Consider the following 72,089-nt stretch of genomic DNA (forward strand, 5'->3'; position numbering starts at 1 on the left):
TCACCCATGTTAAGAATATAAAAGGTTTGAATTTTCGGACAGTCGAAGAGATTTTTGAGGATGATTAACTTAGAGCTATGCTGTGCTGTGATTACCAACCTCTGTCATCCAAAAGGATTGGGGTAGGGGTTCTGGCACTAATGTCCAATGAAAAGGGCTTCAGTGGGACCAGCCATTTAGATAGCTTTATGTGATTGAAGGGCATAGTGGATTTATTTTAATTAATTAATTGATTGATTAATGTTTATTGAGATTTATATACAGTTACTATTCACCTCTTTTTAGGTGAACAGTCCTATGAGCTTTGACAAACGTATACAGTCATGTTAATAACACCACATCATTATCCCCCAAACTTCCCTGGTGCTGCTTTGTAGTCAGTTCTCTCCCCTTACTCATAGCCACTAACACACACTAATTTGATTTGTATCCCTATAGTTTTGTCTTTTACAGAATGTCCTATAAATAGAATCATATAGTATGTAGCTTTTCTCATCTTCCTTCTTTCAATTAACATATTACTTTTGAGATTCATTCATGTTGTTTCATACATGAATTTGTTCTATTCCCCAGTTGATAAATTTGGGGGTTGCTCCCAGGTTTTGGCAATTATGAATAAAGCTGTTTTAAGCATTTGCTTATAGATCTCTTTTGTAAACATGCCCTCATTTCTCTTGAGCTAGGAGTGGGGTTTCTGGGACAATATGTTAAGTGTATGTTTAACTTTATTGGATGGCTGTTTGACTCTACTTGGGAAATCTGCAAGATGGGTTGATCAACAACTTTAGCAGCAGAATGAAGGAAAGCTGTCTGTTCTCTCAGAGTATGCTGGGGTAAGGAATACATGTGTGCTTACTGTAAACCGGATAGCCTTTGTATCAGTTATATAGTACTGCTAAAAAAGAATAAGTAAATAAAACATACCCCAAAATATAGAAGCTTGAAATAAAAACAATAATTTATTTGCTTACAATTGTGTGATGTGGGCAGGGCTCAGGGCTGGCTTGTCTGTGTTGTGTTGGCTGGGCTGCCTCTGCTCTGTGTTGCTGAAAGATTTAAATTGTCATTACTCCCATACCTGGTACTTCATCTGGCATGGCTGGAACACCTGGGGTCTGGCTAAACCTCTCTCTCCAGCTGAAAAATTGAACTATTTTACATGATGACAGACTCCAAAAGGGTAAAAACAAAAACAAAAACGAACAAAAAATAAAACCCAGAAGCTGCAACATCTCTTAAAGTCTAGGCCTGGAAGTCACATAGCATCACTTTTGCCACATCTTATTGGGACCATCCTATTTTCAAAAGGAAGGAAAACAGACTCCAGTTCTTCATGGGAGGAGTGTAAAACTCTCATTGCAGGGCTTCCCTGGTGGCGCAGTGGTTGAGAGTCCGCCTGCCGATGCAGGGGACGCGGGTTCGTGCCCTGGTCCGGGAGGATCCCACGTGCCGCTAGGCCTGTGGGCCATGGCCGCTGGGCCTGCGCGTCCGGAGCCTGTGCTCCGCAGCAGGAGAGGCCACAACAGTGAGAGGCCCGTGTACCGCAAACAAAACAAAACAAAACAAAAAACTCTCATTGCAAAAATGAAATGGGATGAAGGGCAAATATTATAACTAGCTTTAAAGGCAATCTGCCTCAGCCAGCATTAACATTCAAACTAGATTCTGTTCAATAGTGTTACTTGGAGGGGTGATGAGGGACGGAAGTAAAAGTGTGCTGCAGGATTCTAGGAGCTACAAGAGAGTAACTAACTGCCAGAATAACATCCATCCATGTGGATCAGGGGAACTGAAGTTGAGAGGCACTTAACGGGGTTGGAGATTTCCAAAGAGCCAATAAATATATCCCATGGGAAGAAAAGTCAAAGTTACATATCTTCCAGTCCCAGAGAACACAAAGCCACCTTACAATAATAGTAGCCATATAAGAAATTTCTCATTTCTTTTATATCTTCTTCTGTCCCCATCCCAACTTCAACTGGTGGAAACAGAAAAATCAGAAACCATAGTTAATAAACTAGGGGAAGAGGACCAAGGAAAGCAAGGACTGTACTCACTCCCAACTTGCATGTGTCCAGCCTGCAGCAGGCGCTTGTTGGGAGAGGCAGGAAGTTTCCAATGTTAAAACAATCTTGGCATTTTGATTATTGTCTGTTATTGGACATTTATAATAACTGTACTCAGACTTTGTGATTATAGGACTTTACCTAAGGGTGGCCAGAAAAAATATGGGGCCTGCCTGAGTTTTAACCCAAGGATAGGAGAAAGAACTCACATTGAAAAGCTTAAAAAGTGATAAGCACAAATAAATTGTTTTAAATACCAGAAATATAGGTAAGTCTATGATATGTGAGTTTTCATGACAGAAAGTCATTTAAAGAGGGAAAAATCATGTGTAACCAGATATTGGGTACTATTCAATACTTGACATATATTAGAATGTTCCATCACTTACCAGCTGTGTGATCTTAGGCAAGTCACTTAATCACTCTATGCCTCAAATTTTTCATGTGTACATGAGATAAATATTATATGCCTTATTGGGTAGTAAGAATTAGATAAAATATAAGTGCTTATTAGCACAGTGTCTGACAAATAGTAGCTATTCAGCAAATGATAGTTACCATTATCTGCCTTAAATTATTTTGCTGAATTAAAATTTTTTGCAAGTCTATTTTTTATTTCCCTTTTTTTAGTAGATACTCATCTGTGGGCTTTAAGGAGTAATAATATTTTTTTAAATTAATTAATTTGTTTATTTTTGGCTGCATTGGGTCTTCGTTGCTTTGCGAGGGCTTTCTCTAGTTGCGGCGAGCGGGGGCTACTCTTCGTTGCGGTGCACGGGCTTCTTATTGCAGTGGCTTCTGTTGTGGAGCATGGGCTCTAGGCACGCAGGCTTCAGTAGTTGTGGCATGTGGGCTCAGTAGTTGTGGTGCATGGACTTTAGAGCACAGGCTCAGTAGTTGTGGCGCGTGGGCTTAGTTAGTCAGTGGCATGTGGGATCTTCCCAGACCAGGGCTTGAACCCATGTCCCCTGCATTGGCAGGCAGATTCTTAACCATTGTGCCACCAGGGAAGTCCAAGAAGTAATAATATTTTATAATGCAATAATATCCTTACAAATGCTTAACATAATGACTGGACATAGTAAGTATTCAATAAATGGTAGTTGTTATTATAGTCACTTGAATGCAAGCCCTTTCACCTCTCTCTCTTCCCACCATGTATTGACTAACTATATACCATTGCTGGTATTCCATTTAATCTCTTTGAATCCTTTGAATCTCAGTTTCTTCATGTGTAAAATTGAAATTTTACACATTTTACCTACCTCACAAGGTTGTTATGAGGAATAAGATCATTATTGTTGAAGCACTTGTAAAATACTATACAAATATGAGTTAGCATTATTATTTATTGTGCAGGTTACTTTTTTATGTTATTTATAATTCTCTCTCAAGTTATTTAGAATAACACTCCATGTTTTTCTGCCAGAAAACAGGGCTGAAACCTCCACTCACATATAAACAACTTTTTAGAAGTAGATGTATATTTTCTAGACCTTATACATAGATGCTGTGATTGCAGATAATGTTGTAAGGTTCCACTAGCCCACTGATCTTTCTTCTCCTTGGTGCTGAGCTGCTTTCCTTCTTTAGCTGAAATTTCTCAATTAGTGTTTCTAGTAGGATAGACAAGAAGGGTCTAACTTCCAATAACACGTTCATATTTTACCTGGAAAGCTAAGGCTAACTTAGGGGTTAAAAGAGGAGACTATCTTTTGAACTTCGGTTAGCACAAATCAATTGATTACATTAACCCAGAATTAGCTAAAAATATCCATTCTAAAAGTGAGATAGTAAGATGGGCACATTTCAGTGGAGGAGCAACACATGATTACAACTATCTAAGAATAAATAGCTCAACAAGTTTCATTCTATTTATGCCCAACAGAAGGTAGCTGCTTCCCTAAGATGCCTCCCACCAGATGGTGACTTCTCAGTTCATTTTTAACTACCTGCAAAATCATGACACATGGCTCTGACCTTTCATTTTAGAGTTCACCTTTTGTCTCAGCACTAGATTACTATAGCTTCCGGTTTCCATCTGGGCAAAAAAGTTCCTTAAAAGGCAGACGGTCAAAGTCACAGGCAAACACATGTGCACACAAATATATTTAGTTTTATAAATAGCTTAATCTTCATTCTTCATCTGTAATTATGCACAACTGATTTTTTGTTTCAGACCAGGTTTTCTTCTCTACCTACATAATAGTTACCTCTATTGACTCAAGAAATGAAAGCTGATTTTAAATTATTTTAAAGAAAACGTAATTACGAAGGCGTATTGAAAGTTCTCTGTATATAGTGCATTCTAAACTCAATATAAAATTCCTTGAATTATCTGTATCAATCCTCATTCCCCACGTCTCCCTTTGTTAGTATTCGTGATTGAGAATTGACAGCCATTATCATAAGCCTCTAGGATAATCAGGGTAAGGCTTTTCAGTAATGAGTCACTAGGAGCTTAGCCACCACTCTAATCAATTGCTTTGTTTTCCCTGAATTTATGACCACGTATTGCTCCCTTAAAATTAGCCGAGGGCAGGGCTTCCCTGGTGGCGCAGTGGTTGAGAGTCCACCTGCTGATGCAGGGGACACGGGTTCGTGCTCCGGTCCGGGAAGATCCCACATGCCGCGGAGCGGCTGGGCCCATGAGCCATGGCTGCTGAGCCCGCGTTTCTGGAGCCTGTGCTCCTCAACGGGAGAGGCCACAGCACTGAGAGGCCCGCGTACTGAAAAAAAAAAAAAAAAAAAAAATTAGCCGAGGGCAGACAAGTAGGTGCTGCTGGTAGAAAGAGGTATGGAGCCAGTAGAAGGATCAGGATCTCCACATCATCACTAGTGGGAAAGTAACTCACAGTAACCCAAGAGTGAGCTTTTTATCATTTTCTTGGATGCAGTTTAGCAAATGTTGTTTTGGAGAAATGAAATGATGTCCTGCTCTGCCATCAAGTATAAATTCATCTCAACTGTTTTGATCTTTATTTCCCTGGGTGAGCCGATTATTGTACTGAGTACAGTAAATACGTACTGGGGAAAATCATGATATGTATGTATGAAAAGTAATTAGTTTAAAAGACATAATGAAAATATTTATGATAATCACTAAATAAAGAATGATAATAATCACTCATAACATCATATGGAGAATTTCTGTTGCTGCATACTTTTTAAAAATTCAGATTTTATAGCATAGGACATTATAGCTATTACCCAAAAAAATGTGAAGTTGGAAAGAACATTTGAGAATGTTTAGTCCAGCATCCCAATTTTGCATATAAGAAAACTAAAGCCCATATAGATTAGGTGACCTTCCCAAGGACAGAGATCTGGTTCATGGCAGAAGATCATACCGGACATGATCCCACATCTTCTGACTTTAAGTTTTGTATTCTTCTCTCTCCCGTGCACACAGATATTTACTGCTATATTAAAACTTAAATTTATGCATATAGTTAAAAATAAAATTATACTAAACAAGTGGTCCCTCATTTTAGACTCATTAAAATCACCTGGATTGCTGTTTGAACTACCAACACCAGACTACATCCCAGATCAATTATATTACAGCATCTGGGGATGGGACCCAGCATCACTAGTTTTCAAAGCTCCCCAAGTGATTCCAATGAGCAGCCAAGTTTGAGAATCACTGTACTAAAATAATTATAATGAAAAACAGGTGTCCTTTGCCTTCCTTTCTAACTCCTTAGTTCTACTTCCTGTAGCAGTTGTTCTCAAAGTTTGGACCTAGGGTAAACAGCATTGGCATCACCAGTGAGGGAAGGAGGTCCAAGAGGGAGGGGATATAGGTATACATATAGCTGATTCACCTCATTGTAGAGCGGAAACTAACACAACATTGTAAAGCAATTTTACTCCAATAAAATTTTTAAAAAATATATTCATGGGGTCCACCCCAACCTGTTGAATCAGAGTATCTGAGGATGGGGCCCAGGAAACTGTGATTCTTACTCATGTTAAAAGTAAGGATTTGAGAATCCTTACTGTATAGGCTACCATTTTCGATTATTTTTAGTAATTTCCTCTCTGTTTGCCTCCATGCCTGATTAATGTGTTGATAATCCTGTTTCTTGATCTGACAATTTTCTACTTCATCTGTTGACTAGCTGTTATGGTAAATAAGGATGTATTTAGTTCTTTGTACCTTTTCTCCTGCCGTCATCCTTCCAGTAGAGTTATATCTCAGTTTTTTTCTAAATCAAGCAGTCTGTGTTAACATTATTAATACCATAAAAATATTGTTTCCTGCAAAGCTAAGTTTATACTTACTGGTATTTTTTTTTATCAGTAATTGCCTGGTTTGTTTATTGGTTTGCTTTCGATGTATCTATTCTTAATTTTTTACACACTCCACTATATCTGTTACATACCTACTAATATAATTTTCAAATACAGAACTCTGAGATATTCCAAATGTTCAACCCATTTGGAAACCGATGCCCTTCACATCTCCATCCTCCTGCTGTGATCTGGGCTGGTTATTCTCTGACGTCTGCTATACAGCTGATATTCTAGAACACGGCATCATCCTTGACTACTTTCTTTCACACTACAACCAGTCCGCAGACAAATCTACTGCCTCTACCTTCAAAATGTATCCAGAATCTGATCCCCTCTCAACCTCCTCTGCTACCATCCTGCCCAAGCTACCATCAGCTCTCACCCAAACGACTGAAAGTATATCCTTAATCCTTCCACCCAACGCCCTCCCGCACACACACACTTTGGCCTGCACTCCACACTGTAGCCTTTAACAGCATAGCTCAGATCATGTCTCATGTATTTATAGTGAAGTGTAAATAAAGAAAGGAGCTATGTGCTGTTTGGAAAATGTTTGGTTTTTTCTCTCTGTGTGTGGGTGGGTGGGATGTGTGGGGTGGGCAATTATGGGTGTGAAAATTTCATATATCTCCTCACTGATTGCTTTGTAGTAGATCAAGTTATGGGAAATAAACAAAATAAACATTTGTACAGTGAATACTTACTATGTGCTGTGAGGATATAGAAGTAGAATATGTGATTCTATCCTATGAAAATTTACAAATTCCTATAGGAGGTAAAACATGTACATATATTACACTGAAAGGAAAAAACAAAGTTTGATTATATGTAGAAACTATTATTTTAAGCACCTTAGAAATTCAGAGAAAGAGAGAAAATGCACCATTCTCTAATCAGAAACACTCTATAGAGAAGTCAGGATTTCAGTTAGGATTTATTATAGAATATGGATAGTATTTTCTCCTGCAAAGACTGGATGGAGAATTTTTAGACTGAGGTAACAGTGACAGCAGAGTATGAAGCAAAGAAGTATAAAGCCAATTTAAAGAGAATATGAACTAGGACAATTTGATATATCAAAATTGTGTCAGGGAGTATCAGAAAATAAGATGAAAGGGTAGATAGATATTAATTGATGTTGCACATCTAGTGGATTGGTTGCCTTTTTCTTATTGATTTAATTAACTCTTTGTATACTATGAGCAATAATAATAGCTCTCAGCTATCCCAAGAAAGTAGATTTTATCATTATCTCCATTTTATAAATGAATAAATTTCAGGCCCAAAGGGTATTAAATAACTTGCCCAAGGTCAAAAGACTAGAATGTTGTAGCTAGTATTTGAACCTATGGCAATCTCATTCCTGAGCCTGTGCTCTTAAACACCACCTGTGCTGGCTTTGTCTATTTTATGTGTTGCAAATATTTTCTCCATTTTTCATTTTCATTTCATTTCACCATTTGTGTATGGTGTCCTTCAATGTATAGACATTTAAATTTTTACATAGTGAAATTTTTAGTATTTAAAAAAATTTTGCTCTGTTTTGTTTCATACTAAGGAAGGCTTAATATGAAGAATAATAAAAAATTTATTTTATTCTGAATTTTTATGATTTTTATTTTTAACTTTATGATAATTAATCTTGAATCTTTTATTGTATGAGGTAGGGATCTAATTTCACTTTTCCCCCAAATGGCTAGCCAGTTGTCTCCAAAATATCTTTTCCGTAATGAGTTGACATCCCATCTTGATATAGTAGATGTTCCGAAATTTGCTAAATTACTAGACAGTCTACCAAGTAGTGTTTCATTCTGGTTAAAAAGAATTCTTTTAAAAATGCAGCCCTGGAAGGGTTACCAATTAGAAATACTGTAGTGTAAGTTAGTTAGATAATATTGGATTCTTAATACACAGCTGAGATAAATGTAGCCAAGAACAGTAATTTTTGCTCTGGATGTCAAATCTTCACGAGGGAGAAAGAAAAAAAGTTAATTTTTAATTTAGGGTATGGTGGGAGAAACTATTGCCTTCTTCAACCGCATAGCACAGGAAGATCAGCTCAGTGCTTTGTGTCCACCTAGAGGGGTGGGATAGGGAGGGTGGGAGGGAGATGCAAGAGGGAGGGGATATGGGGATATATGTATACGTACAGCTGACTCACTTTGTTATACAGGAGAAACTAACACACCATTGTAAAGCAATTATACTCCTATAAAAATGTTTAAAAAAATCAGTTCCATGACTTTATAAACATACATATTTATAATAAAAACAACACAAAACAAAAACTATTGCCTTCTTCACAATTTTGCCTTTCACAGGGAAAATTCTCACATTTTTTGATGACAGTAATTTAAGGACATCTGGCAACAATTGAAGTAATGAGGACTTAGCCTGACTTCTTTTAGTGAGCAAATATCTCCAAAATTCTCTAATATCTCCCTGCTTTGGGCCAATGGAAAAGCCATCAAACAAAATAACCATAAGGATAAATAATCTAGTGAAGACCCTTTCTCTGGAAATGTAAAACTAAGCTGGGCTTTGAGGGGAAATGCCCAAATTTTCATTTCTTTCAGGAAAACATCATGCATGTGTATTAGTGATCCTTCTCTATAGAGTATCAGGAAATTCACATGCAATATATTGAATAATTTCCCCCCATTTCACTATGTGCATGCTCTGAACAATTAATGTCCTTACTTGCCTTCACAATGGTTCAGTGTGATCTAACACAGATTCAACCATCTGTCTGTGTTTTCTTCCATTTGCAACATTTGTTCTTCCTGCTGATCTGACTGCTGCTTTTCTCTGCTTCATGATTCATATGGAGCAAGCTGTACCTGGAATGTTTTTGTTAGCCAAAAGCAAGTCCCTTGGACTACAGAAATATAAAATTCACCCCACCTAGTAATGTTCAAGAAAACCATTGAGTTTTTTTTTTTTTTTTTACGTATAATGCCTGGAAAACATTCAAGGTCTTAATGACAGAAGCTTTTGAACCTGTTGGCAAAGTCAAATATAAGTAAATCTAAAACCATGTTTGGAAGAAATAAACAGAGTTTTCCTTAGACATGGCTCTGAGGATCACTAGTGTCCTGTTTAAGTAGTTTCAACTTTTCCTTCTTGAGAAATGCATGTCAGGACATCCTACTGGAATCACTCACCTTCTTGAAGTACATTCTTGAGTTGTTCCCTCAATGAGAATCTTTTAGTGGTAAATCCTCTGTTTGTTTTTTGTGTTTTTTTTTTTTGATAGTATGTTTCATTTTCATTTTCAGAAGATCACTCCAATTATATATTATTTCACTATCTTCTGGCTCCCATTATTATTATTAAGAAATTAGCTACCAGTTTAACTGTCTCCGTTGTGGGTAATCTATCTTTTCTTTCTAGTTGCATTTAAGATCTTCTTCCTGTCTTTGTTATTCTGCAGCTTTATTCTGTGTGTAGGTACGGATTTCTTTTTATTTATACTGTTTGGCATTTGTTGGGCTTCCTTGAATATGATTGTGTCTTTCTCAATTTTAGAAAATTCTTAGCCATTCTTTCTTTCTTTCTTATTTATTTATTTATTTATTTATTTGGCTACACCACATGGCTTGCAGGATCTTAGTTCCCTGACCAGAGACTGAACCTGGGCCCCAGGCAGTGGAAGCGCAGAATCCTAATAACCACTGGACCGCCAGGGATCCTTAGCCATTATTTCTTCATATATTGCCTTTCCTTATTTGAATTGCCTTTTCCAGGAATTCTAATTAGCCCTCTCACTCTATACTTCATGTCTCCAAAACTCATTTTAGTGTTTTACACCAATTTGTCTCTTCGAGCTGCAATCTGCATGTGTTTTCAGTTCTACAATTCATTCATTCTAATCAGCTGTATCTAATCTGCTTTTTAATCCTTTGGTTGAGTTTTAAATTTATTACATTTTCATTTTTATGAGTTCAATGTGTTAGTTTTCAAATCTTCCTGATCATTCCGTGTTACCGTTTTCTAAATACTCAGATATTTCAATCTCTTGTTATATTCCTGAAAATATATTAAACATAGTAATTTTGTGTTTTTATCTGATAATTTCAATATCTGAAGTCTGTTAAGGTCTGGTTCTCTAGTATATTATTTATTCTTGTTCCTGGTGGTTTGTTTCCTTTTGTGTTTATGATTTTTTAATTATTATTAAATAATACTTGGAACTCTGTCTGTAGAAATTAAGGCTAACATAAGAGTATACTCTTCCAGGGAGGGTTTAGTTTCTTCTTCCAGGGGCCTAGAAACACAACATACCAAAGCCACTTCAATTTCAACACTCCATTAGGGTAGATTTAGGACCCAAGTGCTTGTGAAGATTGAATAAGCGCTCCAGAATTTTGGGGAGAGACTTCTTTTAACTTCTGCCCAGAGCCAATTCTGAGACTGGTCATCTATTTTATTATTAACAGGGTCCAGTTTCTTGTTTTTCTATTCAACTCTTTTCCTGAGATTATAGGTCTTAAAGGATTCCACCTTTATACAGCATGATTTCTAGTTTACTCAAGATTGTTCCCACATACTCTTCAGTATTGTTGTTCTAAGCTACCATGACTCATATAGTTGACCAAGAATTTGGTGGCTTCAAAGTTCATATATCTTACTGTTCAGTCCTATCTTCACTGGATTTCCATTACTGTGTTTTAGGCTCATTCAATAATTTAAAATAAATTATCTTCAATTTTCTAGAACATTTTAGATATTCTGTGGTAGGAAGATTTTAAGATCTTTAATCTACTAACATTTTTATTTCTCTTTCACTTTGGAAGGATAATTTCACTGTATATAGAATTGTAGGTTTGTGGTTTTTTTTTTTTCTTTCAACATTTTAAATACTTTACTCTCTTCTTGCTTGCATAGTTTCTAATGAGAAACCTGCTGAAATTCCTCTTCCTCTATAGGCAAAGAGTTTTTTTCCCCTCTGTCTTCTTTCAGTATTTTCTCTTTGCCTTTGATTTCCTGAAATTTAAATATAATATGCCTAGGTGTAGATTTTTTTGTTTTTACTTTTGTATTTATACTGCTTGGTGTTCTCTGAGCTTCCTGGATCTGTGGGTTTTTTTTTTTTTTTTTTTTTTAACGATACACGGGCCTCTCACTGCTGTGGCCTCTCCCGTTGTGGAGCACACGCGCAGTGGCCATGGCCCATGGGCCCAGCCGCTCCGAGGCATGTGGGATCCTCCCGGACCTGGGCATGAACCCGTGTCCCCTGCATCGGCAGGCGGACTCTCAACCACTGCGCCACCAGGGAAGCCCTGGATCTGTGGTTTAGTGTCTGTCATTAATCTAGGAAGAGTATTGGTTATTATTACTTCAAATATTTCTCCTGCTCTGTTTTTCTTCTCCTTCTGGTATTATAATTATAGTTATGTTAGACCTTTTGCTATTGTCCTACAGTTCTTGGATGTTCTGTTATGTTTTTCATTCCTTTTTCTCTTTGCATTTCAGCTGGAATGTTTCTGTGGCCCTGTCTTCAAGTTCACTGATTTTTTCTTCAGCTATGTTGAGTCCACTGAAGGCATTCTTCATTTCTGTTACTGTGATTTTTATTTCTAGCATTTCCTTTTGATTCTTTCTGAAAGTTCTCATCTTTCTGCTTATGTAACCCATTTGTTCTTGCATGTTGTCTACTTTTTCCTTTAGAGTCCTTAACATATATTTTAAATTCCCAGTCTTATAATTCCAACATCCACGACATATCTGACTCTGGTTCTGATGGTTGCTTTATCTTTTCAGACTGTGTTTTTTATTGTCTTTTTGCATGCCTTGTAGTTTTATGTTAAAAGCAGACATGTTGTATCAGGTAATTGAAACTGAGGCAAATAGGCCTTTAGAGGATGGATGTTAATCTGTCTAGAAGGTGTGCTGTTCAATGCTTATTGTAGCTACAAGTGCCAAAGCTTCAAATTTCTCCAGTGTTCTTATTTTTTGTTTGTTTGTTTTCCCTCTTGAGGAGATATCAGTCTGTGTTTTGCAGCTTTTGCAGCTGTAATGTATTGCTACACTAGAGCCTTGCTGGTATGGTAGTAGAGTGTGTGGGAAGAAGAACATTTTATAATCTTTTAATTGAGTCTTTGTTTTTTAGTGGGCCTTTGCCTTGGGGCTGTGGCCTTCACAAAAGTTTCTATCCCATCTTCAGTTGAATAGTTTTTACCCCCTACTCCATATTCTCTGGCTGCAGTGTTCTCAACCTATTTCCTTGAAGCTTTGTCCCCTGTTAAGTGAGGTTTTGGGGTTTTTGTTTTTTCTTTTATGTGAGATAGGAATGCAAAAGGGGACTGGAATGGGAAGGAATTCCCTTTCCCTTCCTGGGATAAGTTTTCAAAATTGTACTCTGGCAACAACTTTTCCCCTGGAGAATAGCTTTTTGTTATGGAGAAAACTCAGGGTGTGGTTTGCAATTGTTACTCCTCCCCTCTCCCTCTTAGAACCAAGAGAGAATTTTTCTGGGACCCTCACCATAAGCACTTGGTGGGGTTCCGAGAGAGAAAGCCCATGAAAGTGTAGGAGCCCTTCAAGACTATAGTCCCCAGGAGTTTCTCACGCTCACATTAGTCCACACTTAACCTTTAGCAATTCATCAGAATTGCCATTTGGATCCAAGAGAAGTAATTGATTTTTCAGTTTGTCCAGATTTCTCTTGTTGTAAGGGTGGCAGTGACAAACTTCCAAGCTCTATATGTCAGAGCTGAATTAGAAGTTTCACTACTGACTCTTAAATTTTCATTGTGGTTTGGGTTCTTTGTTTTCAGACAAAAGAAGCTAGCCTTCACTAACTTAAGTAAAAAGATATTTATCAGAAGGATATTGAGAACCAAAGCAGCTCTGGGCATCATTTAACAAGAACAATAGGAAAAGTTTTATTAGCAAAATTTTAGTTAGGACATCTCCACTGAGATGAATGTATTTCAACTATTTTCAGTACCTTTATTAGTCTAATCAAGATTCAAATTTCAGGAATTCTGGGAAGAAGGTGGCAGGAGTGGCAGCAGAATTTCCTTGAATCCTTACGTAAAATAGAGCAAACAACTAGATAGCAAAAACCATCTGGAGAGCATTTATAACAGGATTGGATGAATAAGATGTCCCTCCAAGCCCCAAAACAGTAGTATCCACAGGCCTGTGTGTTATCACTGTCTTGCTGGAAGAAACCTGGGAGAAGCACTAAGGCATCTGACAGACCTAAGAACAGAATAATACCCAGAAATTTCCATTTGGATTAGAAAAAATAGTTTTCATTTCTCTTCTGAAATCTTCCTTTAGTTGATCCATTATGACTAAATTTTAATAGCTGTTTTAAAATTCTTTTCTGCTAATTTCAACATTTAGGCCATTCAGGCTTGCTTTCTATTGATTGTTTTTCCTCTGATCCATGGGTCATATTCTTCTCTTTCTTTGCATATTAATTATTTTTATTGTATACTGGACATTATAGGGACACTGGATTTTTTTATCTTCCCCTGAAGCATGTTGGTTGTTTTTTTGAGCAGAAGTTAACCTGACTAGATACAAACTCAGAACTCTGTCTCCCTTGTGATGGACAGTAGCTGAAATGTGCTAAATTCCTTCACTCTTTCAGCTGATGTTTTCTACTGAGTTCTTTAGAGTTTCCCCTTACATGTGTATAGTTCTGTGATCAGCCAAAGATTTGGATGGAATTTTTATGCAGATTTTCAGAATTCCTAATTCTCAGGGTTCCCCATTCCAGGCTTTAAGGCAGCTCCACACTCTGTCTTATTCCTCATGCCACTAAAACTGCAGCTTTCTACTTGAGTTCTAGCTACCCTATGCCTCACAGACTCGGGATTTCCCTCAAGCAAAAAGCCATAGGAATAGAGATATCACACAGTACATCCCTTATTTCAAGAGTCAACATCCTTTAGAGTTTGCCTGCCTTTTTTGTTCTTCGGAGCCTTCAACTGGTTGGTTTAAAAAACATTCTTTTAAATATATGTTGTCCAGATTTTAAATTTATCATCTGCAAGAGAGTTAGTCTGATACATGCTACTCTGTTATTACTGAAAGCAACTCATTCTAGTAATCTTTGATTTCCACTGAGTGGGTCTAAAAGCAATGAGTTCTAGTAGCAATGAGCATATCTGAGCCTAGGTTTTGATTGTAAATACCATTTTTTACATTTTTACCACTTCTGTGGTGTTTCTGCCAAAAATGCATAGCCTGAATCTAATCATAGGAAAAAATCAGACACATAAATTGATGATAGCCTCTGAATTGGCCTGGCTTTATCCATCTACATTAATTCCAGGAGTGGGGTTGAGTGGAATAGTATGGACTGTGTGAACTCTGCAGATTTTCCCAACTCTGTCTTTTTGTTGTGCTGTGGTTCTGACTGAATTATGACCATTAACATCTAATCACAGAAAATATGATGCTTCTCCCTCAAGGAGTAACTCAAAGTAAAAACATACACTAAACCATGAAATATACAACTTACATACTGAAAATAAAATATCTTCTTTCTAGAAAAAAAAAAAATTCATGCCAATAGAATACAGGAAGCAACTGGAGTAAGCTCCCACTGACCAAACATGAGATAATTTAAGCTTCAATGAGGATAAGAATTACAGTGGATCAAAGTGCATTAGATAAGTTTAAATATGTGATAATGAGTTATCATAATGACATTGGGAAAAAAAACAATTGGTTACCTTTTGTGGATAACAGAGAACCAGTTCGTTATCTCGAAAACTAGGGAAAGAATAGAAAAGAATCATATATTTAACCTGCCTTTCCTATATGAACTGTACCATAGGGTAGCCAAGTAATGTAAAATTATTTCAGCTGATAAATGAAAATGAAATGATAAAATTAAAATATCAGCATTTTTGCAATCTTCAGTGAATTAATGGATCTAAGCCTTGAGCATCAATAGCTGCTAACATCAGAAAAGTGGGAAAACACATTATGTGTTTCCTGACAAATTTGATTAGGTCTCTGGATTCAACTGCTACTTTATAGGTAGGAAAGAGGAGCATTTTAACGGCACTATGAGTGTGTAATCAGCAAAATCCAGGCTCTGGAGTACTCTATAGGTCAAATGGTTCTAGGTTCTTCAAAAAATGTATTTTAGGGAAGAGAAATGGTGGAGAGAGAGTATATAGGTTAAAAGATACTTAAAAGACATATCAGATTTTTAAAAAATGGGGCAAGACTAAACTACAATATCTAGAGATACTTTAAATGATTAAATCATAAAGAAACTTAAGAAGAGATTGCTATAAGAGTCAGTAGGATGATTATTTTATAGGAAGGGAATAGCCTTTGGGATGGGCAACATGAAGGGACTTCTGGAGTAATTGGAAAAATTCTTTTTCGTAATGTGTATAGTGGTTTCAGGGGTGTTTGCTTTTAATAATTCACTTTTATACATTTTATACATTTATTTTGTGTGGTTTTATGTACCTGTGCTTTATTTAATAATAAAAAGACTAACATTTAGAAAAATAACATTCTAGAAAAGAAGTTTCCAACTGGCCTAGTATGAGGGACAAGGATATCTGTTGGTTAGGGGAATTACAGTCCCATCATACTATATTCATTGGATTAGAAGCTATTCCCCAAAAGGCAATAGAGTTGCCGTCAGGATGGGACAATAGAAGCTAGGCAGCCTAAGCCCACTACCTTTCTATAAAATTACAGTACAGTTACCTCAAAAATGATTCCTTACACATATTGCTTATTAGCATTTGAACAGGGAAATCAAGATAGATTAGAGCCAAGGTAACTCCTCACTCTTGGTCCCCCAAATGGTGTAAGCCAGTCATCCCCTCTGACAGTTGTTTTTTCTTATAACCCTTGACTTTTTCTTCTTTTTATATTTGCTTGAAAGAATTTGGAATCAGAACGAGAAGCACTGATCATTTTTGGTAATATCAGAATCACATGTCAATATTTAACAGAACAAACCAAGTTTAGACATCAGCTACATTGACTGAGTAAGGTGGTTGGGTATGCGATCATTTGTGCCATAATGTACTCCCTACCTCTGCTGATCATTCATTGCTATTACTGTCTAATAGTAACTATCTGAATAACTATGGATGGCATCCTTGAGAGCCTGCCTTAGTGTCTCTGATTGTATACAATGATTCATAAAATATTTATGGGCTATATAAGTGGCCAGTAGCACATGAGAGGATGCTTGACATCATTAACTGTTAGATAAATGCAAATTAAAACCACAATGCGATACCATTTCACACATACTAGGATGGCTAACATAAAAAAGACAGACAATAACAAGCATTAGTGAGGATGTGGAGAAACTGGAACCCTCATTAATTGTTGGTGAACCTGTAAAAATGGTTCAGCCACTTTGCGAAAACATTTTGGCAGTTCCTCAGAACGTTAAACATAGAATTACCATGTGACCCAGAAATTCCACTCTTTGACATATACCCAAAAGAATGGAGAACACGTGTCCACACTAAACCTTATACGTAACTGTTCATAGCAGCATTTTCATAATAGCCCCAAATGTGGAAAGAACCCAAATGTGCATCACCTGATGAATAGATAAACAAAATGTGATATATTCATACAATAGAATAAGATTCAGCCATAGTAAAAGAAACCAGACAAGAAAAGATCACACATTGGGACTTCCCTGGTGGTCCAGTGGTAAAGAATCCACCTTCCAATGCAGGGGATGCGGGTTTGATCCCTGGTCAGGGAACTAAGATCCCACATGCCGCAGGGCAACCAAGCCCATGTGCCACAACTATTGAGTTAGTGCTCCTCAACTAGAGAGCCTGCGTGCTGCAAACTAGAGGCCACATACTCTGGAACCCATGTGCCACAACTAGAGAGAAGCCCATGCACCACAACTAGAGAGAACCCCGAGCAGACTGCGCACCATAACAAAAAAGATCCTGCATGCCTCAACAAAGACCCTGTGTGCCGGGACTTCCCTGGTGGCGCAGTGGTTAAGAATCTGCCTGCCAATGAGGGGACATGGGTTTGATCCCTGGTCTGGGAAGATCCCACATGCCACAGAGCAACTAAGCCCATGCGTCACAACTACTGAGCCTACGCTCTAGAGTCCGCGAGCTACAGCTACTGAAGCCCACATGCCACAACTACTGAAGCCCATGCGCCTAGAGCCCATGCTCTGCAACATGAGAAGCCACCGCAATGAGAAGCCTGCGCGCCGCAACAAAGAGTAGCCCCCACTCACTGCAACTAGAGAAAGCCCACGCTCAGCAACGAAGACCCAATGTAGCCAAAATAAATAAAGAAAGAAAACAAAAACAAACAAAAAAACCCCGTGTGCTTCAACTAAGACCCGACATGGCCAAAAAAACAAAAGATGGGGACTTGAAGATAGCAGTGAAGGTTTGGAAACAGCTATAAGGAGTGGAATATAAACTTGTCAAGGACAGGAAAAAGGATTGCCAAGGCATGTTGAAGTTTCAGCTGTAACTGATAAAATTATTCATAAATGTGCCTAAATGTTTAATATTTTGACGTTTTCTTGGGCACACTTTCTTTAAATGTTTTCCAACAGTTACTTAACTTCAGAGATAAAAAGATAAAGAAGGTTTTAAGTTGATGCTACGTGTATGGATATTATTTTCAGAACTCAATTTAAGAGTAGTATTTCAGATCATAAGCAATACTTAATATTTTTTTCTTTTATAAAATGGTCAAACATAACTTGTATAACTCAGAGGTCATCTTGGTTCTCTGGGGCCACCTAAGACATGGATGATATTAGCTCAATCCATCATCATCCTGTGGATTGTAGATGTCCATTTTCCTAAAGATTTATCTGTGTTCCCTGAGGTCTTGAGATCTCATAATAATTTCTGGCTCTGAGCTCCTGCTTCCGTTGACTTAGTCTAGTTTACAAATTATGCATCATCCTGCTCATGTTATCTGTTTCATATCATGTTAACCCAGCTGTAGATTTTGGCCTTTTCCCCTAATGGCCATTAAAAACATTCAGAGATGTTTATATGTAGAGATGACTTTGCTGAAGGTGGTAATGTGCAGGGATTCTCATCATATCACAGTAACAGAAAACAACTCAACTTGATGTCAGCCTCCTGTATTTTTCTTACTCTTCTAACTTTTCTTGTCCTGTCCTCTAAGGAACACAACTTCAATTTCTCCAACTCTTTAGTGGTAGAGTAATTTAGCTGTTTATGCCCCTTACTGCCAAACTCAGCTTGAGATACATCTAGGCCTATCCAAGGCCAGTAAAATGCTCACAGAGCAAATGGGCCTTCTTTAGAAATCGTTTTTGCATCCCTCACATTAGTCTCTAGCCAACTTCATATTCCCTTTTGTATAACTGTCACAATCTACAAAACATCTCAAATTTTCAAAACAGACCAAATTTTTCACCAAGGCACCAAAATCACATAATTTCTTCAGTGTTTTCATTTAAACTGTGATATCATTGATAAGGGTCTCTCTAATTGACCATCGTGGTACACCATCTTTACATATTCTTAAAAATCCCTATATCGGATTTACTAATCCTCTTTACCAAGAGAAAAAAAAAAACAGAATTTACTTTGGTAACAGCTATACCCCATTTTTCTTAGGTTAATGGAGCTTTCCTCTGATAGAGCTAACAAGGTCCTATTTCTTTTCCTGAGGGTAGTTTTTTGAGCCCTGTGTGGGGAGTCAAGAAGGCTGGGCTTCTGTCATTAAACCAGCCACTAGCTGTTTATGTCAGCTAAGTGACATAACTGAAACTAATTGTTCATTAAATCCCTCTCACAGGGATGAATAAAGAAGAAAAGGGGACTATTTGAGAACAGTTGAGAAATGTAAAGTAAAATTTTTTTTATAAGACATGAATGCAGTGAAATGGCCCAATGAGTCCAAGATGGTGCTCTAGAGAGCCAAAAGGGAGGAAGTTGACAAGGCCATAATTACATGCTGTCTTCCCCAATGGGATGGTATGTAACATACCAACAAGAATAAACAGGAAGTATTTAACAGGTGGCTGAAAAGGAATCTGTAATTTGAGCAAACTAATGTTCTCATTTCTGAGGAAAACACCCTCTTAGGATAAACACAGCAGGCTTTTCAGATTCAGGGTGGTTCAGCTGTTACATTAATGCAATTTTAGCTTAATGAAAAAGATTTCACACTGTGACTACAAAATGTGACTAGAAAGTATTATAATAACATGAATAAAAGTAAGATGATAAAATGTCTGAGGCATGAATAGTCTTAAGAAAGCCATTACTAAGAGCAGTTACCCACTGCTATAATATGGAGTTGTAAGGACTAGAGAAAGTGGAGAGATCACCACCTGGAGGAGCAGCTTAAGCTTAAGTGAAAGAGTCCCTGGGTTTTGTGAAGAAGGGGAAAGACATGGCTAGAATATCAGAAGATTAAGAAACCTGGAGAGACTGCTCAGCAGGCAATAACACCAATGGCCACATATGCAAGAACATCTTAGCTGACTCTATGAATGCTAGTAGTGTTGCATTTCTGTTTTTGACATTGTAAATTGTAAACATCAATGATCAGACTTTTTCTAGAACCTTCTGAGGAGTCAGAGAATCCTTCAGAAATAGAAGACTGGAGTTGGTAATTGAAAACAAAAAGTGAATGGACTATTGATTGAGCTTGAGATATGTGGAAGTCCAGTTAGTCACAAATGAAATGTGGATAATAATAGTAACTACAATTTATTATATACCTTATGCCAGGTACTGTACTATGAATTTTACAATGGAACCTCATTTAATTTACATAATAAATGAGATTAGTATTTTCTCATGTTTACAAATGAAAGAAATTGAGGTTAATTAGATGTGTTTCAAAGACTAGAATCTGTTATTTAAATGGAAAGTTCCAAGCAGGCATGTTTGTACAGGAAAAGCTTAGTAAGCTCTAAGCCCAGGGGTGATTAGATGACGTTATCTACTTTGTGCTTTATAGCAGAGATTAAGACTTGGACCAAATTTGGGATATTAGTGGAGAAGTCATTAATAAAATCCTGTCCTCGTCTTGCTACCTTTTCAAACACTCATCACTCGCTGATACTACTATGCTAAACAAATGAATAGAATCTCAAATCCCGTGGAATTACATTCTAGGGAGGGAAACAGATCATAAACAAGTAAACAAATATTAAAGTAATTTCAGATAGTGATAGTGCTATATAGAAAAAGTGATGGTGAAATGGGGGAGGTTAACTTTAATTACGGTGGTGACTGAGGAGGCAAAATTTGAGTCTATTCTCAAATATTGAAGAAGTTGGCCATCTGAAGATCTAGCAGGAAAACATTTCAGATGAAATAAATATTGGGGAAATAATTTGATTGTTAAATATGGATGTCCTAAACTGTTTCAAGATTGGCAATATTTTGGTGAATAAAAAGAGCTTCAGTTTGTCTTGGTGTTTCCCCTAACTCTTTCAGTGTTCAAGCACTCAGTGGTCTAGTCTGCGTCTAAGATTCCACTATAAATGTATTTGGTGGCCTCTTGTATGGAGGCCTCTTGTGACCTTCTCAGCTTATGTCTCAGCTCCTAAAGAAGAAAGGCTTTATAAGCAATTACCTAGCTGAAGTAATTGTTTATAAAGACATCTGCAATGATTCCTTCCATCTTTCTACAACTGTTTCTTTGCAGCTGTGACCTTGTTACTTATCAGGAGGTGAAATTATTTCTCCATACCCTTGAATCTGGGCAGGCCTTGTCACTTGCTTTACCAATAGAATGCAGCGGAAGTAACACTGTGGGACTTGTGAGTGTAGGCTTCTAGAGGCCTTTGAAGCTTCTGTTCTTGTCTTCTTGGAACACTGACATTACCATACAAAAAAGCCACAGCCAGTCTCCTTGAGAATGAGAGACCACATGGAGACAGAGAAGCCCAGCCAAAGCCATCACCAACCACCAGAATTTTGAGTAAAACCAGCTTGGACCATGCAACCCTAATGGCCTCTAGCTGATAACTTCTACAATGAGTGACCATCATCAGAATGAGTGAGATCAGCAAAAGAACCATACAACTGAACTCAGCTCAAATTTCTGATCCATAGAATTATAAGGAAATGAAATGGTTATCATTAAGTTTGTTATACACCAATAAATCATTAAGAAACTAGCTAGACTTCAGGGATTGCTGCAAGGTGGCAGTGTAGGAAAACCATTACCCTGAGTTCACCTCCTCTCATGGGCACACCAAAATTACAACTATTTACAGAGCAACTATGGATGAGAAAGACTGGAGTGTACCAGAAAAGATCTTTGATGGCTAAAGATATAAGGAAGGAACCACAATGAGATGGGTAGGAGGGGTTAGAGTCACGATATAGTTAAGACCTATACCCCCAGTTGGTCAACAGATGAACAGAATAATTACAATCCCAGATGCTCTCCACAAGGAGCAAGGTGTCTGAACTCCACATCAGGTTCCCCAGCCCAGGGGTTCTGTACCAGGAAGGTGAGCTGCCAGAACACTTGGCTTTGAAGGCCAGTGGGGACTTCTTTGGGGAGACCCAGAGGGCTGTGGGAGACAGAGACTCTTAAAGGTGCATACAAACTCTCACATACTCCAGGACCCAGGGTAGAAGCAGTAATTTGAAAAGTGCCTGGGTCAGGCCTACCTATTGATCTTGGAGAGTCTCCCAGAGAGGCAGGAGGCAACTGGATCTCACACTGGGGACAGAGACAATGGTGGCAGCCATTTTTGGAAGCTCATTCTACCATGTGAACACTGGTGCTAGCAAGCACCATTTTGGAATTCTCCCTCTAGCTTATTAGCTTTTGGACTCAGCTCTGCCCCTGCTCACCAGTCTTTAGGTACCCCTACTGGGATACCTCAAGCTAAGCAACTAGCCAGGTGGGGACATAGCCCCTGCCACCAGCAGGCAGATTGCTTTAAGATGCCCTGAGCCCACAGCCATTCCTGGACATGGCCCTGCCCATCAGCAAGTGGACACCAGCTGCAGGACCACCACAGCCCCACAGCCTGATGAGGCGGGACCCAGCCCAACCACCAGCAGGCCAGCACCAGCCCTGGGATGTGCTTGGCCCCAACCCCAGCCAAAACAATCTTGAGAAAGAAGAACAGAGCTGGAGGTATCATGCTCCCTGACTGCAGATTACACTACAAAGCTACAGTCATCAAAACAGTTTGGTACTGGCATAAAAACAGATGCATAGGTCAGTGGAACAGAATAGAGAGCCCAGAAATAAACCCATGCACTTATGGTCAATTAATCTATGACAGAGGAGGCAAGAATATCCAATGGGGAAAAGACATCCTGTTCAATAGATGGTGCTGGGAAAACTGGACAGCTACATGTAAAAGAATGAAATTAAAACATTCTCTAACACCATAAACGAAAATAAACTCAAAATGAATTAAAAACCTAAATGTAAGACTGGAAACTATAAAACTCCTAGAAGAAAACATAGGCAGAACACTCTTTGACATAAATCGTAGCAATGTTTTTTTTGGATCTGTCTCGTAAAGCAAAGGAAATAAAAGCAAAAATAAACAAATAGGACCTAATTAAATATAAAAGCTTTTGCACAGCAAAGGAAACCATTGACAAAACGAATAGACAACCTACTGAATGGAAGAAAATATTTGCAAATGATATGACTAATGAGAGGCTAATATTCCAAATATAAAAACAGCTCATACAACTCAATATCAAGAAAACAACCAACCTGATTTAAAAATGGACAGAAGACTTGAATAGATACTTTTTCAAAGACATACAGATAGCCAACAGGCACATGAAAAGATGCTCAATGTCACTAATCATCAGAGAAATGCAAATTAAAACCACAATGAGAGATCACCTCACACCTCTCAGAATGGCTATTAAAGACAACAAATAACAAGTGTTAGTAGGGATGTGGAGAAAAGGGAACCCTCGTGCACTGTTGCTGGGAATGTAAATTGGTGCAGCCATATGGAAAAAAGTATGGACGTTCCTCAAAAAACTAAAAGTAGAACTACCATATGATCCAGCAATTCCACTCCTAGGAATATATCTGAAAAAAAATGAAAACACTAATTTGAATAGATACATGCACCCCCATGTTTATAGCAGCATTACTTACAATAGCCAAGATAAGGAAACAACCAAAATGTCCATCAACAGATGACTAGATACAGAAGTGGTATAGGGGCTTCCCTGGTGGTCCAGTGGCTAAGACTCTGCGCTGCCATTGGAGGGGGCCTGGATTTGATCCCTTGTTAGGGAACTGGGTCCCACATGCCGCAACCAAAAGTTTGCATGCTGCAACTGAGGATCCCACATGCTGCAACTAAAGATCCCGCATGCTGCAACTAAAAAAAAAAAAAGATCCCACACACTGCAACGAGGGTCCTGCATGCCACAGCTAAGATCCGGTGTGGCCAAATAAATAAATAAACAAATTAATTAATTTTAAAAAGTGGTGTGTGTGTATATATATATATGTGTGTGTGTGTATATATATATACATACGCACACACACATAATGGAATACTATTTGGCCATGAAAAAGAATGAAATTTTGCTATTTACGACAACATGTATGGACCTGGAAGGTATTATTCTTAGTGAATTAAGTCTGACAGAGAAAGACAAATACTGTGTGTTATCACTTATATGTGGAATCTAAAAAATAAATGAATATAACAAAACAGAAACAGATGCACACATATGTGCGTCTAGTGGTAACCCATGGGGAGAGAGAAGGGGGGAGGAGCACAACAGGGGTAGGCAATTAAGAAATTCAACTACTATGCATAAAATAAATAAGCTACAAGGATATACTGTACAGCACAGGAAACATAGCCAATATTTTATAATAACTTTAAATGGAGTATAATCTATAAAAATTTTGAATCACTGTGTTGTACACCTGAAACTTATATAGTATTCTACATCAACTATACCTCAATTAAAAAAAAATCAACCTTTCGTCTTACAGCTCTTCCAGCTTGGTGGTGGACCTTGTAGTGTGGGTCACTTTGATGTTGAGAATAAATCACCAAGATTCTGTATCCCGTCTACATTATGGAAGATGAAAAGAAATTAATTATTAGTTTGAGGGCTCACCTTGATTCACGTCCCACCTTTAGTTTCTCGTTGGAAACCTGAGAAAATGTGGATTTCTTTATGTGTGTTGGAGCCTTCCCTTAATGAGGACGTAACTAGAAAAAAATTTTAAATTGGGCCAAAACAAAACAAACCCCCACAGCTTGCTAGACGCCAGAGGTCTCTTTAGGGCATTGTGTCATCTTGCTCTGACCTTGAAGTAGCTGACTGAATGCTTCTTCAAGAGGTCTCTTGAAAGCTGCCAGAATGCATTATGTTACGCTTTCACCTATTTTTCAAATTACTTCATTTTAAGTATATATCAGCAGGATATATACTAGAGCCTCAGCTCCCAGCCCCAACCCACCCTGGCGGGTGAGCAGACAAGCCTCTCAGGCTGATGAGTGCTGGTCAGCACTGATCCTCTGTGCAGGAATCTCTCCACTTTGCCCTCTGCACCTCTGTTACTGCTCTCTCCTCCGTGGCTCCAAAGCTTTCCCCCCACCCACCCCGTCTCCACCAGTGAAGGGGTTTCCTCATGTGTGGAAACTTTTCCTCCTTCATAGTGCCCTCCCAGAGGTGCAGGTCCCATCCCTATTCTTTTGTCTCTGTTTTTCCTTTCTTCTTTGCCCTACCCAGGCATGTGGGGAGTTTCTTGCCTTTTGGGAAGTCTAAGGTCTTCTGCCAGTGTTCAGTAGGAGTTGTTCCACATGTAGATGAATTTTTGATGTATTTGTGGGGAGGAAGGTGATCTCCATGTCTTACTCCTCCACCATCTTGAACGTCCCCCACCAATAATTTTTAATTATATTTTTTGAATTACACATGTCCTACATGAATGTATCGTTATTGTGAAAAATTAATATTATACAGAAGCATACAGAGTGAAAACTGAAGTACCTCTTATCTTAATTTGGATGCCCCCAAAAGCAGATTCTGAGAAAATGGCTGAAGTATAGATGTAATGGGAAACTCCTTGTTTTCATCCTCTACTTACCACTCACTGAATACTTCTGTACTCCAATGTGTGTGGGGTTTTCCCATATTAAGCAAGTCTGGTTCTCTACAGATACCAGATGTCTTGCAATTTAATTCAATTCTGACACCATCTACCCACAGGTAGCGTCAGATCCCATAAATTAAGGACTCAATCTCACAAGACTGCTATCTCATTTCACATGCCAATTGCAAGTCCAGGTTGTTACCTGGGGTTCTGACTGAACAGCTGTAAATCAGAGGTTCCCACAACACCCACCTCAGGTTTGATAATTTGCCAGAATGGCTCACAGAACTCAGGAAAACAGTTTATGTACTAGATTATTAGTTTATTACGAAGGATACAACTCAGGAAGAGCCAGATGGAAGAGATGCATAGGGCAAGATATGCGGGAAGGGGGGTGGAGGTTTCATGCCCTTTTAAGGCATGCCACCCTCCTAGCACCTTCATGTGTTCAGCAATCCAGGAGCTCTCTGAACCCTGTCCTTCGGGGTTTTCAACTTCTGCCCCTCTACCTTTCCCAGGGATTGAAGGGTGAGGCTGATATATATATATATATATATATATATTAGATTCCTTTCCCTTATAGATTATTACAAGATATTGAGTAGTTCCATGTGCTATACAGTAGGTCCTTTTTGGTTATCTATTTTATATTTAATAGCGTATATGTTAATCCCAAATTCATAATTTATCCCCCCAACCCCTTTCCCCTTTGGTAACCATAAGTTTGTTTTCTGTCTTTGTAAGTTTACTTCTGTTTTGTAAATAATTTTGTTTGTAAATAATTTTTGTTTCATTTTTTTAGATTCCACATATAAGTGATATATTTGTCTGGCTTAGTATGGTAATTTCTAGGTCCATCCATGTTGCTGCAAATGGCTTTATTCCATTCTTTTTTATGGCTGAGTAATATTCCATTATATGTAGAAATAGGTATAGATACAGATACATACCACATCTTCTTTATCCATTTACCTACTGACAGACATTTAGGTTGCTTCCATGTCTTGGCTATTGTAAATAGTGGTGCAGTGAACATTGGGGGTGCATGTATCTTTTTGAATTATAGTTTTCTCTGGATATATGCCCAGGAGTGGGATTGCTGGATCATATGGTAACTCTATTCTTAGTTTTTTAAGGAACCTCCATACTGTTCTCCATAGTGGCTGTACCAATTTACATTCCCACCAACAGTGTAGGAGGGATCCTTTTTCCCCACACCCTCTCCAGCATTTATTATTTATAGACTTCTTGATGATGTCCATTCTGACCAGTGTGAGGTGGTAACACATAGTAGTTTTGATTTGCATTTCTCTGATAATTAGCAATGTTGAGCATTTTTTCAAATGCCTATTGGCCACCTGTATGTCTTCTTTGGAGAAATGTCTATTTAGATCTTCTGCCCATTTTCTGATTGTGATTTTTCTTTTTTTTTATATTGAGCTGTATGAACTGTTTGTATATTTTGGAAATTAATCCCTTGTCAGTCACATTGTTTGCAAATATTTTCTCCCATTCTGTAGGTTGTCTTTTTGTTTTGTTTATGGTTTCCTTTGCTGTGCAAAAGCACTATTGTAATTCTTTTTGAAGCCAAATAATGTTTATAAATTTTTCCTTCTATGTAATTTTTAGAATAAGCTAATCAAGGTCCACTTTTTAAAAAATCCTGAGGGGATTTGGACCATAATTGCTTTGCTTTATAATATTGAGTCTTTCTATTCAGGAAAGTGATATGTCCCCATTTAGTAGGTTGTTTTACATGTTTGTAAAAGTTTCATTGTTTTCACATGGGTTTTGTACATTTCTTGTTTCATTTACTCCTCAAAATTTTATAGTTCTTGTTGCTACTGTGAATGGAATCTTTATAATATTTTACAAACATTATCGGCAGTGTATAAGAAAGATATTCATCTTTGCAAGGTGATTATGTATACAGCCACCTTCCTAATTAGTTATTAGTTAAATTTTTACCCCTTCACAGTCTCATGCTTTCAAATTCTGTTATTAGCAATTGGAGACACAAGTTGGCTGCTTTTTCTCTCATCCCTTATTCCCGGAGATTAAAGACAAGTCTTTATGTTTTTGTTTTAACTAGATGTTACTTACATTTTGGATCTCTCAATCTAATTTCCACTACTACTACCACACACTGGTCCCTTGGGATACCCTTTCCCACCTTTAACGTTTTGGCTCAAATATGGCTAGAATTAAAAAAAAAAAAAACTTTAGTAAATACTAATGAATATTAAAGAAAATGCTAGAAACAACAGAAACCTAGATTCATGCAAGCTCAGAATTTTTACCGTAGTACCATTTACTTACTTTAAAAAGTGGTATGCATTTTACTGCATTAAAAATTTTAATTTGAGTTGATCCAGTAAAATATAAAATCTTGGAGAAATAATGAATTCTGTAATTGATTCTACAACACTATCCACTTCCTTCTAATATTCTAATCAGAATCTCACTGGTTCCAAGTTTTTTATTAAGGCTTTTTACTCTTAACTATAGGAGAGATATGAGTATTGATATCAGTAGGAGTTCACACATTAAAAGGTCAAGTAATTTTGTGGGGAGTTCCCTGGTGATCTTGTGGTTTGGATTTGGCACTTTCACTGCCATAGCCTGGGTTCAACTGCTGGTTGGGGAACTGAGATCCCACAAGCCATGGGTGCAGCCAAAAAAAAAAAAAAGAAACCAAGTAACTTTTATTTTTTTCTCTGGTATGGATTACAAGAGAATATGTCTTTCAAAATACAGAGTTGAGGAATAAAAGTAATAAGTCATACTGAGTGAGGCAGAAATTGGAAATACAAGTCCTAAGACATAAGTGAATTTGTAGCATTGAAATAAATGACTCAGTGTGTTCTTTTGCTATAAATTCAAGCCATTCTAAATTACTTACACTTTCTTGGCCATACTATGCATTTTTATATCTCTGTACCTTGACACATATTGTTTCATCTTCCTGGAATTCCCTTTTTTTCTACCACTTTTGTCCGTTTAGTGGACTCTTCCCAATGAGCCAGTACATTATATGTGTGCTTTCCTCATGCAGTGTTTCAGGGCATACTGTTAAGGATCATCTTCATCAGATCCAAATCAATTACTTCGTTTTTTGTAAATCTCTTTCTAGTCTTCTAGTGACATTACTTACTTCTGTTCTAGTATGTATTACATTGTATTATTACTTTTAATTGTCCTCTACATCCCTTACATCATTGTGAGCCTCACTACCTATCACACATTTTGCCTCTAGTAAATGTGTTAACTGACACTTAACAATGCAGTGTTCTTGTACCTTGACTTACCTAACCCCTAAGCTTCTGAACTACTTGGCCTTCCATTTATCCCACTCATTCATTTATCCATCCCATCCACCCATTCCATCCATCTCTCTATTCCATACATCCCATCTATCCACCCATCAATTTTATTCATCTGTTCATCTATTCTATCATGCTGTCTGTCCATCCTATCTCTCCATTCTATCTGTCCCATTCATCCATCCTTCTATCCAGAAAGCACTTAATATGTGATTTCCTTTTTTTTTTTTTTGACTGTGTTGGGTCTTCGTTGTTGCATGCGGACTTTCTCTAGTTGCCGCGAGCTGGGGATACGCTATGTTGTGGTGCACGGGCTTCTCATTGTGGTGGCTTCTGTTGTTGCGGAGCACGGGCTCTAGGCATGCGGGCTTCAGTAGCTGTGGCGTACAGGCTCAATAGTTGTGGTGCATGGGCTCTACAGCTCAGGCTCAGTAGTTGTGGCGCACAGGCTTAGTTGCTCCGTGGCATGTGGGATCTTCCCGGGCCAAGGCTCGAACCCGTGTCCCCTGCATTGGCAGGCGGATTCTTAACCACTGTGCCACCAGGGAAGTCCTTAATGTGTGGTTTTTAACACTGTGATTGGCACTAGAAATTAAAAAATAAGAAAGATGTAATTTCTGGTTTCAAGGAACTCATAAAAGGGAAGTGGCACAAGCTAAATATATAAATCACTTTCCTATTTTTTGTAGTGCTCAAAGTAAGAGGTCAAGGTAATATTACCATTATTTTTAGTTAACTGCATTTTTAAATTTTTTTAAAAATACAATAAAGATTTGTTTACAAATGAAGTGGGGTTTTACTTTTTTCCTGGAATTAATATCACATAGCAATTTTTATGGCACATGAGATAACATTAATTTTCTGGAAAAATATAGATGCTTTTTCCATTATTCCAGGAGACTTTTAAAGCAACAATATATGATGTGGTGTCTTCCAATATAATAAACGATGGTTTTATAACGCGTAGTTGCTACAAAGAGATTTACTGTATATAAATGATAAAGCAAAATGTGTGAGCGTATTTTAATGTTCATGGTTTTTTAAATGTTTTTCACCCATAAATAGATAACTCCTCTAATTTAGGAAATGAAATAAAGAAATAAAATTTTAATTTTAAATACAAACAAGATTTTAAAATATGTTGCACAGCTGTCATCAAGAAAGGAACAGAGAGGGAAGGACCAGCCTCCTTCCACATGTGGGAAAAAGGAGCAGGCCTTGGCTTTCTTACTAGACTGGTATGAAACCAGGAAGTGGAAGAGAGGCCAGGCGGGCATGGTGTGCATGAACACCTACCTTTAACATGGTGTCCCTGTCTGCCAGCAAAATATGGCTCCATAAAACTCAGATTCTGACTGATAGGATGAGCAAGTCCTCATCTCAGTGGTCAGGGTGAGCCCAGAGATAATTCAAGTGTTTCTTATTAAGACTCACAGTGCTCTCATCCCAGTCTTGAGCAGAATTTTAACTGCCTGTGTTCTGAGGTAAAAATATGAGAAGACAGAGAAGGTGCAAACGTTTTCACTTTGCAGAATGTTACTTTATCTGTGGATAAAATTATTGCTGCGATTTAAGTGATTCAGAGGTTAAAAAGGAATGTGGAATACTGGCTGTGAAGCTTATTGCACTACATGTATATATTTTAAATTAGGTTATAACGTTCAACATTAAAAGTAAACATATTTGTTCTCTGTTTAACCTCTCTGCTAGATTTAGATAGTCAGATATTCTCACTACAGGCACATCTCAGAGATACTGCAAGTTCAGTTGCAGACCACCTCATTAAGCACACATTGCAATAAAGTGAGTCACATGAATTTTTTCGTTTCCCAGTGCATATAAAATTAATGTTTACACTATACTGTAGTCTATTAAGTGTGCAATAGCATTATGTCTTAAAAAGCAGTATGTATACCTTAATTTAAATAATTACTTTATTGCCAAAAAATGCTAACCATTGGTGAGCTTTCAGCAAGTCCTAATCTTTTTGCTAGTGGAGGGTCTTGCCTCAGTGTTGATGGCTGCTGACTGATCAGGGTGGTGGTTGCTGAAGGTTGAGGTGCCTGACAATTTCTTAAATAAGACAGCAATGACATCTGCCACATCGGCTGACTCTTCCTTTGACCAGCATTTCTCTGTAGCATTCAATGCTGTTTGATAGAATTTTACCCAAAATAGAACTTCTTTCAAAATTGGATTTCAAACTCTGCCACTTGCTTTATCAACTAAGTTTATATCATATTCTAAATCCTATGTTGTCATTTCAACAGTCTTCACCAGGAGTAGATTCCATCTCAAGAAATCACTTTCTTTGTTCATCCATAAGAAGCAACTCCTCATCTGTTCAAGATTTAGCATGAGACTGCAGCAATTCAGTCATATCTTCAGGCTCCACTTCTAATTCTAGTTCTCCTGCTATTTCCACCACATCTGCATTTACTTCCTCCGCTGAAGTCTTGAGCCCCTCAGAGTCATCCATGAGGGTTGAAATCAACTTCTTCCAAACTCCTGTTCGTGCTGATATTTTGACCTCTTCCCATGAATCACGGATGTTCTTAATGGTATCTCAAATGGGGAAGCCTTTTCAGAAGGCTTTCAATTTAGTAAACCACGTAGTAAACAGATGTACAGTCATCCAGGCTCTGTTGTTCCATTCATAGAGCACAGGCAGAGCAGATTTTGCACATAATTCTTAAGGTCTCTAGGATTTTCAGAATGGTAAATGAACATTGGCTTCAACTTCAAGTCACCAGCTGCATTAGCCTGTCTTCTGAAGCTCTGAAGCAAGGCATTGACTTCTCTATGAAAGTTCAAGATGGCATTGTCTTCAATAGAAGGCTGTTTCCTCTACACTGAAAGTTTGTTGTTTAGTGCGGCCACCTTCATTAATATCCTTTTTTTAAATTAGTTTTTCTTGGAGTATGGTTGCTTTACAATGTTGTGTTAGCTTCTACTGCACAGCAAAATGAATCAACCACACATATACATATATCCCATTGCTTTTGGATTTCCCTCCCATTTAGGACACCACAGTGCATTAAGTAGAGTTCACTGTGCTATACAGTATGTTCCCCTCAGTTGTCTATTTTATGCACAGTATCAATAGTGTACATGTGTCAATACCGATCTCCCAATTCATCCCACCCCACCCCTTTCCCCCTTGGTATCCGTACATTTGTTCCTACATCTGTGTCTCTATTTCTGCTTTGCACATAAGGTCATCTATACCATTTATCTAGATTCCACATATATGCGTTAATATCAGGATTTGTTTTTCTGTCTTACTTCACTCTGTATGACACTCTCTAGCTCCATCCACGTATCTACAAATGACACAATTTTGTTCCTTTTTATGGCTGAGTAATATTCCATCGTATATATGTACCACATCTGCTTTACCCATTCCTCTGTTGATGGACATTTAGCTTGCTTCCATGTCCTGGCTATTGCAAATAGTGCTGCTATGAACATTGGGGTGTATATGTTTTTTTGAATTATGGCTTTCTCTGGGTATATGCCTAGTAGTGGGATTGCTAGGTCATATGGTAGTTCTATTTTTAGTTTCTTAAGGAAACTCTATACTGTTCTCCACAATGGTTGTACCAGTTTACATTCACACCAATAGTGTAAGAGGGTTCCCTTTTCTCCACACTCTCTCCAGCATTTATTGCTTGTAGACTTTTTGATGATGGACATTCTGACCAGTGTGAGGTGATACCTCATTGCAGTTTTGATTTATATTTCTTTAATAATTAGTGATGTTGAGCATCTTTTCATGTGTTTGTTGGCCATCTGTATGTCTTCTTTAGAGAAATGTCTATTTAGGTTTTCCGCCCATTTTTTGATTGGGTTGTTTGGTTTTTTGATATTGAGCTGCCTGAGCTGCTTGTATATTTTGAAGATGAATCCTTTGTCAGTTGCTTCATTTGCAAATATTTCCTCCCATCCTGAGGGTTGTCTTTTTATCTTGTTTATGGTTTCCTTCGCTGTGCAAAAGCTTTTAAGCTTAATTAGGTCCCATTTGTTTATTTTTGTTTTTTTTTTCATTACTCTAGGAGGTGGGTCAAAAAAGATCTTGCTGCGATGTATGTCAAAGAGTGTTCTGCCTATGTTTTCCTCTAAGAGTTTGATAGTGTCTGGCCTTACATTTAGGTCTTTAATCCATTTTGTGTTTATTTTTGTGTATGGTGTTGGGAGTGTTCTAATTTCATTCTTTTTCACATGTAAGTGTCCAGTTTTCCCAGGACCACTTATTGAAGAGGCTGTCTTTTCTCCATTGTGTATTCTTGCCTCCTTTGTCATAGATTAGGTGACCATAGGTGTGTGGGTTTATCTCTGGGCTTTCTATCCTGTTTCACTGATCTATATTTCTGTTTTTGTGCCAGTACCATACAGTCTTGATTACTCTTGCTTTGTACTATTGTCTGAAGTCTTAGCTAGATCTTCTGGATAACTTGCTGCGGCTTCTGCATCAGCCCTTGCTGCTTCACCTTGTGTTATGGAGATGACTTCTTTCCTTAAACCTCATGAATCAATCTGTGCTAGCTTCAAGCTTTTCTTCTGCCATTTCCTCATCTCTCTCAGCCTTCATAGACTTGAAGGGGTTAGGGCTTTGCTCTGGTTTAAGCTTTCACTTAAGGGAATATTGTGGTTGGTTTGATCTTCTATCCAGACTGCTAAAACTTTCTCCATATCAGCAATAAGGCTATTTCACTTTCTTACCATTCATGTGTTCACTGGAGTAGCATTTTTTTATTTCCTTCAAAAACATCTCCTTTGCATTTACAACTTGGCTAACTGCTTGGCCCAAGAGACCTAGGTTTTGGCCTATCTCAGCTTTCAACATGCCTTTCTCACTAAGCTTAATCATGTCTAGCTTTTGATTTAAAGTGAGAGACATGTGACTCTTCCTTTCACTTGAACACTTAGAGGACATTTAGGGTTATTAATTGGTCTAATTTTAATACTGATGTGTCTCAGGGAATGGGAAAGCCTGAGGAGGGTAGAGAGACAGGGGAATGGCTGGTTGGTGGAGCAGTCAGAACACACACAACATTTATGGATTAAGTTCGCTGTCTTACATGGGTGCCATCATGGCACCTCAAAACAATTACAATAGTTACATGAAAGATCCCTGATCATAATCACCATAACAAATATAATAGTGAAAAACCTTGAAATATTGCAAGAATTACCAAAATGTGACACAGAGACACAGAGTAAGCAAATGCTATTGGAAAAGGGTCACTAATAGACTTGCTCGACACAAACTCACAATTTGTAAATAACACAGTATCTGTGAATCACAGTAAATCAAAGTGCAATAAAATGAGGTATGCCTGTATTGCGGGTCTTCTGCTAATGAACTGCATCTAGAACTACAACTAATTTGCTGTCTCCTTTAATACGATATGCATATACTTTAATGAAATTTCTAGAAAATTATGTGCTCCAAGACTATAAACCGCAGAAAATTCATCGTTACACCATTAAATCTCAGTGGAAGACAGAACAATTTAAATGTAAACAAATATACCTCTAGTTTACTACCAAAAGTTATCTAAAACCAAGATTCAGTATCTTATTTTAATTCTTGAAAATTGTATTTTGAAAGACTTTACATTTTCCCTGTTCTTGCCACCATTTTTATCAACTGGAATAGAATTGATGATGGGATTATTTATGCCATTTCGTATACATTAAAAATTCAAGAGCTTCCCTGGTGGCGCAGTGGTTGAGAGTCCGCCTGCCGATGCAGGGGACACGGATTCGTGCCCCGGTCCGGGAAGATCCCACATGCTGCGGAGCGGCTAGGCCCATGAGCCATGGCCGCTGAACCTGCGCATCCGGAGCCTGTGCTCCGCAACGGGAGAGGCCACAACAGTGAGAGGCCCGCATACTGCAAAAAAAAAAAAAAACAACATTCAAGCCTGTTGCAAGTATGTACTTGTTAAAAACAAAAACAAAACCCTCAAAGCTGAAAAGATATTGTAAAATTTTTCATCTGAAAGTTTGTTTGGTAAAAGAAGATATCTAAATGAGAAAGTTTTCTATTATGAAAATAAATATCAATTAATAAACAAATTTTTATAATTGATCTACTCTATATTTACTCTAATTAAAGATTAAATTAAAGCTCAAAAATTTTTATGTTTTTAGCAAAGTAGAAAATAGCGACATCTTGCTGTTTGCTTTGGCTTTCTTTCTGTTACTAACTCTCATGTTGATAGTTGCATAGCATGGTATGTTAATTAATTCCCAAGGCTACAAAATAAATTATTCTTAGAAAATATGATCTACCCATTTATCTTTTGACAACATGTCAATGGAATATTCCTTAGGAAATACAGCAATTAAAGGAATTAACAATTAAAAGGTATCCATATTTCATGGTTAAAACAAAAGCATATAATTTGTATCAAAGTACTTTGAAAAATACGGAGTGCTGTGCAAATGTAAAATAATAATAACTTTTGTATTTTTAATCTTAATTTTCCTAGTGTCTTTTCTCCTGTTTAGTAGGGCTTCTTTGTGCCTTGCATTTGATCTCTAATTCCATTTCTTTTTCTCTTGGCCAACCCTACCAGGCAGAGAATAAGAAAGGGATAAGGAACTAAAAAAGCACTGTGCTAGGCCCTTTAGATAATGATCTCATTTAATCTTAGAGCATGGAAAACTCTCATTATTAGATAAGTCAGGTGTCTGTGACTCTTCTGGCCATAGGTGAAATAGGTCTTGGTTATTGTTTTGTTAGTGTCAGCTTTTGTCTTGATGTTATTATTCCTGTTAGTTTCCTTACTGCTACTTCAATGATCCTGAGTCCTTGAAACAAACAAAGAAAAAAAACACAGGCCATCATAAAATGATTGAACTTGAAAGGATCATTAAGGATCCTCAAGCCCAATCAATTCCCTTCATTGTAGAGATAAAGAAACTAGGAGCAACATGACAAGGACTAAATGCCACAAGCAACAATCACCTTTCCCCTGTTCAGTTCAAAACTGCTTCACCATTTATCATCTCTAAGAGTTAGGACAAAAGTATGACCAAGGTGCTGTGATAGCATGAGGAGGGATACTTAGCTGATATATGTGTGTGTGTGTGTGTGTGTGTGTGTGTGTGTGTGTGTGTGTGTGTGTGTGTGTGTGTGTGTGTGTGTGTGTGTGTGTGTGTGTGTGTGTGTGTGTGTGTGTGTGTGTATGAGAAAGAGAGAGAGAGAAAGAGAGAGAAATGCAGAGAAACAGAAAGAGTTCTCAGGAGATGGGTGAAAAAAGTTTTCCTGCAGTGATTGACACCTTAGGATCAATAAGAAGTAATCCAGGTCAAGATGAAGAGGAAAGGGCATTAAATTCAGAGGAAATAGCATACTAAAAAATATGAAAGGTTGAGAGAACATGGGTGTGTGAAACTGAATGAGGGAATTAAAATGGCATATAAAATGGCCAATGGAAAATATCATTAATATTATGAAGACTCAAGAGGTAAATTCTTCTCAGAGATCTGTATTTGTTTTGATGATCTTGTACTTTAATTATCTTATGGGATTCACATACCCCTCCTCCCTATGTTTTTCTTTTTACCATGGCTACCAGGAAGCTTGGTGCTTAGTTTTGTATTTTTTAAAAAATAAATTTATTTATTTTTGCCTGCATTGGGTCTTTGTTGCTGTGCGTGGACTTTTCTCTAGATGCGCCAAGTGGGGGCTACTCTTCGTTGTGGTTCGCGGGCTTCTCATTGTGGTGGCTTCTCTTGTTGCAGAGCACGGGCTCTAGGTACGCAGGCTTCAGTAGTTGTGGTGCACAGGCTCAGTAGTTGTGGCTCTCTGGCTCTAGAGCACAGGCTTAGTAGTTGTGGTGCACGGGCTTAGTTGCTTCGTGGCATGTGGGGTCTTCCAGACCAGGGATTGAACCCGTGTCCCCTGCACTGGCAGGCGGATTCTTAACCACTGTGCCACCAGGGAAGCCCTTAGTTTTGTATTTAATTGTGGTAGCCTCTTTTGAGACTTGTTTTTCTGATATAATTATATTATCCTTTTTTTTAATTTCCTTCTTATTTATTAAGTTGTCTTTAAAAAATTATTTTTGCTTACTTATTGACGGTCTGAAAGAGTTCCTGATATGGAAGAGAGGGGAACTCCAGAACAAATTGTGTCCACTTCTCTACTTCTGGCCAGGACTGTCCCTGTATTGACCAATGACTTTTTCATGGCTGTAGAGAATAATTTTTGGTGTTAATAGACCTGTGATTCAGTGGCATAATGATTTAATTAAAATGTTGAAGCTTAGATGTGACAAGCCAAAATGGAGACCAGTTAATTAAGCATAGAATGACCTTTTACAATAATCAAAGAATTTCCTTTATTTCTTCCAGGGATTCAAAGTTTAAATGGACTTTTTATATTCCACATAAAATATACAGGCTTAAGTTTCCAGGAAGGTATTTTTTGGAATTCTAATCTTTTTTCTTGATTGATTCTAAAATTGGGATAATGTACCACCCCTAAATTCCTGAAAGTAAAAATTTTTTTCAGATCTGTAGTCACACAGTCTGTTAAATTAAACAAACATTTTTTCCCTGTAAGCCATACTCAAATTTTTTTTGAAAGAAAGCAGTTTTTTTGAAATAGCAGTTTGGGGCTTCCCTGGTGGCACAGTGGTTGAGAGTCCGCCTGCCGATGCAGGGGACACGGGTTCGTGCCCCAGTCTGGGAAGATCCCACATGCCGCGGAGCGGCTGGGCCCGTGAGCCATGGCTACTGAGCCTGCGCGTCCGGAGCCTGTGCTCCGCAACGGGAGAGGCCACAGCAGTGAGAGGGCCGCGTACCGCAAAAAAAAAAAAAAAGAAAAATAGCAGTTTGATAATAGTGAATGCTATAATTTGGGGGATCTTGTAATTTTCCAATAGGGAACACTTGAGTACAGCATTAAAGTGATTTTCAGCAATGTGCCTTGATTTGGCTATGGTATTATTATTTAGTATTACATTATTTTCTGTTTACTATTGTACATAATCAAGACCATGAACTTATATAGGCTTGAATGCCACAGTTGCCCATATACCATGACTGTGTCAGTGGGATGAGAATGAAGCATGCCTGTGTGTTCATACTGGATATTTTCATGACTGATCGCAAAGCATGCAGTTAGATTGACTGTAGCAAGTCACTCCAATATGTTGTACAACAGTAATTTTGTATATTTGGATTTAACCCATATGGGAAAAAATATCACCAAGTAAAGCTTTGTCTAAAAATATGATTTTTATAGGTTATTTTTTTAACTATCATTTCTCACTTTTGTCCTTGTTTCGCATCGCTTGAGCTGTAAGTCGAAGGGCTCAGAATAATCACTGAATTCATACCATATGACCCTGCTGCATGTGAGAACAGATACTAGTCTATATAAGGAATAAATGTGTGTTTAAAGGGTTTCATGTAAAGATTTTAAATCCAGTTTTTCCATTGCTTCCTTTAACAGACAGATGTGTCTACAGAAAATATGTTGGCCCCAAGAAATAGTAAAATCACTCTTAGGAAAGCAGCAAATCCTTTAAAGTAACCATTTTAAAGGAAAATTGTGAATATATCCCTGAGAAAATAAAATAAACATTCCATACTGCCATTAGAGAATTACTTTACAGGCAGAAGTTTTCAAAGACTGCCCATAAACATCTAAACCTTTATAGTGTGTATCCTTGTATTAACTCACAACTTCCTCTCCACTATTCTCCCCCATGAAATCTCTGCTCAAGTCTTACGTTTTTCTTGCCATTCTCTGAAGATACCATGAGCTCTTGCCTCAGGACCTTTGCATTCAAACTTTCCTCCCTCTATGCTTAGCAAGTTTCTACTGACTGTCCCCCCCCACACACTATTTTGTTTACATTCAGTCTGATTTCACAGGAAGTTCTGACACACAAATTATACCATAGAATTAATCTTACACGGAGCTGAGCAGACTGCCTTCTGATACCCACATGTCAGTCAGTTATTACCTGTGGGAAACCCTGGAAGGGATGGTGGAAGGCAGTTTGTGAAGGGTGGGGAGCAAAACCTTGCAGGCCTGGCGGTTTCTGTCAGCTTAGGGCAATTCTCTGGAGAATAGGGTAGCTGTATTGGCACCTTATAAGGTGGATCTTGTTGAGGCACCAACTGCATCCACTGTAAAAGTGGTTCATAAATATGTTGTGTCTAACAGGATCAGCATGGTAGCATACAGCAACAACGACAGCAATGTACATTCTACAATGGCATTATGGGTTATTAGATTTTATTCATTTCTGTGTATCAGAAGCTGAATGAATTAGCAAACTGATTAAAGAAGAAACTTGTAGATTAGGAATCAATAAAAGTCTTAATAATCTGTGAGATAATGAGCTAATTTTAGCACCCAACAACTTGCATTCAACCAGAATTTATTGAGCTCTTACTATGTGCCAGTTCCCATACTAGGCACTGGTGATATAAAGGTAACTCAAACAGATGTTCCACCCTCCCCACAACAAGGAGCCTAAAATATAGTGGATTAATTAAATATTATACATCTAAAACGCACACACACACAGATCTTGCATGACAGTTGAATATTTTGTCAGATTAAAATAGACTCCCATGCTATATGTTTTCAGCATTATATGATAAGAAAATTCTCTTTTAATTTTCAACTCCTGCACTGAAGATTTTTTTGTGTGTTTGGGTTTAATGGATAGGACAATGACATAATGGAAAAAAATATACATGTTGTGATTAAACAGATATATTTAAATTCCAGAGCAGGACTCATTCTGAAATTTAAACCTTGGCAAGTTACAGAATAAATTTGAGCCTTGTTTCTTTATCTCTAAAGAAAATGGCAATGAAATACTTACTGTGCAGGGTTAATGTGTGGTCTTCAAACAATGTCAGTTCTTTCCTCTTTCCAGAAACTATATGTTGAACATGGGTTTTGAAAGAGAGGAAGATAAAATAGACTGCTTCCAATTACTTTAGGACTATCTGACAATGAAAAACTCTGAAACTGCACAATTTCTATCCTGAACGTTAGTATTGCTACAAATTTTTGGCATGTGCAGAAGTTTTGGAAAGCAAGCCTTGTTCTTGGTAAACTGAAAAATATTAATCAATTTTTATTTCTCCTATTCCAAAGAGCTATCTGAGGGAAAAGGAGCTCTTTGGTACGGATTTTCTTTTTTCTGTAACTGAATTTTTCTATGATCTTTCCACAATCATCATGAAGAGAAAAAAATTGGTTCACCTGACTAAGGCTCACATAGAAAAGAACTAATCTTCAGCTGCTTAGTAAATTCCTACAAGTTAGAAGATTTATGTAAAAGGCAATAGGACAAAAATGCAAAGTTTTATGAGCCCTATAGTTGGGTGAAGACTAGGCAAAAATGTGAAGAAGACAGTGTTTGTCTTTGGTGTTCCTGATCTCTCCTTTCACTCCTCCATCTTGGGTATACAGGGCTCTCCAGTGCTTTCCCCTTTCTCCTTTATTGGAGGTTCTGTTAAATTAACTCTAATTTGTAAGTGTATTACCTCCCTCAAGGGTATTTTCTGGTCAATAAGGAGGCAGGACAAAGTCAGAGGAATATATGTATAGTCAATTTGAGAATTATATGATTCTGTAAGGAGTATAAGGAATATGTTTAATGAACTCACGGATTTTTACACCTAAGTAAGACAGTTTGATATGGTAAAATGAACACTGGACAAGCATAGCGGGCATAGGAGGTTTTTTCATCCATTCTCCCTTTTTGAGCAATAGCATAATAGTATTACAATTTCCTTCTGTGGAATTACCTCTCCCCTATTAAGTGAAAACTTTCTGAGACCATAAATCAAGGTACGTGCCTCACTGACTAAGAGGTGGGTGGATGACCCAAGAGTCAATCTGACTTTTCCTTCCTGGTCCTTGGACTTGTTAATGGAATGATCCAGGAATAAAGACAACAGTTGGTTCCTCATGTTCTATGATTGCTCTCTGTCAAAACATTGAACAGTTCCTGTTCCTGAGCCCACTGTAGCTACCTGGTTTTGTACTTTCTGATCTTGGCACTTGAGGCTTTGCTTTACTTCTGTGAGAATTGCATTATCTTCTAGCACATTCCTTCTTTCTTAGGATAGCCAGGGGGGTTTCTGCTGCTTACAACCAAAGACTGACATCCGACTCAAGGTATCAGGAGACGTGATGGCTCTGCGTGAAATACTTGGCATATCTGGTTTTATTTTTCTCATGTGTGAAAAGGAAGTGGTCGAACTACATGGTTTCTAATTTCTTCTCTAATTATAAAAAGAAATAAATGTATAAGGTTGCCCTCCTTAGAAGTCTTTAATAATTCTGAACATATGCCTATTCCTAGATGAATAGATTCAGGGATAATGCACTTTCCCATTAACTGCAACTTCTTATTTGGTCTCTTAGCATGCCTTCAGCCTCTAGGCCCTGGAGTCCATTTAAGGTCATTTAAGCAGAGGCCACATCTGCGGTATCTGAATTATCTGGCTAAGCATCCTGAACTCATTGGATATTTGCCAACCATATGCTAGATCAGGGCCGGTCAGAATGGCCTCATTTTGAAGGACTATTTAAATGGCAAGAGAAATTACATCCTAGGGAAAGGAGAACATGGGTAAAGAGCCCAAGGAATTGGCACAGCTGGGTATCATTAGCAATAATCAAACCTTATCCAAGATAAAAAGCAACAGGAAGTGAGATGGGGGCAATGTGTATATGTATGTGTATGAATATGTATGTATTTATGTACTCGTATGTGTATATATATATGTGTGTGTAAGAAATTAAATGTGTAAACACTTTTTAAAAATCTTGTTTCTTCTGCCTGCTTTGCCCCCTCATTCCTCACTTGAATCTTTCTACTGTGTTCCAATGAGAGTGTTTGATGTACTGAAATCATCTTAGAATTTCAGTCTTTGAGGCAGTGACTTTAATGCTACAGACTCAGAGGAAGATTAAATAATTACATCATTAACAAGAAAAAAAAGTGCAAATGTTAAACAACTGCCGGAGAATCTAACCAATGTGAAAAACAGATCCATAAAAGATCCATATCCTTTTCTTCTCCAGTTATTATATATCTTATAATGATTAATTTTCTGATTATATAACATTTACTTTAGAAAACAATAACTTGGAAAATAAGTGAAGTATATATAAAGGAGCAAATAAATATTATCTATACTTTTACCATCCAGATATATCCACTATTAGTATCTTGATGTATTTTCTTTTATTTGCAGAAAATGTTTTTTAATGAAATAATACAAATTTGGGCTTTACTGAGCCTAGTTTGGGAATTCTTCTCATTCTAAACATGCATTTAGTTACCAATTAGTTAGACAAGAGTTCCCTTAGCAGCCCTTAATTTAGCTTTAAAAATATTCTTCAAAAATAATTATCCAGCAGATTTTATTTTTGAAGCTTAAATTCGGTGGTTTACATTTGCCTCTCCCCCATCCCAATCCCTTTCACTCACTCCATTGTACCAATCTTTGCTCACCTTCAAGTGTAAGCCAAAAGTCCCCACCCCCAACCACACAAATCCACAGGACATGTCAAATTAGGAAGAGATAGTCAATGATAATAATTGAACACATGTGGTAGATACCTTACCAATGACTTTTTGTGTTTTATCTCATTTAATCCTCACAAAGCCTTATGATAAAGATACTATTAATGTGCTCATTTTACTGATGAGGAAACTAAATTTCAGGGAAAGTAAATGACTTGCTTAAGATGGTCATAAACTAGTTAGTGGCAAAGCTGACATTTACTCTCAGGTCAACCTGATCTCAAAGCCACTATGCTACTGTAGCATGTAAGGGCAAAGAAAAGCCATGCCTAGACAAAATTGTGAAGGCAAAAGTCTGTGTTTAGTGCTCTTAATTCCCATCCAGTAGGAGCCCTTTTTAAAAAATAGTCTTTGATGGGAAGAAGGGTATTCATTAAGGGCTTTCTGTATTAAGGTAGGTGAGATACTTTGAACATTATGATGTTCGTAGGGAGCATTGACCTCTAGAACATTAGATCTGGCATCTAGAGTTCTACTAAGTTATCTAGCTATACTAAGTATGATCTCATTCCTTCAATTTACAGATAAAAAATGGAAGCCTAGAGAGGTGAGATTATAATTTCTTGGCAATAATAGAGTATGGCCTAGAATCTGTATCTCTTGATTCTCTCAATCTAGAACTTTCTGGTCACACCGAGGCTTCTTTGTTTCATAAGGTAGATGAATCTGATGAAACAAAATGATTTTGAATGGACTTTGAAGAGTATTGTTTTTCCACCTGCTAGATGATTTTCTCTAGGTTCCAGTTTTTTAGGCCAAGGCACACAGTGGCTAATATTTACTTTCAAGGCTTTGTGTCTTTCTGATTTTATCAACAGAATCACTTGAGATTCAACCAGTTCATATTCCTAAGTTTTAAAATGCCCATGTGAAACATTTTCTGTACCATCTGTCCTATGTGTTGTTTCAATTTATATGGAACCACATAAGGCAGAAGTTATGTCTGAAATGGTTTCATGTTATAATGTGTGTTCTTTTTCTCTTTTTGGCTCTTTGTTATAATTTTTTTATAGAAAAACATATCAAACACAAAAACTAACCAAATGAAACAAAAGTATAAAACACAGTCCCTTTGTGTAGTTTAACAGAAAAAGTAGTTTAGAAAATAAAAGGATAAATTGATGCATGTAGATCTATTTCTGTTTGAATTCTTATGATTGGTCTCAAGTCTACTTGCCTTGGAAGAGTTCATTCTGAATTTTTCCATCATGAAATTCAGTGCTTCTCTTCAATCCAGAACTCAAGGCCATTACTGAAGCCACTTTACCTTTAGTCTGGAAGGTACTTTCTTTCCCATTGGTTTTGACCTTAAGCTTGATCTTGACCCTCTGAGTTTGACTATTTAAAATAATTAGGTTGCAGAAATAACAAGAACATTTCTCATTAGATAGAAATGATGAGAACAGAATGTCTATTTAGTTTTCTTCCGATAAAGTGAGCTGAAATTCCCAGAAGACTGAATAAGAATAGATAGTAAGGGCAGATGTTTTCAGATTTGTAGACTTATGAAATAATTCTGTGAAATGTCATTTGAATAAGTATATGCTTTACAAAACTAAGCTCTGTCAGCACCACACCCAGGACATTTACTATAATACTCATTTCAAATAAGCATGTATGAATTTTCTTTTTTTTTTAATTAATTAATTTATTTTTGGCTGTATTGGGTCTATCTTGTCTGTCTTGACCATGGGACTGGAAGCTTCAGAAAGCAGGATAATGTATATCTCATTCACCACTGTGTATCCAGGATCAAGCCCAGTGATTGGCATATAGTAGACATTTAGAAAATATTTGATAATAAATGAATCTAAGCCCCACATAGGACAGCGTTACCCAGCATCATAGAATAGGGCTTATCATAAAAAAAGGGGAAACCTGTATTTTTTCCTTCAGGCTTTACCACTGTCAGGGAATTGAGAAAAGGATTTCTGGATGCATAAATTTTCTTTTAGTCATGTGCCGAAGGATACAGGATATAGGATATTTTTGAATACTGTATAATTGTGAATATTAAAATGTACAAACTCATACAACTCAATAACAAAAAACCAAACAATTCAATAAAAAAATGGGTAGAAGAACTAAACAGACATTTTCCCAAAGACATCCAAATGGCCAACAGGTACCTGAAAAGATGCTCAATATCATTAATCATCAGGGAAATGCAAATCAAAGCCACAGTGAGATATTACCTCACACCTGTTAAATGGTTATCATTAAGAAGACAATTGATAACAAGTGTTGGCAAGGATGTGGAGAAAAGAGAAACCTTGTACACTGTTAGTGGGAATATAAATTGGTTCAGCCACTATGGAAAACAATATGGAAATTCCTCAAAATATTAAAAATAAATCTACCATATGACCCATCAATGCTACTTCTGGGTGTATACCTAAAGGAAATGAAAACAGGATATTGAGAGATATATGCACTCCCATGTTTATTGCAGCATTATTCACAATAGCCAAGATATGGAAACAACCTACGGCCCACCAACAGATGAATTGTTAAGAAGTTGTGGTATAATACACACAAATGGAATATTATTAAGTCATGACAAAGAAGGACATCTTGTCATTTGTGATAACCTGGATGAATCTTGAGGACATTATGCTAAGTGAGGTAAGTCAGACAGAGAAAGATAAGTACTATATGATCACTCATATGTGGAATCTAAAAAAGCCAAATTCGTAGAAACAGAGTAAAATGGTGGTTACCAGGGGATGGGGGCAGGGGAGGAATGGGCTAGAACATATGTTGTTTAAGGGTACAACCTTGCAACAAGTAGTAAATAAGCCTTAGAGATAAGAACTTAGTTATTCTAACCACTCAAATGATGAGAAATAATAATTAGGTAAAGTGATAGAGGTGCTAATTATTGATAAAATGACAATCATACTACAATATATAAAGGTATCAAAATCAGTATGTTGTATCCCTTACATTTACACAGTGTTATATGCCAAATATATTTCTATTTATTTATTTTTTAAAATATTATTTATTATTTTTGGCTGTGTTGGGTCTTCGTTGCTGTGCATGGGCTTTCTCTAGTTGCGAGCGGGGGCTACTCTTTGTTGTGGGCAGGCTTCTCGTTGGCAGTGGCTTCTCTTGTTGTGGAGCACAGGCTCTAGGCACGCAGGCTTCAGTAGCGGCACTTGGGCTCAGTAATTGTGGTGTGCGGTCTCTAGAGTGCAGGCTCAGTAGTTGTGGCACATGGGCTTAGTTGCTCCATGGCATGTGGGATCTTCCAGCACCAGCGCTCGAACCTGTGTCCCCTGCATTGGCAGGAAGATTCTTAACCACTGAGCCACCAGGGAAGTCCCATATACTTCTATTTAAAATGTACAAATATTCATTTTGTATTACATACCTAAATATAAATGAAACTAAATTTGTTTAACTTATGAGAATTCCAAAATGTAAGAGATTTATAAAGGTAGCCAATCCTTGACCGTATAAAATGCTTTTCTTCCCAAAGTAATGATAGATTAGATTTCTAGATGTATAAATTATAGGCATCCATCACCTATAGGTAGGGAATATCTGGGGTGAAGGAGATAGACAAAGAAGACCTCTATGAAGAGATGACATTTAAATGGAATGCGTGATAAAGTGGGGTAGAGGTGAGGTGTTGCTTTTGGTTGCTACCATCTATTTGAGCTATAGGTCTGAGCTAAATTTTTAAATATATTGTGTAGCATCTCTGTAATACAATGTCCACATTACAGATGAGCAAACCTAGGCCTTAGTTACCAAGGTCACAAAGCTAGTAATAAGGGGAAGGGGGGAGGGGGACATAATCCTGGGTCTGACTCCAGAGTTCATAGCCTTTGAAACTCTAATTCCATTTCCAGAAAAACTATCATAAAGGAATAACTAGAGATTCAAATACAAATTTAGGTAAAAGGATGATTCTCTCAACTCATTGTTTTTCAAATTCCCACTAGTCTTTGATTTGGGGGATGAGGAGGGATTTCAGATGGAGTTATAGTTTCATTTAATCACAGTCCTTATCTTCCAAACAGATAACCCCAGAGATTTATGGCCTTTTGGTCATCACCAGCTTATATCTTAACCCAGCAATCTTATTTTAATATTTCTTTGTTAAATTTCCTGTAAATACTCCAGCTTCTTAAATTCTTTTTGAATTTATCGTAACATCTTACTGGCTCTCTCATTAGGGTTAATGAGTTAAAGAAAATCTTTTACATGTGTTAATTTTACATTTGCTTGAGAGTCATGATTTTATTTTTTGAAAATTATACTTTAACATGGAGGATAAAGAGTCTATCTTCATTACTCAGTTTTATTGTGTTTTATTGATGCTCGGTAAAGTGGGATTATTTGTAATTTGCTATGAGTACTTATTCCTATTACTTGATTCATAATTCACTGTGTACATTTATGTCTGTTAAACCTCCATACAGGAGGTTTTATTCTTTTAAATTAGTGCTTTTACAAGGAAATTCTCAAAGATTTTCAATTAGGTGAAATATCCAAATTTGATGGACCCAATTAACATTGGCAGTCAGAACCCTAATGCCCAGAATAAACAAAGTAAGCAGGGGCCAATTTGGTGCTATAGCTAAAATTAAGTTGACATCATCATAGATCCTTCTGTACCTGATTTCCTCCTTTGCCTCATTCTCCTTTTATCCTGCGGTATATACTTTGCAAGGTATGTTGAGACAGGTATTTTAAAGAGCAATCAAGTTGGCCAGTACTTCATATCTGTTCGCATGCTTTTTTTATTTGCCATTCAGTAAAGTGAATGGATACCCAATTGCTAACAGCATTATTTATGCTTGGGTTCTATGCCTACAGTGTTCCACTGGTTTAAAAGAATGTAGATTCCAGTTTGACAAGCAGTGTTTATTAATGGATTTTTCCATTTCTTTCAGTGGAAGTTAATGACAGATAGTTAAGATTGCTTTGAATTTTGAGGAAACTCTTTGATACGAATACAGTGGACTGAAAACAAAGCATTCACTTACTGATCACATCTCATTTGTCTACATTCCATTAATTCTATGTAGTGCCATGCTCATTGACTTAAGGTGTTTTGTGTTTGTTATGCTAATGTGCTGTGGAAATAACACCTTTAAAATTTTCCAGCTCAAAGTATCCTACATAACAGTTGAAAGTGATAACTTGAGCTTTGAGGGAGGGGGGTACTGTATCAACACCAACAGTACTTTTCAGTTTTGTAAAAACAACAAAGTAGTTGAAATGTAAATGTCCAACTTTGCCTGATCGTTGTGTCAGGCGATTTCCATTACTGATAGCTGTTATGTATAAACCATTTAGTCATCTCTCCACAATTAGGGACCAGGGAATTGCCACATTACTGAAAAAGAAACTAGAAGCTTCCTTTGTGTTTTATGTTTACTTGCTGTAGACAAGTTAAACCATTGTTTGGTCCGGGATGTTGAAGTTTCAAATAAGTCTCAAGACTTCTCATTGTGTCCTGAAACTTTAAACTTTTCTAAAGCAATTATCTTGCTTTGACACTAACTGATGAAGTGATGTTTGGCAAGTCAGTTAACCTCTACCTTCTAGGTTTCCTTATCTTGAAGGGGTGGCTATTGAAGTAGGTGACTGGGAAGATTTCTTTTTAGTAAGCATTTCTGAGTCTTTAATTTGGGCCTTTGTCTAATGATATCCAGAGATTTACAGGCTATAACTAATTTGTGAATTTTCTTTTAAAATAATGACACTCTACATTAGTGTTTACAGTTTACATATTACTCCCAGAAACAGGTTTGTCCCTTCATAACTAACAGCTTGTGGTGCATAGTAAGTGCTCAGTATACATGTTTGTTGTGAATTAATTAATTCATTCTACTACAAATGTTTAAACCTTCCTAGTTCAGGTTTGTGTTTCTCCAAGTATTAGAATAATAATAGATGAGAAAAACATTTGGTCTTTCCTCATTTTTTTTTAACGGAAATGAGTTAATCGTGTCCATTATAATAGAAGGTAAATCTTTACTTAAGTGATTTGCAATAGGTAAAATGTGGAAAGAGCACTGGATTTGGGGGTAGAGGAACTTGTTTCTAGTCTGGTTCTGCAACTCAGTTGGACAAGTCATATCTCTTACCTGTAAAGTGGGAATAATATCTCACAGAGTTGTGACGTATAGCACTTCATCATCTGTGAAGTGCTTTACAAATGTGAGATAGTCTCATTCTTTGATTAACTTATACAACTCTACATGCTAGATTTAGATCTCTTAATTCTTTTTCCCCAGGATTGAAATGGAAAACTGGAAAAGTTGATGAATTTATGCTCACAAAACCAGGTCGAAAAGCCAGGGCAGCTATGACAAGGTTGAAGTTCATCCATCAGAAGTGAATGAAACAGAGGGGTCAACCTCCCTAATCATTTTGATCACCAGGATAATGATGACTGACCAATTAGACTAGTCATTGATATCCAGCATAAAGATGGCCATAACAGATGTGATCATCCCCACTACAGATAATTTAATGGAAAACAACAACCATTAATAACACGACTGGAAGTAAGGAAACGTGGATTTAGACTCCTGCCAGTGACAAGGAATGTGATCTAAAGTTAATCACTCAATCTTTCTGAGCCCTAGTTGCCACTTCTGTGAAATTGTGGTTGGGAGTAAATGACTTTCATGTTTCTTATTTGGCATCATTGCTGATTCCTCTTCCAGCCATGCCTTCAAGTGATGGAGCTGAGGTAGGTATTTTCTTTTTGTTACATTTCTATGTCTTCTCAAATTTATCTGGAATGGCATTTTAAACTATTCTTTATTTTGTGCCTACCAATCATTGTATTTTAGGTTAGTCAAAACATCAGTCTTGGCTTTTATGATTTGTAGTTTGGAGAAGATGTTTCCAAAGGAAACTTAAAGAGACTAATAATTAAATTTATCTGTTCACAATTCAGAGAATAAATTAGGCAGGCTCTTTTAACAGCAAAAATGATTTTCTCAACATAGTCCAAATTAATAAAACAAAATGATTGTAATGTAAAATTATGTATACTTAAATCATAAAATAGGACTTCTGATTTTATTAAATCAGATCAAATAAGGTTTTTCTTCCATAGCACATTATCACTCAAGCTTAAAAATATTTTGAAGGTAAGTAAAACGATGTTCTAAGCTCACTTTTACAGAGAGAAATTCTTCTCAGGAGAACTAAACAAGTATATTTACATTTTGGCATCAAGACTGGTAAGGCTGGTAAACTGTCTTCCAAGGAAACTAGAGAAAGTGGTCTCCCTTGAGACATGTAAATGTGAATCAACCTGGTGAAGCAATTCATGAATCAACCTTAAATAACTAAAATGAATCAAGACCTCTTTATAATATCACCTTGTCACCATTTATTCATTTACCTGTCAACCTTATTTGGATGTTATAAAGGCCAACTAACTAAGAAGTGAAAACTCAGAGAAATGCCTGAGGACTGTAGAATTTTCTTGAGGTAGGATCAAGCAGGATGGGGGCTCAGCACTGGGTCTCTGCAGCTGGCAACACTTTGCTGCTTTGTTAGTGTCTGCTATATTGGGTACATTGTTACTGGTACAAAATCAGGGTTCTGTGCAGCGAAGAGGAGGAAATGGCTGTTGGTTAGGGAACAAACACTGTCTTCCACAGGTACTATCCAGCACACTCATATCTGATTGATTTCCTCTGAGTAAGTATCTGTTCAATCATTATTTCCAACTTTTACTCCCTTTCTTTTAAGCTATGGAGCTGCTAGAAAAGAAAAAATAATTCCGTGCAAAATAGAAAAACAAAAAAAGCAACTTCTTTCACTTGAATTACTGAGTTAACCGCCATGGAGTCACAGAACTCTGAAGAGCAGTTTGTAATCCACTCAAGTTTGCCAGTTTTTAAAAATTGTGACATCCGAAAATAAGGACATAATTTGGGGCTAGTTCGGCAGGCACAAAAATGATCTGTCAACTCACTTGTTTATATCTGGTAGATGTTCTTTAACCCATTGCCTGTTTACCTATATACCAGATTAACCAAAATTTACCATTCTGTCAGTAAAACTTGCCCATTGAGGCCCACAGTGCTGAAGACTGAAGGCTAGGGAGGCTATTCTCTAGTATACTCTGCATGTCCCTCTCTCAGTTGAGTAGTACACTTACCAAGACTTGGTTGTGCTTTTCTAAGCTGTTCATAATAGTTGGACTTGTTACTGCAGTAATGTAATTTGAATATTATATAACCAAAGAAATGTGAATGCAAAAATAAAAATGCTATCTTGTGAGAACTGTGTTGACAAAAATTAACTCAAAATGGATCATTTGACCTAAAGCTAAAACTATAAAACATCTAGAAGAAAACATAGGAGACAATCTTTGAAACCTTGGCTTAAGCTAAAGTTTCTTAGATGGAACACAAAAAGCACAAACTATAAAAGAAAAAAAAACAATACATTGAACTTCATTGAAATGAAAACATTTTGATCTTTGAAAGAAGATGAAAAGAAAAGCTTGAACTGGGAGAAAATATTTGCAACACATATACTTGGTAAAAGACATATCCACAATAGTAAAGAATAAGAACTCTTACAATTCAATAAGATTATTCAATATTTATTATATGTAAAAAAATAATAAACAGCCCAATTTAAAAATGATCGAAAGGATTGAACAAATAAGTAATGGATGGTGGATGTTAAGAGCCAGGTTTCTCTCTGTTGAAGAGGGAAGTTACAGATGAGCAAGAAGAGAAGTCTAGAATGAACTAGCCTTCTGTGATACTGGATTAGAGTCTGAGACATCTTATGCATCCACTTAATACATACACAAATGGATAGATACAGAAACAATTATAGATCTGTTTGTGGTTAGTACACACAACCTAGTTCTGTCTAAGATGGCATAGGGGACTTCAAGTACAGCTGGGCCTCATGGGAACAGGAAAGCAGCCTCTATAATCCGGCCTCCTGAGAACTCATCAGGTAGCTTCTCTCTCTCCTCTGATGCTCTCTGTGGTCACATGGTGTCTTGGTTATCTCACCTAATGCTGCTACATTCTCCAGTTTTTCTTACAACTGGCTTTTCTGCTTATGAAACTGCATGCACATGGTTGCAAATGGCCACCACTTTAAAAGTCCACATTAACTAATCACTCAGTGCCCACCACCATCTAACTGACTTAATCTCTATGTCTCTTAGATTTAGTTCTTTGGAGAGGATATCATTGAGCCAGCTTGGATCACCTGTGTCTGGGGAGCAAGGTTACTTGTGTAAACATGGCTGCTGGGCAAGCAGCTTCATAGGTGTGCGACCTGTGCAGTCACACGGGGTCCTGGGCTCAGAAGGGCTCTCCACACTCACTTTAATGTTCCACTGTCACTGTCAGGAAATTCTTAATTTTCAAATGAGGGCCCCATAAATGATGTAGCCAGTTCTGTCGCTGGGCTCAGCTGTGGGGCAAGATTAGGTGGTGTGAGTAGATTCTCTTATAAGGAGATACTGGTGATAGGAAAATTTGGTGTATTTAGAGTCTTGATTTTCAAAACTAGGCTTCTCCCTTCTTTGAACTCACATCACTGCTTAGTGCCTCATTCATCTTAACAGAAAATATTGGCTCCTAATAGGTACTATTCTGTGCTAGGCACTGAAAACACTCAGTGAACAAGACAGATTTGGTTCTTTGTCGTGGAACATAGTGTCAAGCCAAGTTTACCCCAGTCCTAGAGTTACTGCCTTGTTCAATTTTTTCTTAAGGAACTGCCATTTTGTCGTGACCCTTCTATCCTGAAGCTTCCTGTCTGCTCTAGTCATAACTCGGGCAAGTGTAACTGAAAGGCATGCCTGGGACCTTAGTGGCAGAGACTGGTAGGGAAAAGAAGCCAGTAATAAGATTTGTAGATTTGCCAAGCTGAAGATTCCTTTATTGCCCCCCTTCAAGCACACTCAGTCCCAACAAACTGATAGTTGGCAGCCTACTATGGCAAGTCCAAAGGACATAGTAAGCTTACTTCCAGCTGTCATTAATATCCAAGTTAGTCTTATCTGATAGGAAGTGGGAGTGCAAGGCATCAGGGAGTAGTAAAACTCAGATGGGTAGCAACATTGTGGGTTTAAGTCCTGGATTTATTTTGTAGCAAGATCCTTAGCTAGCAGCTGGGACTATAAGGAAACGAGGCCTTCCTACTGGAAAGTGCTGGAAGAAGTAGGGAGGAGGTATGACAGTCAAGTATATAGATGCTCAGATATTAATAAAGATCAAATAAGGAAGCCAATGCAGAATACATCTTAGAAGGCCTTAAGAGAAGGCTGAGATCCCTGGACTTCCCTCAAATCATGGTCAACACAACACCATGACTATTTTTAGATCCAACCAGCTGCTGATGCTTCCTCATATTGCTCAGAAGTGGCTCAGGGACCAAGTGCGGCTGAGTCCACAGGTTGAAGATATCAGAATCTACAACTGATCGAATTTGCTTAAATGCATAAATCTGTGAATGTTGTTAGCTCTGCAGTTATTCATTGCTGAAAGTTAATCACTTTTTCAGGTACTCATCTACTTTGTGGTATACTTCCCTTATAGAGCATCCTTTGTGATGTTTCTTGCAATAAAGCCAGTTTGCTATGGCAGAAATTGCTAACCCTTCTTCCTATTAGGAAGAGAACACCTGAATTTGGCTGATCACATGACTGCCCAACTTTATTTCTCAGCATCCCAGGCAGCAAGATGTGGCCTATAGAAGACTAAGTTTTGCCAGTGTGATGTGACTGGAAATGATGTGTGCAACTTCAGCATCATTTCCTTAAGAATAAAGCTGCTTGCTTGGGACTCCTACTTTCCTTCTTTCCACTGGCTGGATAGTGGCTACAACTGCAGCAGTGTCCTTGATGTGAAGAGTGGCAGAAATAGCAATCTGGGTCCCAGGATGATCTCACCAAATTGAGCCCACCAATTTGGGACTGTTAAGTGAGAAGTGAGAAAAAAACAACCATTTTTTAACCCACTGTTTTTGGGGTCTCTTTATTATAATGGTGTAGCCTATACTCTAATTCACCTATTTGTTGAGGACTACTTTGTACCAGGCATTAGGTACCAATGCTCTAAGCATTTGTACATATTATCTCATTCAGTTCTCTTGACCACACTCTCAAGACAGTACTAATATCCCTATTTTATAGGTTGCTAAATTGAGGTTCAGACAAGTTAAGCAACGTACTCAAGATTCCATAGCTACTAAACGGCACAAGGATTCAGATTCAGGGTTGTTTGACTACATAGTCCTTGCTGTATCTCCCACATTTTGCTACTGAGCCTTCCAGGATTTTTGTTTCCTCTGCTAGTGTGGCCTTGTAGAAATGTCAGTTGCAGATAGTAAAACATCCCCCTCCCCATATCCCACTTTCTTCATCAAGAAAAAGCAGAGAGTTTAATACACATTATTATTAAAGGTAATAAAACAAGTGGGATGGGCCATTTCCAGTTATCTTGTTTACCCCTTTGATTCTATCTGCAGCTTCTTCTTGTAACATTATTAATGAGGTTATAACTCTGTGTACCCAAGGAGTCATTTTCTGTGATGTTTCCTTTTCTGATATATAACTGAAGGGAAGCTCTGAGACTATTAGAAGAATTAACCTTTCAACTATATAAGATTCTTATTGCTTGTATATATTTTTTAATTACAGGAGAATGTCATCAGTAGATACAAGTATAGTCTCTACTTACATGAGCAACATAGTGGTGGGTATACAGTATTGCTCTTTTTATCTGGGGAAGCCTCAGTAGCAGGAAGGGTATGAGTTAGGTAGAACTGAACTCTAGCAAAGTGTTACTTTACGATTGAAAAGCAGGAAGTACTGAGATTAAAAACACACCAATATCTTCAGGAGACAGTTGTGAGTGTGTGGTATTGGGAGAGAGGATGTGGTCTAAGTCATATAAATAACAAATATTTGAGTTCACTAATTGTCAGGCACTGCAGGCATACCTCATTTTATTGCACTTCACTTTATCGTGCTTCACAGATATTGTGTTTTTTACAAGTCAAAGATTTGTGGCAACCTGGTGTCAAGGAAGCCTATCAGCTCCATTTTTCCAGCAGCATTTGCTCACTTTGTGTCCCTGTGTCACATTTTGGTAATTCTTACACCATTCCAAACTTTTTCATTATTATTATATTTGTTATGGTGATCTATGATCAGTGATCTTTTTTTTTTTTTTTTGGCTGCATTGGGTCTTCGTTGCTGCATGTGGGCTTTGTCTAGGTGTGGCGAGCGGGGGCTACTCTTCATCGTGGTGCGCAGGCTTCTCATTGCAGTAGCTTCTCTTGTCGCAGAGCATGGACTCTAGGCGTGCGGGCTTCAGTAGTTGCAGCATGTGGGCTTCAGTAGTTGTGGCACACAGGCTCAGTAGTTATGGCTTGCAGGCTCTAGAGTGCAGGCTCAGTAGTTGTGGCACATGGGCTTAGTTGGCCCGAGACGTGGGAATCTTCCTGGACCAGGGATCAAACCCATGTGCCCTGCGTTGGCAGGTCGATTCTTAACCACTACGCCACCAGCGAAGTCCCGATCAGTGATCTTTGATGTTACTATTGTAATTGTTTTGGCGCCCCATGAACCATGACCATATAAGACAGAGAACTTAATCCATAGATGTTGTGTGTTCTGTCCGCTCCATTGACTGACTGTTCCCTCATGTTTCAATCTCTCTCTCTCTCCCCCTTCGGGCCTCCCTATTCCCTGAGACACAGCAGTATTGAAATTAGACCAATTAATAATCCTACAATATCCTCTAAGTGTTCAAATGAAAGGAAGAATTATACACCTTTCACTTTAAATCAGAAGCTAGAAATGATTAAGCTTAGTGAGAAAGGCATGTTGAAAGCCGAGATAGGCCAAAAACTAGGCCTCTTGTACCAAACAGTTAGCCAAGTTGTGAATGCAAAGGAGATGTTTTCGAAGGAAATTAAAACTGCTACTCCAGTGAACACATGAATGATAAGAAAGTGAAACAGCCTTATTGCCCATATGGAGAAAGTTTTAGCGTTCTGGATAGAAGATAAAACCAATCACAGCATTCTCCTTAAGCCAAAGCCTAATCCAGAGCAAGCAAGGCCCTAACTCCCTTCAAGTCTATGAAGGCTGAGACAGGTGAGGCAACTGAAGAAGCTAGCAGAGATTGGTTCATGTAGTTTAAGGAAAGAAGTCATCTCCATAACATAAAAATGCAAGGTAAAGCAGAGAGTGCTGATGTAGAAGCAGCAGCAAGTTATCCAGAGGATCTAGTTAAGATAATTAATGAAGGTAGCTACACTAAGCAACAGATTTTCAGTGTAGAGGAAACAGCCTTCCATTGAGGACAGTGCCATCTCAGACTTTCATAGAAAAGTCGATGCCTTGCTTCAAAGCGTCAAAGGACAGGCTAATGCAGTTGGTGACTTGAAGTTGAAGCCAGTGCTCATTTGTCATTCTGAAAATCCTAGGAACCTTAAGAATTATGCAAAATCTACTTTGCCTGTGCTCTATCAGTGGAATAACAGAGCCTGGATGACAGCACATCCATTTATGACACAGTTTACTAAATATTCTCAGCTCACCATTGAGACCTACTGCTCAGAAAAAGAAATTTCTTTTAAAATACGACTGCTCATTGACAGTGCACCTCGTCACCCAAGAGCTCTGATGATGTACAATGAGATTTATGTTGTTTTCATGCCTGCTAACACAACATCCATCTTGCGGCCTATGGATCAAGGAGTCATTTCAACTTTCAAGTCTTATGATTTAAGAAATACATTTTGTAAGGCTATGGCTGCCTTCACAGATAGTGATTCCTCTGATGGATTTGGGCAAAGTAACTTGAAAACTTTCTGCAAAGCGTTCACCATTCTAGATACCATTAAGAACATTCGTGATTCATGGGAAGAGGTCAAAATATCAGCACGAACAGGAGTTTGGAAGAAGTTGATTTCAACCCTCATGGATGACTCTGAGGGGCTCAAGACTCAGCGGAGGAAGTAACTGCAGATGTGGTGGAAATAGCAGGAAAACTAGAATTAGAAGTGGAGCCTGAAGATGTGACTGAATTGCCGCAATCTCATGCTAAATCTTGAACAGATGAGGAGTTGCTTCTTAAGGATGAACAAAGAAAAGTGATTTCTTGAGATGGAATCTACTCCTGGTGAAAATGCTGTGAAGATTGTTGAAATGACAGTAAAGGATTTAGAATATTACATCAATTTAGTTGATAAAGCAGCAGCAGGATTTGAGAGGATTGACCTCAATTTTGCAAGAAGTTCTATTGTGGGTAAAATTTAACCAAACAGCATTGTATGCTACAGACAAATCGTTGGTGAAAGGAAGAATCAACCAATGTGGCAGATGTCATTGCTGTCTTATTTTAAGAAACTGCCACAACCTCCCCAGCCTTCAGCAACCACCACCCTGATCAGTCAACTGCCGTCAACATCGAGGCAAGACCCTCCATCAGTAAAAAGATTAGGACTCACTGAAGCCTCAGATGATGGTTAGCATTTTTTGGCAATAAAGTACTTTTTATATATGTCCATTTTTTAGATCTAATGCTATTACACACTTAATAGATTACAATATAGTATAAACATAACTTTTATATGCACTGGAAAACCAAAAAATTAGTGTGACTCTCTTTATAGCAATATTCACTTTGTTGAGGTGGTCTGGAACTGAACCTACAGTATCCCCGAAGTATGCCTGTATACCTGGCAACAGGGATACAAAGATAAATAAGACACAGGCTTCATGTACGTAGTATTTTGCCTTTGCTTTTTAATTCATTTGATTTATTAGAGGTTTATTCCTTGGGTTTTCTGTATTGTAGCCTATAGAAAATAAAATTTGCTTTAAAAAAAAAGAATTTCAAGAGATAATGTTGTTCAGACCTAGAACTAGCTCATCCCTCATTGGTATCACTAACCAAAACTACAATTTCTGCTTGGATGATTCAGAAGAAATAATAAAAAGGGTCATAGGATCAGGAGAAAGGGACAAATGGAACTTGAAGTGTTTGGGGTCAGGAGACAGGGTTTTGCTTCAGACTCTAGAATGAAATAGAATCTGAAATAGATTTTCTGAGTTGAAAAGTCTGGGTTAGAACCTTGGCCTTGCTCTATAACTTCAGGCAAACTACTTCAATGTTCAACACATTTATTGGAAACTGTGCGTCAAACACTGAACTAGGTGTATATGGTAGTGAACATCGTAGACAAAGTTCCTGTCCTCATGTCAGTTTAGTGGTACATATTTGAGGAAATAAAGCCCATAAGGGAATAGACAAGTACTATTTTAGAAAGCGAGGTCAGGAAAGACGTCTCTGAGAAGGTGTCATTGGAGCTGAGACTTAAATGAAGCAAAGATACTGCTTTAGGGAATTTTAGTAGTTTCTGAGCTTTAGTTTTCTCAACTGTAAAATGAAAAATAATAAAGGTCTACCTTATGGGGTTGTTAAAAATAGAATGAGATAGTATATGAGGTTAGTAAACCATAGTGACTAATCAAAAGTGAGGTATTATTACTTCTACTGTTACTCTCATGTTTCTCTTTGAAAATAATGTTCCAGGCATTTTCAGAGGTTGGGAGGGAGAAAGGAGCAGATTACAGAAAATGTTAAAGAGCATAAAAAAAGAAGTTTAACCTACTTCATAATTTAGTATCATGCATCTGTGGTACTTATTCATCCTTTTTTATAATCCAGTCTTTAAATCACAATTCTGTAACAATTCATTTTTTGAAAGTAACATTTTTTCCCAAATTTAAAAGTAATCTTTATTGAAGTATACTTTACATACAATAAAATGCACCTATTATATGCATACTGTTCAATGTATTTTGAGAAATGAATACAACTATGTAGTAAGTACCACAAGCAACATATAGAACATTTCTATCATCCTTTGTGTCCTTTCCCTTTTAATCCTTCCCACACTTAATCCCAGGCAACTACTAATCTGTTTTCTGTCACTATAGATTAGTTTGCCTGTTCTAAATTTTATACAACTGGAAGCATACAGTGTGAAAATTTTGAGTCTTTTTTTTTTTTTTTTTTTTTACTCAGCATGTTTTCAAGATTCATCTATATTGTTGCATGCATCTGAAGTTTGTTTCATTTTATTGCTGAGTAGTATTCCATGGCATGGATTTAGAGCAGTTTGTTTATCTAGTCACCTGTTGATGGACATTTGGATTGTTTCTAGTTGTGGGCTTTTGTTAACGAAGCTGCTGTGAATACTCATGTAAAGGCTTTGTGTGGATCTGTTTTCATTTCTCTTTGGTAAATATCTAGAAGTAGGGTTACTAGGTTGTATGTGTTTAACATTATAGGGAACTGCCAAATTGTTTTCCAAAGTGGTTGTGCCATTTAAAATTCCCACAAGCAATATACGAGTGCTCCAATTGCTCTGTATTTTCACCAACACTTTGTATTATCAGTCTTTCTAATTTAAGCCATTCTAGTAGGTATGAAGTGGCATCTTATTGTGGTTTCATTTTACATACCTATGATGACTAATGATGTTGAACTTTTTTTCATGTGCCTATTGATTATTAATATATTTTATTTTGTGAGGTACTTATTTAAATCTTTTGCCCATTAAAATTTTTTTTTCTTCTTATTTTTTGCTGTAAGAATGCTTTATATGTTTTGGATACAAGTCTTTTGTCTGATGTATGTATAGTGAATATTTTCTACCCAATCTTTGGCTTGCTCTTTTGATTTTTTTTTTTTTTTTTTCCCGGTACGTGGGCCTCTCACTCTTGTGGCCTCTCCCATTGCGGAGCACTCCGGACGCGCAGGCTCAGCAGCCATGGCTCACGGGCCTATCCACTCTGCGGGATGTGGGATCTTCCCGGACTGGGGCACGAACCCATGTCCCCTGCATCGGCAGATGGACTCTCAACCACTGTGCCACCAGGGAAGCCCTCTTTTGATTTTTTAAGAGAATCTTTTTGACGAGTAAGATTTTAATATTGACTTAGTCCAATTTATCAATTTTTTCTTTGATGATTAATTTTATTTTTTCTACTTTCTATGAAACATTCATGTACCCCAAGTCCATGAATACTTTCTTCTGTTTTCTTCTAGAAATATATATATAATTATATATATATATAATATTTGTATATTGACATAGTATCCTGTGGCCTTGCTATACTCACATTTATTTTAATAGCTATTTTTGTAGATTATTTTGGATTTTCTGTGTAAACAATCATGTTTATGAGGGAAAAAAGTGTTTTATATTTCCAATGTGTATGCTCCTTATTTCTTTTTCTTGACTTATTTTACACTGGCTATATTGAATACAGGTTGGTTGTATGAGTGAACATCCTTCCTTATTCTCAATTACAAGGGAGAAGTGTTCAATTTTTCACCATTAAGTATGATGTTAGCTTTAGATTTTCCATGTATATCACCAATGATTATTTTTTTATCATGACAGCTCCTGAATTTTGTCAGATGTTTATTCAGCATCTATTATGATGATCATTTGCTTTTGCTACTTTAATTTGGTGAATTACATTGATTAATTTTTGAATATTAACCAACTTTGCATTTCTAGGACAGATCTCATTGTCTAGATGTATTAACTTTTTTATATGTTGCTAGATTTGAATTCATAATATTTAATTTTAAATTTTTAACTTTTTTCTTCTTGTAATGCCTATCTGATTTTGGTATCAGGATAGTGTGGCCACATAAAAAAAGTTGTGAAGTGTTCCCTTGTTGTTTACTTTCTATATTGTGTGGGATTACCACTTTTCCTTCCTTAAATGCATGATAGAATTCATCAGTGAAACTTCTCACCTTCTGATTGCCCCTTTTGTCCTATTATCACAGTTAGTCTTTTCTAACAATTTCTGACTTGAACTATTCTGGATATTAATTACTTAACCAAAGAGTATTTGTTGATAAATAGATACTGCCTGAGACTGATAGTTAAAAACTAGTCATAACTTGATAAGAAAAATGAGAGTTTAGCTCACTTAACATTATTCCTGTCTTTTCTCCTTTCCTCCATATGTTTGATATTTGTATTATTTTTAGTTCTTCTACTGTACATCTTTATAGCTCTAGTGTATATTCATAACCCTCTATTTCTTGTTCCATTAGCTTTCAACAATCTCTTTTAACTCCCATTTTTTTAAGTTCATAGTATGAATGCATCTATTTTATTTGTTACTTTTCATCCTCTTTCCATATCCTACCTCCTGTCAACTAAACTTTAAAATTTGCTGTCAGGGATGTTGAAATTTGCATTTTGTCTTACAAACACAACTAAGTCGTCTATATTTTGCCATAAGTTAACTCTTAAAGTTGAAAAGCACTAGAGGGTCTTTATACTATTATGATAGTAAAATTTATCCAAGGCCAGCCCAATTTACTATGCCAAGATTATATTTTCTTCTTTATAGAGTCAAAGTAAAACTTCCTGCCTTTTTGAAGGAAAATGTTACTAGTTTTAAGGTCAACTGTATACTCTTTGTTACACTTTTATTAACCAGTAGCTTCATTTTAATTTTTTTCTTAGACCGTGTGTTTCATGTATTTTTATTTTATTTTGTTTTTCCTGGGTTTCTGTTTACATTTCTTTTCTGCTTGCATTATTTGCCTCTGTCATGTAGTTTCCTATTGCTGCTATAACAAATTATCATAAACTTGGTGCCCTATAACAGTACACATTTATTATCTTACAGTTCAGTAGTTAAGAAGTTTAAAATGGGTTGGTAGGGCTGCATTCCTTCTGGATGTTCTAGGAGAGAATTTGTTTTCTTGCCTTTTCCAGTTTCTAGAGACTACATCCACATTTCTATCCTCCTGATCCTGCATGACTCCAACTTCTGTTTCTATTGTAACACCTCCTTCTCTCACTCTGATCCCCTGTCTCCTTCTTCTAAGGACTCTTGTGATTACATTGGATCTACCTGGCTAATCCAGGATAGTGCTCTCGTTTCAAGATCCTTAATTTAATCACATCTGCAGAGTCCCTATTGCCATGTAAAGTAACATATTCAAAGGTTCTGGGGACTAGGATGTGGACATCCTTGGGGAGACATAGTCATATGTACAATATTTTGCAACTTCTCAATCATACTTCAGCAGAAAAATAAACCTTTAGAAGTGTCCTGGGGAATCAAATTTTCTCCACAATTATTTCCCAGTTAGTTTTTTCCTCCATGCTTTTCCTGGCACTAACCTTAGTATAGAACAGGAATTTATATTTTCCAGTCTTATACATCTCCAGATTACTAGACTGTCATCCATCTTGGCTATTAGGCAGAAAAAGCCTTTTGAACAAAGATGTATATGCTTCTTTTCCCATTTCTAGTTCAACTGAAAGTTGTCAACTTCTTGGAGAAACCTACCTGAGGCCTCAAAGAATAGTCAACACATTATAACATCCAGGTTTGTCCTTCCAAGGCTCTGAATGTTGCATTCTTATTAAGTGTACTGTCTGAATCCCAAGAATCAACAGACAATTAACTAGCTGTGTGCTACTACGTAATAAAGACTAGCACTTGACTTTTTAGTTACATGCAAAAGCCACTCAGTGTATATCATACACCTGGTCACTGTGCTAATTCTGTGTTGGGTATAATGATGAATATCATGCTTCCATGACGGTTTAATGAGACTCAATCCTGGGATTTTATACGGACAATTGAAAATAGAATTGTTTTTTTCTTTAGGGTTTTCATACTGGTAGAGATGTCAGTTTGGAGCTGCTGGTAGCCATCTTGGTATCATAAGGGGAGAATCTACCTGAAAGAAAAACCAACAAAGAGAAAAAGTAGAGCTATGAGTTGGAAAGACAGAGAGATGGTGAGTCCCAATGACAACTATATTTTCCCAGTAAGTGGGTGGCCTTTTCATTTTCTTGATAGTTTCTTATGCTGCAGAAAGCTTTTTAGTTTGATGTAGTCCCATTTGTTTATTTTTGCTTTTGTTTCCTTTGCCTGAGGAGACATATCCAAAAATAATATTGCTAAGACAAATGTCAAAGAACGTAATGCCTGTGTTATCTTCTAGGAGGTTTATGGTTTCCAGTCTTACATTTAAATATTTAATCCATTTTGAGTTTATTTTTGTATATGATATGGGAAAGTAGTCCAGTTTGAATCTTTTGCATGTAGCTGTCCAGTTTTCCAGTTTATTAAAGAGGCTGTCTTCTCCCCATTGTATATTCTTGCCTTCTTTGTCACAGATTAATTGATCCCATAAGATCATTCATTTCTGGACTCTCTATTCTGCTCCACTGATCTAGTGTCTGTTGTTTTGCCAGTACCATACTGCTTTGATTACTGTAGCTTTGTAGCATAGTTTGAAATCAGGGAGCATGATACCTCCAGCTTTGTTCTTTTTTCTCAAGATTGCTTTTTGTTATTCAGGGTCTTTTGTGTTTCCATACAAATTTTAAAATTATTTGTTCTATTTCTGTGAAAAATGCTATTGGTATTTAGATAGGGATTGCATTAAATCTGTACATTGTTTTTAGTAGATGGTCATTTTTAACATATTAATTCTTCCAGTCCATGAACATGCTGTATCTTTGCATCTGTTTGCGTCATCTTCAATTCCTTTCATTGGTGTCTTACAGTTTTTCAAGTACTGGCCATCTACCTCCTTCGTTAGATTTATTGCTAGGTATTTTATTCCTTTTGAGGCAACTGTAATTGGTATTGTTTCCTTAATTTCTCTTTCTGATAGTTCATTGCTAGTGTATAGAAATGCAACAGATTTCTGTATATTAATGGTATAACATGCAACTTTACTGAATTCATTTCTTAGTTATAATAATTTGGGGGTAGCATCTTTAGGATTTTCTATGTATAGTATCATGTCCTCTGCAAACAGTGGTAGTTCTACTTCATTCTTTCCATCTTGGATTCCTTTTATTTCTTTTTCTTGTCTGATTGTTGTGGTTAGGATTTCCAACACTGTGTGAATAAAAGTGGCAAAAGTGGGCATCCTTGTATTGTTCCTGATCTTAGAGGAAATGCTTTCATCTTTTTACCATTGATTATGATGTTGGCATGGGTTTGCCATGTATGGCCTTTATTATGTTGAGGTATGTTCTCTCTGTACCTACTTTTGAGGTATGTTCTCTCTCTACCTACTTTGATGAACATTTTCAACATAAGTGGATGTTGAATTTTGTCCAAAGCTTTTTCTGCATATATATATATATATACATATATGTGTATATACATATATATGTATGTATTTAAAGGTGATGATCTCTTAAGTTCAAATGCATTTAACCACATTCATAGTCCCAGCAATGTTTAATATTTTTGATGTCATATTTCACATCTTTTTGTTTTGTGTATCCCTTAACTACTTATTGTGGATATAGATGATTTACTACTTTTGTATTTTAACCTTCTTACTAGCTTTATAAGTGGTTCATCTATTACCTTTACTGTATGTTTGCCTTTATCTGCTGGTGCACGGGACCATGCCCCAGTGCTAGGAGGCTATAAGGAGGATTTAAAAATGTTGCTTGCCCGCACTATGTCATCATGGTAGAACAAGCTTCTAACAATAGCTGCTGCCAGTGTCTGTCTTCCCAAGGAGGTCCCAGTTAGCCCCTGCCTCTTTAGGGGGCTCTCAAAAATCAGTATGTGGGTCTGATCCAGGCTTCTTTCAAATTACTGCCTCTGTGCTGGGACTTAGAACATGTGAGATTTTGTGCATGCCCTTTAGGAGCAGAGTTTGTGTTTCCTATAGCCTTCAACCTCTCCTGGATATAAACCCTGCTGGTTTTCAAAGCCAAGTGTCCTAGGGGTTTATTTTCCAGGTCAGGCCCTCTGGGGAGCCCAGTGTGGATTTCAGACACCTCACTCTCTGGGGAGGACCTCTACAGTTGTGATATTCCTCCCATTTGTGGATCACTAACCCAAGGATGTGGGTCCTGACTGTGCTTCTTCTCTACCCTTCCTGTCAATATACTTGTGGTTCCTTCTTCATATCTTTAGTTGTGGGCAATCTTTTCTACTAGTCTTCAGGTCATTCTCATAGATAGTTGCCATGTAAGTAGTTAGAAATTTCATCTGTCAGAGGAGGTAAGTTCAGGGTGTTTCTACTCCTCCATCTTGGCCCCTTCTAGTAGTCTTAGTTTTCCTCACAAGTTAAAAATAGCTATTTAGGTAAGAAATTTGTGGGGATAGAAATATGTATCAGTACTTTACTCATTTGAAAATTCCCCTGAGATAACTTGAAACTCTCATCTAAATCTCTTATATTTGCCATCTACATTCTCTTTTCTCAAACGTAGCAGTAGAAAACACAGAATATTGTTCCCTAATGGTAATTTCTGTTAGATGTTTATTTACTCACTTCTCAGAATAAAAGTTTGTAGTGGGAATTGAGTGACTATGACTTTCTAACAGGGGAAAACAAAGTCACTTAAGCTCTTTAAAATTCCCATTTAGGGCTTCCCTGGTGGCGCAGTGATTGAGAGTCCGCCTGCCGATGCAGGGGACACGGGTTCGTGCCCTGGTCCGGGAGGATCCCACATGCCGCGGAGCGGCTGGGCCTGTGAGCCATGGCCGCTGAGCCTGTGTGTCCGGAGCCTGTGCTCCGCAACGGGAGAGGCCACAACAGTGAGAGGCCCGCGTACCACCAAAAAAAAAAAAAAAAAAAAAAAATTCCCATTTACTTCACAGTACATTAGTTTTTATTTCTTACACACACACACACACACACACACACACACACACACACACACACACACACACACACACACACACACACACACACACACACACACACACACACACACTACAGAAAGAAACTAAAATACTCCACACAGTGTTTTAGTAGTAAAGTTAAATCTATGTCCTTTTACAGGTCAATCCTCTTTCATGTGCATAATTACTTCTAAGGACAAAAAAAAAAAATCTCATCCCAAACATCTGTATATTTAACTTATACTCCTCCTGCTGGATTTACTTTGGATTTAGTTCTCAAAGATAGACTCTAAAGTCTTTAACTGAAGTTTTAAAAAATAGATTTTAGTTACCCAGGCTCTATTCTGAATTCTAGGGAGATGCCTCCTCACTATGTTTTAAATTTTAACAAGAACCATCTCATCTTCCAGTATCCACTTTAAAAAATATTTTCCACACTCTTTCTGACTGTTATCTGCTTACAAAATATTAGAATGGTTTGTCTAATGTTATTTGCAAAAGAGCGACTTCTTGGGATGCTCAGTAACTATACTGTGTTTCCCTCCCCAGAATCCCAGGATAATCCCCTCTGAAGGTCTGATAGACTTTATAGAATTATTATGACATTCAGAGTGCTATCAGAGCTCTGAGTCACACAAAGTATTTTTCCAATATTATGATTTATCTGTGATCTTTTTACTGCCACGTCTTCTAAAATACTCAGGAAGACAAAGTCAACATGGCTTGTTCTTGAGTACTTTTTGTTTTGTTCTAGGAAGAAAATTTTTGAATTTGAGAGGTAGATAATGGTACATTCATAGTTTCCACTTTGAAAGTGGAAAGTATCATTTTTTTTCTACCAGTGGGATTGATGGCTTTAGATATGCATAGCTTAACTGGATCCTTTGTTACTCTCACAGCAATGTGTACCCAATTCCCAGTATTGGGGGGATATATGGGATATCCAGGTGTATTAGCAGGGTAACCATCACACTAGGTTTGATAGAGCTGGGTCCTTGCTCTGAGTTTAGTTCTGAAGTTGCTTTGTAACCCTGCAGCCTCTCAGGTCCCTGAATTGATTTGCTTACCAGGAGACATGGGGTGTGTGAGCAGGCCCAAGGAGCAAGCAGAGGAACTCTAGACTGCTCTTATAGAATTACCCTCCATACGCATGCTTATATGGAGTCATACCTAATCATTAGCAATTTAGTGGGGGATTGCTTTATTCCAGAGCTATCACCTCAGAGCTCAGCACTGGAGAAATAGGATTTTGATGTGGAGGACGTAGGAAGTATAATTTTGAAGCCCTGGGCATTGCCCAAGTCTATATAGAAAACTACGAAGGGCAGTGCTGGATGCTATTGAAATCTGGCTTGCAAGGGAATAGGAGAGAGGAGAAAGGCACAGAAAAGAAGTAGAAGGGCACAGAATTCAGATAAGTTTTTCTGTCTCAGTTTTGCCAAATGGTGGCTCTGTTTCAGAGCTAACCCTTTAGTAAAGGGTTAGGGAGTAACAAACACTTTGAGTTTACTCTCCTCCCCACTTTGATGCTTGTTTTGAATGTTTTTTTCTTTGTGGTCACATCTGAGTTCCTGACTTCTACATGCACAGAAGCAGTTTCATGCTGAGAGTTGTTACAAAGCAGATCAGTGAATAAAAAATAAGCCAAAATGTTCACATTTTAGGTCAAAACATTTATACTGCTCTGATGAAGACACGTAGTAATTTTCTCATTATTTAAATGGAACGTATGTCTGTAAGACATTCCAAGGAGCAATCTTCCTTGTAGCTACAGATAAAGGATTTCTTTGACTGTTAGCTCTCAACCAAACCTCTATTAGCAGAGCACAAAGTAATTATATTGTCTGATTGGCTGGTATTATTTGGAAAAAGTAATTGTCTAAAAGAGAATATGCAGACTGATTTAATAATTTATATATCAATTTTGCCCTTTGGGTGGTTCTTATTAACATATAAATTAAGTTATAAAGCATATTTTGAACAGTGCATAAAGTCTGGAACAATTAGATAAATAAAACCAGCCTCAGACAGTCTCCCTCCACACACTAGAATTTCCCATAGTTCAAAATGGAAAAATAACTCAAGATTCTAAAAACATGTGAGACTGCCTCACTGTGCCGTAGAATTTTGAATCACTTCCAGTAAAAGGCTTTATTTAATGTTTGGGCACAGATCTCTTGCCAAACAGGTCAGCAAAAGGTAGAAAAAGCAAGCTTTGGAAGATCTTCCTACATGTCCTTCTCAGCTTTTTTTTTTTTTTGCGGTACGCGGGCCTCTCACTGTTGTGGCCTCTCCTGTTGCGGAGCACAGGCTCCGGATGCGCAGGCTCACGGGCCTATCCGCTCCGCGGGATGTGGGATCTTCCCGGACTGGGGCATGAACCCGTGTCCCCTGCATCGGCAGGCGGACCCTCAGCCACTGCGCCACCAGGGAAGCCCCCCTTCTCAGCTATTTAATACTCATACTCTACTTGTACTTTCAAAGACGAGGGTGCAGATTCTGCCAAAAGCCCACTCGCAAATAGACTTTTTAAAACTACTGTAATAAAGCCCAGAAATCATTGCAGCAGTTTATGTCATCTGGTCTCAAATACTTTTGAAGCCCAAGAAGTGGATCATACCTAAAATGCCCAGGATAGGGTATTTAAGGATATTGTAGTATTTCTAAAAATATTATAAATAGCCATGTGCACTGGATGGTAATTGATTCAGTAATCAATGAAGACATCTTTCTTAATGTTTTTCCCTGAGATCCTCCTTTCTGATCAATGAGATCCCTCGCTGCATTTATTTATATTTGGGAAGAAGTCTCAATATATAGAAAATATAATAAACATCTATGATAAATATTCACCTCCAAAATGAACAAATATTAACTTTTATTCCCTTCAGATTTTTTTCTTTTTTAAATAAAACATTAAAATCTCTATGTTTTCTTTGGCCCATTCTCTTCTCTTTCCAAAGGTCAGCATCATCTGGTGTATGTATCCAAATTATATTTTTGTACTATATTAATTTTATGTTCTTTAACATAGTTTTATAATATTCTCCATAAATGTCTTACCCAATTAAAAAATTTTAATTGTATTTCCTATTTGTTATTGCTAGTATTTAAGTATGTTATTGTTTTTGTCAATCTCAAGTCAGATAATCTGAATTCTCTTAATTTTACTTATCTGAACGTTCTTTTGAATATTTTAGGAAGGTGTTTATATGGTCTACAAATTAAAATTTTGCATCTTCCTTTCCAATCCTGATACCTCTTTTTTCCTATTCCTTTGATTAGGAGCTCCAGTTTAATTTTTCAGGCATCCTTGTCTCCTTATGTTACTGGAAACGCTTCTAAAGTTTTACCATTTAGACTAATGTTTGTTGTTAGTGTTTGGTAGATTCTCTTGATTAGTTAGGAGAATTTGTCTTCTTGCACGTTTTTTTAGTTTATATTTTTCTGCTTTATTGAGAGGGATACATGGCATTTCTCTATTGATCTCTTAAAGCAGTAAATGTAGTGATTTAAATTCATAGGATTTTCTAATGTTAAATCGTCCTTGCCTTCCTAGTCTTAATCCATTTGGTCAGGATCCATATATATATATATGGCATATATGTGTGTGTGTGTGTATATATATAGCATATATATGTGTATATATATATACCCACGTATACACACACACACATATATACACTCATTATGGTAATTTTGGGACTTTTTAATTAATTAATTATATCATTTAACATAGTCATTGAGTACTTCATGTGTTCCAGGACATTAGGCAATAGAAGTACAACAGTGAACAAAATAAATTTTTAAAATATCTTTGCCCTTATAGATTACACTTAAGGAAGCAGTCAAAAGCAAGATTAATAAGTAAAATATGTAGTATGTTAGATAGTGATTGCCATTAAAGAAGAGAACAAGGAGAGAGAAAGGATGTGAAATCTGTGAGAAGTGTTGGACTTTAAATTGAATGTCCAGGGAAGTCTTCACAAAAATGTAAATTTGAGGATAGGGCTGTAGGAAGTGAGAGGATCTAGCTATGCAGCTAGCTGGATGAAGAATATTCTAAGCAGAGGAAGCAGAAGTTACTTCAAGTAGGAACATTTCTGACATGTTTGAAAAATAATTCGGTATTTTTTTCCTAGAAAATTACCTATTTCAGTGAAATTTTCAAATTTATTGGCATAAAATTACTTATAATACTTAATTATTTAAAAACTATTGCATTTGCAATTCCTAATATTGCTTTTTTGTCACTTTTTGTTTTGGTCAGTCTACCTAGAAATATATGTATTTTGTTATTATTCTCCATACTATTATTACCAAATATTCTCTGTATATTGGAGTCGACAGTTTATACACTGCATCTTAGATATGCAAAAAAGTCACATATTTCTTTACCCCAGGGGACATCCTCCTTCTTACCCTCATGCAGTATACTAGTAAACTTCTGGATTTCTTGCATGTCAAACAGAAGCTGATAAAAATTTGGTAGTGCTAGCCCAGTCTCTCTCTCTCTGCCTAAACACACCATACTGCCATTTTGACTCTACTGCAATTGAGGGCATTGGGTCAAGTCAGTCAGAGAGAAAGCTGAGCTCTCCTGAAGCAACCTGCTTGCTTGTGTAAGGCCAAGGTGCCATGAGTTACAGATACTTCAGGAGTAGAAGTAGTGAAGACCAAGGACAATTAGACAGAGGGATGAGATACTTCGACTAGAATGTATTCATCATATTTTAAATTTTTTGTATTTTATGATGTTTTGACCTCTTGGGGCCTCACCCACTGCGGAGAGACTGTCCCTTCCAGGGTTAGCTAATTCCTAGAGATAGTAAACACTTGCCTGAGAGCACAATCTTCAGATGCAAATCAACCAATCCAGAACCCATATCCTCAACTACTTCCTTTACTGGGAGCCACTGTACCTCATCCCAGAGCCAGGCATCAGATAGCCAGGGGCAGTTCCTAAGTCCCAGAGCCCACCAAACTAGTCAATCCTAGGTCTGTCTACCCTGTTTAGCCTGCATTGCCCATTCTTTCCCCCAAAAATATACAATGAAGGCGCTTGCCCAAATTTTTCCCTCACTCCCTCTGACTCCTGACCTGTGTGGACCTGCAGTGTGCCATGCCTCCTATTTCTAGGAATCTGTGAGTATAAACTTCTTCCTTGATGACAGTCATTTCCATATCTGCGTGTCTTACCATACCTGATTATCAGAAATCCTGGGTACTTTTTAAAACACAAAGGGCCACATATAGAACATAGGTCTGTGTACCCAATGCCATTAGAATGTGTAAAGTTCCCTTGCAACCAGATGCCATCCTAAGAAGGAAGAAATTGAAGAAGAGGGAAAGGATTAGAGTCTTTAAATGGGGATTTAAGCTGTTCACACATCCTAATCTCACAGAAAATAAACTCATTGCTATTCTTGGTGGAAATTTTTTTTGGTCAAACTTTAAATTCTCAAGGATAGTGGCAAGTGATTATGGATGATGCTCCTTTATCTGCTTAGTCTCAGAATTTAGCACCATTAAAAGGCTTCTGAGCTTAGTTCTTTGAGTGAGGAATTTCTGCTTGAACATCCAATACTTTAAGCTGCTTGCAAAATATTAGCAGTAGCTAATATTACTGGTAGCTAATATTTTGCTAAGTTATTATTTATTTAACAGAACACTGTAGTACAGTGTAGTCAGATTGCCTGAGTTTGAATCTAGGCTCCATTGCACAGGCTGTGTGACCTTGGACAAGTGACTTAACCTCTCTTCACAATAATTTTCTCACCTATAAAATGAAAATAATTATAATAGTAGGGGTAGTTGTGGGGAGTAAATGAGCCAGCTCATAGAAGTTATTAGTATAATGTCTGGCACTTATTGAGCACTCAATAAATGTCAATTTTGATTACAATTAGAATGATTATTATCATGTCTTTGTGCAGGTACTGTGCTAAGTGCTCCCTTGTTTCCTCTATTTTCCCACCTTCTCAGGTGGTAGTATTATTACCTAGGAACGGTGGAGCCATGCTTGAATCCTCTGACTCTAAAGCTCATATTCTTAATCACCATCTCCCTGTGACTGGAGGTTTAAGAGAGGATGAATCAAAGAAAGAGTTCAGAAATTCTGGCATCATTCTACTATACCAGGTATCCAAGAGTGAAAAATAAGAGAACTTAGGATGCCTCGTGACATTTCTCATGTTGTCACCAATGTTGCTGATAGTTAGACCACTCAATCCAAATTGCAGTCTACAAGACATCCCACAAACTTCCCTGAAAACACTTCAAGAATGTCATGCTGTTTTTCTTTTCCATAAAAAGGCCAACATAACTGAAACATTTCATTTTTGTTTGGAACAAAGATGTTCTTTGGCACTGAACTATCTAGCATGAGGATATTTTCTGGAACATCAAACAATCATTGATAGCTAACAATGCTGGTTTTGCTTAAATGAAAGCCAGCATGAAGCAACCAAATTGTTGCATCTACCCAGAAGCCACAAGATACATTAAGTTATGGGGACATCAGTATCAAAGGGAAAGAATTTTTCAGCTAGTACTTAACCTGAATGTTAATCTCTTTTGGAAAAAAATGGCAAGGTTGAGGGACAGTGAGAAAAAGAGAGAGAAAGAGAAAAGGAAGTTCTGGTTATTGGGTATATAAAGAACATACGTTAGTGAAACAAAGTACTCCAAGTGCCTTCGTTTCATGAAAAACAAATTAGAAGTAGCAGTGCTTAGAGGTATAAAATAGCATTGATAAAGATTTTGTCATTAAAATTTGAATTCTAAGCAATTACAATAACATAAGTAATAGTGTGTAAACCATACTGCAGTAGGGAATGGGAAGTTCCAAAGAGAGCCACCAAGCAAAGAAGAATAAAATAAATAAAGAAGAACATCTAGACAAGAGAGGGTAGGGACTCCCACTTTGGTCCTCCCAGCTCAGGATTTACCTATCCCTTAACAAGGAAGGATTAGAGCAAATACCAGAAGCATTTGTAGTCTGTTGTGTTATGAATGGTTGCTTAGATTGGTAGCGGAGTAGCAA

This window comes from Lagenorhynchus albirostris, chromosome 11 (assembly GCF_949774975.1).
Source record: "Lagenorhynchus albirostris chromosome 11, mLagAlb1.1, whole genome shotgun sequence".
NCBI lineage: Eukaryota > Metazoa > Chordata > Mammalia > Artiodactyla > Delphinidae > Lagenorhynchus > Lagenorhynchus albirostris.